Below are 72,089 nucleotides of genomic sequence, written 5' to 3' on the forward strand. Positions count from 1 at the left end.
TGCTCTCGGAGTCTCGCCCTCCAGCCCCCGGGCGGCCCGCGGCGGATCCCCGAGCGGCAGCGCAGCTCAGCCCCTGCGCCCCCCAGCTTCGGGCCGGGGAGACCGGGGTGGAAGCTGCCAGGCGCGCAGAACCATCCCCGCCGCCGCGGGGCTCGCCGTGTGGCTCCGCTCCACCCGCGGCGCTGCGAGTCCCGTCCTCACTCGAAGGAACGGCGCGAGCGCGGGCAGCAATGGAGACCAGAGCGCATATCGGGTGAGCGGGTCTCCCACTCCCTCCTCCACCGCCTCACTGTAAAACTCCAGAGAAAACCAGCGCCGTCCCGTCGCCCAGCGCGACCCCGGCCCGCCGCCTCCCTGCCTCGCCCTCACCGCGCAGCCGGGCTCCCCGGCGGCGCGCGCTTCTCCACCTTCAATGAAACTTTGGAAGCCCTCACTCGGGGACGGGCGTGTTCCCCGGCCAATGGGAGGGCGGCTCCGGGGCCTGCGCGCGCCGAGCCCGCCCCCGAGCGGCCGGGGAAGTGCGAGCCTCGCACCGGCGCGGAGGGCGAGCCCCCGCCCGCGGCTCCCGCGCCTGGGAGACACCCGGCCTGGCCTGCCCGGTGGCTGCGCGCCTTGGCTCGCCCTCCGCGGGCGCTCCTGCCCCACTGGCTCCCGCAGCCCCGCGGCTCTGCGCGGTCCCGTCACTCCGGAGGTGCGCCCTGCATCCAGTCCACCCGGCCGGGCCCTGAGCTTGCCCAAACCCAAGGAACCGTTTAAGGTCCCAGGGAAACGCACAGGCCCAGCAGGAGAGGAGCCAGGGGCTGGAACAGTGCTGTGCCACCCCCACTTCTGCTGGGTCCACAGGTCCACACTGGCATTAAGAAGAATAGAGCCGAATTCTTCCGCACCATTAACCCTGCCCATATTTCACACAGCAAGAACTTGCCATTCTGAATAGACGCTGGGAAATTCCGGGTTTCCCCAGCAGATATGCACCCACTGTGTGCATTTGGGGGAACTCTTCGTTTTCGCCTCAGCTTTGCTCCTTGCTTGTCGTGGCTCTGGGGAAAGAGAGCGTTGGCACTGAGAACATTCTCCCTTTCTCCTAGTGCACGCCTTTTTGCCCGTTCTAGGCAAGATCTAGAGAAATCTGGCTCTAGCTGGGAGACTGCAGTGTGCCTGGGTCTTTTATTTAACTGTTATCCGAGAGTGGAGGAGACTCGCTAGAGCACGGTAGGGGTCTTTCCGGACCTGGAGGAAGAGGCTGTTAGCATCTGTAGAGAGGACTATTCAGGACTGGCGTTCCATCAGGAGGACACACTGGGAAGGACCTGGCTTCCCTTCCGCACCTACGTTCCTGGCTTGCATTAGTCAGAGGGGATGGAGCAGGGAGCTGATGAAAAACATGCAAACCCCGTCTTTTTAGCCATTTGAAACACTTCTGTGGACATCCCTTTTTTGAGACAGGGTAAGCTTGTGGTCTGAGCTCAGGTGACTTCACGAATTCTCCGAGAATTACAGAGAAACTATGAATCATTGCTTTTTGAATGAAGACTCAAGACAGTTGGAATACTGTGAAGACACCCTGAAACAAACCACCATGTGCTCTGCCATCCTCAAGAAGCTTAGATAGCACCTAAATCCCGGCATAGTCATGAGCTCAACAGCAGACCTACAGGAGAGGATAGAACTTAAATTAGCAGCCAGTCACCAAGAAATGCTACCAAGAAATGGTTTGTGTAGCCTGTTTGTAGAAACCTGATATAAATCTACCACTAATTTTGATGTTCATAAGTCTGCCTTCACATCCATGCCCTCCCCACCTCACCGCCCTTACGACTCGTTCTTGGGAGCTAATAGGTGAAGGACTCCTGAAATGTAAATAATATTGTGTCATCACATGAATTCTGTATTCTCTGAATACCTTCTCATGTTCTTGATAGGCTTTCCATACTAACAACTGTCTAGACTTTTTCACAATAATTATCTTTCAAAATAACATAAGCTGGGAGCCACAAGAATCCCAGCAGGTGGGTGGTCTTACCAAATACACTTCGGGCTTTCTCTGCCACAGTGTGTACCAACTTGGCTGTTTGGGCTTTAGACATTTTAACAACTACATCCCAGTTCTGAGACTTCCAACGTATATACTCAAGGGGAAGTTTCAGCGGTCTAGACTACATCTGATATAGGCTTCTCCATGCTGGCTACATGTTGCAGGCACCTGGGGAGCTTTTGAAAAACGCTCAGTCTCCACACTCCCTGAAATCCTGATTTAATTGGTCTGCGATGGGGCCCCCACACCTGTATTTTTTTTAAAGCTCTCAAGTGATTCTTAAGTATGCAGTCAGGGGTGAGGATCCTTGTCCTCATTTACATATCAGACCCCGAAGACAAGAAGACAGTCCATTGGCTTTCAAAACCAGCATCTCCAAACCTCACCCACCTTTCTGAAGCTGTATTTTCACACTGGACTGGACTTGAGCATACATAATGAGAGCAGTGGCATTGTTTTCATAAGGGCTGTTTAACCCTAAATTTTCCCTGCTCTCGTAGAAAACAGCATCTGGTGTCTAGACAGGTTAGTTTTTAAGGACTCACCAGCCCAGGAGGGTATTGATCACTGTTCGGGAGCTCTGCTTGCCTGGAAAACTTTATTCCAAAGTTTGCTAGAATCTTGTCCAAAATCTGAAAGAGTATGTGAGTTTAAAAATGCTTTGGGGAGAAATCAAACATGTAAAATACTCATGGACATATTATTTTGATATTTCATGAGTACCTGATGTGTATAATCACCAGTTTAGCCCTGGTAATGAATTAAGCACCAGACACCCTATGCCTCTTTGCATCCACAGTGACAAACAATGACTTCTTTTGATCATTATCGAGACTGTTAGAGCTTCAGTTTCTTCATCTGCTTCATCTGCAAGTTAAGGAAAGCAGTAAAACCTACCCAATATGGAGTCTACACAGATAGATTCAGTTTATAGAGTTCTTAGAGAAATGCCTAGTGCATAGTAATCATAGTAATCATAGTAATCATTCAGTGAATATTATTATTCCTATTACTATAGTGAATGCTATTATTCCTATTACTGTTGTTATTGAAAAACAAGAACTAATTCTACATTTATCAAACAATTATGCTAAAGCATAGTGACCTGCTGTGAGACAGACAGCAATATGTTTATGCTCCCATCAGTATGTTTAAGAACTGATCAACATTTTCATAAGTGTTCAAGGTTTTCTCTATAAAGAATGTGTCACTAGGCCGGGCGCGGTGGCTCAAGCCTGTAATCCCAGCACTTTGGGAGGCCGAGACGGGTGGATCACGAGGTCAGGAGATCGAGACCATCCTGGTCTACACGGTGAAACCCCGTCTCTACTAAAAAAATACAAAAAAACTAGCCGGGCGAGATGGCGGGCGCCTGTAGTCCCAGCTACTTGGGAGGCTGAGGCAGGAGAATGGCGTAAACCCGGGAGGCAGAGCTTGCAGTGAGCCAAGATCGCGCCACTGCACTCCAGCCTGGGCGACAGAGGTAGACTCCATCTCAAAAAAAAAAAAAAAAAAAAGAATGTGTCACTTTGTGCCTTGTGTGCATTTCATCTCACCTGTTTGGATTTATCTTTTTTTTTTTTTTTGAGATGAAGTCACACTCTGTTGCCCAGGCTGGAGTGCAATGGCACGATCTCAGATCACTGCAACCTATGCCTCCCAGATTCAAGCAATTCTCCTGCCTCAGCCTCCCGGGTAGCTGAGACTACAGGCGCACACTACCATGCCTGGCTAATTTTTGTATTTTTAGTAGATACAGGGTTTTGCCATGTTGGCCAAGCTGGTCTTGAACTCCTGACCTCAGGTGATCCACCCGCCTTGGCCTCCCAAATTGCTGGGATTACAGGTATGAACCACCACACCCAGCCCTAGCTTTTATCTTTTCTAAATTTGGTTTACTATTGCATTGATTGACAAAATCATTCAGAAACTCCATCTTTGTCCCAAACACTAATTTTTTTGTATCATGCTTACTAGGAAAACACAGATAATGTGTTTAGCCTGTGTCATGTTTAGTTCTATGTCCGTTATTCTCTGGGATACTCTGTTAGCTTCCTTTGAAAGATCTCAGAGGTGGACATTGTCCCACATGGGAACTTTACAAAACAATGTCTCCCACAAGGAATATAAACTTTGTCAACCTGGCGTTTTCTTCCTTCAGTGAAATCTGCCAAAATCCATTGACACCATCCAGCCTGTGGAGAATGTGGTACCTCTTACCAACTTAATTAAGGAGAATATTTTCTAGCATTGGCCACATGTGTTTTTCTTACATATATGTTAATAAAAAATTTAAATATATATTTCTAGTTCTCATTTATAATTATCCTTGTGTCATAAGGCACAATATTTATTTGGAAGTTATTTTTGTTAGAAGCCACAGAGATTTTGGCTCTTATTCTTAAGAAAACTTGGAAGCTGAATGGCTTTCTTTTTGCTAATATATGCTGAGGTTGTACATTTTTAAAAAGCTATCAATTTAATGTTTACAGCAGAAGTATTTTCGAAGTCTCCAAATTCCAAAGACCTAGACAACTTCTAATAATGTGTAGGAGACTTGGTCTGGTTATATGTCTGCTAAAGAAGTTATCCCTCATCAGAGCAATGCGCAGTGAAATTCACTGTCTCTGACATCTGGCCCTTCGGTGGAATCTTCGTAAGCCTACATAAAATGTAGACCACAGCCTTAACTGCAGTGTGAATTGTAATATGGATGCCAAATCTGAAGCACACTGCTGATTTGTATCTGTAGTTCAAGAATCGTGAAAAAGCAGCTAATCGACGTGTGTATGGGCCATATCTTCCCCATTAGATTGGAGGATATGAGGCCATGGATAAAATTGCACGTATAAAGCAGACTATAAAGCAAAATATTGTTTCCAAGTGAATCATATTCTACTTACACACTTTCATTACACACACACACAGAGGCATGTGCACACAATCACACACACACACACACACACTCACCCATAACCACATCAGAAACATCTCATATGAAAATAAAAGGACCATGTAAACTTGTATTTGGTTTTTGGAGGTAAACACATAAAGGAAGAGATTCTGAATTTGTGGGGCGGGTGCTCTGATGAAGTTGGTGACTTGCCTTGGGCACCACAGGCACCCAGGTGGCCAATGCTAAAACATGGAAACCACCATTCATTATTTACAGCCAACATCATGAGCAGATTTTATCTAGCAGTTGTCTGTCTACTCTCTGTGTATTTGTTCCTGAAGCCTTTGAAGAGGCTGTTGGTTGTTTTAATATCATTTTTTCAGAAAGGCTTATCATGCTATAAGAAGACTTTATGGAAGGGAACTGGAATTTGAAAGATAATTTTGCAGTGAAATGTAGTAAGTCAAAGCAAGTTACTAACCAAAAAAAATTACAGGTTTTTTTTCCTTACTTGTAACCACCGATATAAAAAGATTCAACTTGTCTATGTCCTAAGTAGATATTTGTTAGTTAATAAATCTTAATTTGGATTCTAGCTGTTTGTAACTGCATCTGGTTCTCTTCAATGGTCATAGAAATATTAATATTCTTAATAGGCTTAGGTGACTTTCATTCATTGGTTTTATTGAGATTTCGAATATGTGTATGGTTATGAGTGTGTAGAGGTTTTGAAATAAGCCATTTCTAGTTCTAACATTAGCCTATAACTAATTGGATCCCATCCAATGACTGGAGTTAACTAGGTTGAAGCTTTGTTCACTTACTCTCCTGCAGTGCCACCTTTTGGCTAGAAGTATATTGGAAAAAAAAAATACGAGTACTTTTAGCAGAAAGCATGCAATTAGCCACAATCAACAAACATTGATTATACCCTATATTGCAGGCTGATGGGCTCAGAAATACAGCAGTGGACAGAACCAGCACAACCACTGCCTTCATAAAGTGACCATCCAGCAAGGAAAGACAGACATTAACCAAATATGTATAAACAATGAAGAAAATAATACATGCATGCAAAGAACTCTGAAGAAGTATTGGACCTTATGGGAGAGTAGAAATGGTAAACCCAACCTCCTCTGGGGGAGGCACAGGAGGACAGGTCCCTTGAGAAGGCGGTGTGTGTCACATCTTGAAGGGTGAGTGTGGATTCACCAGAATGTAAGCTCCAAGTGGGCAGGGACTTTGTTGTTCATGGCTGTATCCCCAGGACCTCAAAGAGCATGGGGCCCGTAGTACAGAAGGCATAATATTTGTTGACTGAATAAAGGAGTTACCTAGGTGAGAAGAGAAGGAATAACGTTCCCAGGCAGAAAGAACAGACGACATCCCAGAGGCAGCAGAAAGTACTATGTGTTAAAGGATTTAAGAGCAGTTCACAGGAAATTTCCATATTCCATCAACTGGGCGTCCCACACAGCTTCAACTGTTTGCCAGGTCATATGGTTTCCAATTTATAGGCTACTCTATTTTCCATTAAATTGGAACAGTAGTAAACACTTAAGTACAAGCAAAACAACCAACATAGGCAGTCATAGATCACAGGAATAAGGACTGTCACACGGGAAACCTGGAGTTCGCCGTCCTTAGTGTTCTGTCTTCGTGCTGCTGTTTGCTTCCCAGATGGGGACCCAAAGCGCACTGGCAGGAAGTAGAGAGACTTGGGACATTGCAGTTCTGGCAACCTCTTGCTGAAATGTTGCTAAATAAATTGCTTGACCTTTCTGGGTTTTGTGGGTTTTCCCACTTTGGGGTTTTTGTGTGCTCAAGCTGCTTTCTTTTAAATCTTTGTACAGGCGGAGCAAATGTGTATATGCCCTCTGGGCCTGCAGCAATGCTGTAGCCAGTGAGATTAATTCCTCAGGCCAAGAGCTCATTCCTGTGATCCACTTACTCCTCCGTAGACGGAGGGCATTGGCAGGCATGAGCAAACGCTTAGCCACACTCCCAAAACGGGAAAGCAGACCTCGAGGGTGAACTTCCTGACTGTGGAAAGCTTTTCTCCGTGGGTCAGTGTGACACTTTCTCTCGCTTGCCCAATGACAAGAGAAACATCATGGGCTCATGTAAGATTCTTTCAGGTCCTTCAGACAAGAGTTTTGCTTGTTTGTATTGGGATGTGGGGACATGGCCCCTGGATTACGGTTCTCTAGAAGGACAGAACTAATAGAATAGATGTATATATAAAGGGGAATTTATTAAGGAGTATTGACTCACACAGTCACAAGGTGAGGTCCCTCAATAGGCTGTCTGCAAGCTGACGAGCAAGAAAGCCAGTCTGAGTCCCAAAACCTCAAGAGTAGGGAAGCCGACAGTGCAGTCTTCAGTCCGTGGATGAAGGTCCCAGAGTGCCAAAGCTGAAGAACTTGGGAGTCCGATGTTCTAGGGCAGGAAGCATCCAGCACAGGAGAAAGATATAGGCCGGGAGACCAAGCCAGTCTAGCCTTTCCACGTTCCTCTGCCTGCTCTTATTCTACCCATGCTGGCAGTTGACTAGATGGTGCCCACCCAGATCGAGGGTGGGTCTGCCTGTCGCAGTCCACCAACTCAAATGTTACTCTCCTCTGGCAACACCCTCACAGACACGCCCAGGAAGAGTACTTTGCATCCTTCAATCCAATCAAGTTGACACTCAGTATTAACCATCGCAGTCCCCTTACTAAAATAAGCAGAAGACAACAGTGTCCTTCCCCTCAAGTGAGAAGCGAAACCTCTGGAATCAAAATCCCTCAGTGAGATGGGGTCCCTGTGTCCCCTTGCCTGGATTATCACTGTCACTGGGTTCCTTCCCTCTTTCTGATGAAGGAAAAAATGCATTTTCTTGTATTCTGTTAACACAGCTGAGAAAAGCAAGTATTTAAAAAAGCAAAACATGCTATAAAATTAAAGGTGAGTGAACCCCAGTTGTATAAAACGTCTTTTCCAAAATTCAGGTTTCTGATGTTATACATCTCAAAACAGTGACGACTCTTTGAGATACTGTCAGATAACTGCTCTCCCACCTCGGATGAGTCTAGGGCCAGCTACAAAATTGTGAGCTCCCATGCAAAATGAAACTGTTGGCTCCTTGTTCACAAGGCAGAAAAAAAAGTGCTGCTCAGAATCCTTAAATATAAAGGTTTTCCCTTTCTTTTATGGCCTCTCTCTCTCAAATTGCCATAGCACTTTATTTTACCATTTAATGTTCTAAGTGAGTAAAAGTGAAAATTATTTAAATTATTAGCATAATTTAACCATAAATACTTATATTCTACAATGTCAGTTTTAAATGCAAATAAATATAAGAGCATTCAACTCATATGCAGAATTATTGAAATCACACAGTTTGTGTTGTGTAGCTCATACAGGCATATGCACTTTGTTCTTAGCAAAACAGTTGACAGACTGCATAGAATGAACTCAACTGTTTTCATTTCACTTCTCGATATACTCACATTCTACCAACATTCTCTGCCTCTGGCTTACTGCGAGTAAGAGTGGGCTGACAGGGAAAGGAACTAGGGGTGCCCTTTCTCCCCTTTCCTTGCATGTCATCAGTTTCCGCGTAAGTGGCTGACTAACACTTCGGCTGTTAGAAACAGGGGTAAGAAAGGGCATGAAGAGATCAGGCACATTCAGGACGGTATGGCCATGTACAGGTACCAAAATATCACATGTACCCTGAAAAGATGTACAACTGTTGTATATCAACTTTTAAAAAGAAAGGATATGATAGGTTTCTTTGGTCATTGGTGTTTCTTAGAATGCCATTGTCCTCTTTCTGCATTTGAAGAGATTCTTGTTCAAAGGGAAAACGTGGTGTCCCAGGGCTGTCACTACTGCTCCCCATCTCACTCAGTCACAAGTAGTATGCTTACCCTGAACTCCCACGCCTGGGGGATCCACAAGAGCTCTGTGCTCACCTGCACGTAGAAGCCAAATGCAGACAGTGCAGCAAGAACACCGCATGTGCATACTGCATGTGCGCCTCTGGGTCTGCATGCGCCACTGTCCCATGGACTTTGCTTGCAAAACACAGGTTCGAAGGTAAAATTATTCAGATTTTTCAGGCCAGGAAGAACCGAGCAGTAAAGCAAGTGCAGCATCCTCGGAGCCGTGGTCCTGTGTGACTTGTTAGGCTGCACAACATGAAGCCAGCCCTGGAGGAGGAGGTGGCCTTCCCCAGGCACCCAGAAAGCCTCTGTTGTTCCAGTTGTGTGTTGAGTGGGGTCCCTTATGTAGATTAACCTGGACGTCTAGCTGCATTCTAAGAAGAATTCCACACACTCACATAATTAAAACCTAGCACAGTACAACTGCCTGTACCCCTCAGAATCCTACTATGCAATTCCAGGTTCCACTCTAAATAACACGTTAAGATAAAAATGTGTTTTTCTGGCTGGGTGCGGTGGCTCAAGCCTGTAATCCCAGCACTTTGGGAGGCCGAGACGGGCGGATCACGAGGTCAGGAGATCGAGACCATCCTGGCTAACACGGTGAAACCCCGTCTCTACTAAAAATACAAAAAACTAGCCGGGCGAGGTGGCGGGCGCCTGTAGTCCCAGCTACTCGGGAGGCTGAGGCAGGAGAATGGCGTGAACCTGGGAGGTGGAGCTTGCAGTGAGCTGAGATCCGGCCACTGCACTCCAGCCTGGGCGACAGAGCGAGACTCCGTCTCAAAAAAAAAAAAAAAAAAAAAAAAAAATGTGTTTTTCAAATCTTCCTTGGGGCCCCAGGAAATTATCTCCTCCAGGTCCCTGTTTATGTCCCTCACCCCAGAAACTCCTCATCCCCCACAACACACACCTATAAAAAGCTAGATTTTTACAAACTGTTCAGAAAGTGTTTAATATCCTCACACTTTAAACATTCAAGAACAAAAATAAGCACATAATAAGAATTACCAGTGTGATTATATACACTAAAATTTTAACAGAAACAACAGATTGAGGGTAATATTTGCAACATATGTTGCAGTTGCTACCCATATTGTTTCAATAATTCATGAAATTTACCTAGGAGAAACATAAACTAACACATGAAAAGATAACCTCACTAAAAGGTAAAATTAGAAAAATTAAATCCAAAATTAATTTTTCACAATTAATTTTTCACCCACAAAAGTTTATTAGCAACTTTAAAATGTCATAACCAATATTGGCAAAATTACGGTGAAATGGAAGCATGTACTGTTGCATCTAAAGTATATTTGAAGATTCCTTTTATATTGGCATGTGGGGAAAGTATGTCCCAAATAAATTCTACAAATTTATTTAAAGGACTAATCCAAAGTAGAGACGAAATTTTAGTCAGAACATGTTCACTAGCACATTTTTGATAGTAGTGGAAAAATTTAGAAATAATCTGACTATTTAGAATTAAGGAAATGGATTAACACAGTTCATTTATAATTTATTCATGCTGTAGTATTAACTAATTTAATTGTGAAAAGAATCAGTAGCAAGGTGTTTCTGATAAGTAAGTTTTAAAAATTCTACCTAAGCTATGACTGCGTTTTAGAAAATGAAGTATGCTGAACCAATTATTACAGTTTGATTTGTTGAATGATGGATTTTAGCATTTTCACCTTTTTTTTTTTTTCGCTTGGCTTGTGGCAACCTTTCTGTTTCTAGGGCAATCACCATTTTGTGTTGATTAAGTTCCTCTACCACTGAATTTTCTCCTAGTAGTTACATGATGACACTGGTTCATAATTATGCATAAGCCAGGCAATTTCACATCTAGGATTGATGTAAAACTAAAATGAGACATTTGAACTTACTTTACCTGCTAACTATGAAATATTACACAAACCAGTGTAATATTATCATTGTTACTATCATTATTAATGTTTTTATTTTTAAACTATCTGCTTTGAGGAGAATCCTTCAACCAATAACACATGTTGTACATATTTTTCCCCATGAGCTTTAATTCCATTTGTTTTATGCCCTAGAAGGGCAAACGTTATTAGATTCAACAATTTGGTAGAATCTTCGATGCAAGGAGAGTCGCCTCTGGGACATTTCTTTTCTTTTTCTTTTTATTTTTTTAAATTTTTTTATTTTTTGAGACAGTCTTGCTCTGTCGCTAGGCTTGAGTGGAGTGGTGTGATCTCAGCTCACTGCAACCTCCACCTCCCAGGTTCAAGCAATTCTCCTGCCTCAGCCTCCCAAGTAGCTGGGATTACAGGCACCCACCACCATGCCCGGCTAATTTTGTATTTTTAGTAGAGACAGGGTTTCACCACGTTGGCCAGGCTGGTCTCGACCTCCTGACCTCAGGTGATCTGCCCACCTCGGCCTCCCAAAGTGCTGGGATTACAGGCGTGAGCCACCATGCCCAGCCACCTCTGAGACATTTATTTTCTCTGTGAAGTGGACGATAGGCTGCATAAGATATATAGGCACGTTAACATTAGTGATTTCACAAAGAAGTTTCCATTCAGAATGGAAAAGTGGTACAAAGCTGTGAGCTCAAATCTCAGAAGGTGTGGGAGGGCGATTGCCTCCGTGGCTCCCTTGCCAAGGAACATGGAAATATTCTGAACTAGGCAGCTATAAACCCTGAGCATTAATATGAATAACTCTTATTTCTCAGAGTGGTTATTAAGATCTATGCCCTATATGCTACATAGCTTTGTGTAACTTTCACCATGGCACTTAGAGACTTTGTGAGAAATGCTCTCCACACTTTCTGGATCACACACACCTATCAGAAAAAGCTTTTGTGCATATGATCTAACATATGAGTAACTAATACTTGTAAGTCATAAATTATACACATAAGTTTATATGTTATCTATATTCGGTAATAGTTAATAGTTATATATATGTTTATAATACATGATGTGATATATACACACATATGAGTATATATATAAAATAGTGAGATATATAAATATAACGTATATATACATATATGTATATAATATCATTATTATTACCTACTAAATTAAGGCACACCACACACAGGCAAGGATCGTCATTAAATAAGACATATTTCAAATATTTCTTGATAGCATTGACGTTTCTAATTCTTGCTGGATATGATGAAATGATCATTGCTTTTATGGAAACCCTGCTGTGGTGGCTTTAACCAAACATGAATGAACTTTCCTCACATGCTGGGTGTGCAGAGCTGGGCCATCCTAGGCTGATGCAGCAGCACCAGAATATCCCCGGTGCCTCGAGCTGCTCTGGTCTCTTCATCCTGCCATCGTAAGCCTTCCTTATGATGGCTTTCATGTGTGCGCGATGGCAGCGGCACCTCTAGTCCCAAGCGGGAAGTAGAGAACGGTGACAAGAGAGCAGAATATTCCCTGAGTACTTAGAATGTTCCAGTTGCATTTTGAGGAGATTGTTAAGAGGTTAAGAGGTTGCCTCCAAACTGCCTTTTGCCTCATTCCCAACCAATGTGGGACTGAGTTGCATGAAGGTCTATTAATTGCTCTAGGTCTCACAGTGAGTGTGGGGAGAGTTAGCTCCAGCAGCTAGATCGGCAGACTCTGAACTGAGGTGCTTTCCACTGCCCACAGTGCCCAGGACAGCAGGCCAATGGGTGCCATGTGCAGCACTACCTGTGTTCTTCAGGGGGCCTGGGCTATGCTCCCACCCCTCAGCACCCATGTCCTGGCTGGGGCTAACCTTAAGATCCACCATGACATACATTTACAGATCACTGTAATCACAGCGATTCTCGAAAGCAGGGCTTTAAAGGGACTACAGAACGTGTTAAGAATGACTGACTGGGAGATGAGAGTGCTCAGTACCTAATCCCTTACCACAAGATGAGTGCACCTGCCACAATGTCATTCAACCTCATTAACCTCCTGCAGCTTCTCAGTACATGAAATCAGTGAGATTCGGGAAGCTAGTTCTTATCCTCTATAGTAAAAAAAATCTGAGTGTATGAGTAGGGGGGAGGCATTGCATGTTCAAATCCCAGCCTATGCATTCAGGACCTGTCCTAGCTAAGATGGGTTACCTAAAACTTTGTATTTTTGTTTTTCTTAAAATGAAGAAGTGTGAACAGAAAGAATGGTAAAGCTGTAACCGTATAGACAGCAAGGATATGGCCACTTGGGTAAAGGACTTTGGGAAAGGAAAAAGCCAAGTCACTTAATCATTTTCCCAGAAGTGCGGAAGTTAAGCAAAATGCAGTGACTCTAATGATGATACGTTACATTTATCTGGCTCCTTTCTCTTAAGAGCACAGAGTGGTTCTCAGACATTATCTCATGAATTTGCAAATCATTCCTGGGAGTTAGATAGGAATGAAGCCAGACAAAAGTTTGTAGCTTACCACTTTACTAAGAGCCAGAAGTTGAAATATCCTCTCCATCCAAGTCAGCACCTTCTGTGCAAACATAAACTACTATATTACTCAAGTCATATTCAGGGAACATCAATTTGCAGATCCTTGTTATCCTTAAAATAACACATACTTTTCAGAAAGTAACTCATTGTAATTAAAGTCTTGATTTCTTGACAAATGAAAGTATTTACAGAGTTTCACTCCCAGAAGTGAAATGAGCAAACAGTGAAATTCAAACCTTTTCACGAATTTAGTGTAATAAATGTGGGATTTATCACCCAGCACATGGCAATGATTGGAGTATGACTGCACTTTGAGGACCAAGCTATAAAATCAACATAAAGCTGGTGAAGTCAGAATGCAAGGTTACCTTAAGTACAGAAAATAAGGCACAAGCCAATGTAGTCTGACTACTGCCATTTAAGACATTGACAGATCTAAAGAAAGAATATGCCAATTAAAAAGAAAAGTACTGGACGTGGGAAGGACTATTTGCCAGTGACAAAACAAACACTGTACGATAGAAAAGGAGACTTGAGGCCAGGCACAGTGGCTCACACCTGTAATCCCAGAACTTTGGGAGGTCGAGGCGGGCAGATCACCTGAGGTCAGGAGTTCGAGACCAGCCTGACCAACATGGAGAAACCCCATCTCTACTAAAAATACAAAATTAGCCAGGTGTGATGGCGCGTGCCTGTAATCCCAGCTACTCCGGAGGCTGAGGCGAGAGAATCACTTGAACCTGGGAGGTGGAGGTTGTAGTGAGCTGAGATCGCACCATTGCACTCCAGCCTGAGCAACAATAGTGAAACTTTCTTAAAGAAAAAGAAATAAAGAAAAGGAGACTTGATCGATACGTTGCCAATATTTGATCCCATTAGCAAGGCAGTTCCTAGAGAAAATGTTTCCCTTGACAGTTATCCATAGGCACAAAGATAAGATGGTAAGCATGAGGTCCCCAGGCTTATAGAGTTTGGGAAATGGATCCCCAGCTGGGGGATCAGCTCAGACAGAAAGAAAAGCAATGTCTGGAAGAACGATGAACGCTGCCAGCCTTATTCAGCTTCCCTAAAAGCAGGGCCTGAGTGGGGCTTCTTATATAAGTGATTGACTGATGGAAGAGCTCAGGAGGAGAGGGATGAGGGAGGCAGGTGGGCAGGGGAAGAAAGCTAAGTATGGATGGGGAGTGAGATAGAGATTAGAGCCTCAATCTAGTCACAGGGAGCACCTGGAAATGTAAAAGGTGTTACAGAGATGGCCACACTTTGAGAAAAGGGGCAGGCTTTTGTGCCCCTTTGTCAATCAGTCATTGGTCAAGAGCTGCCTAGTGTATGAGGTGGGGTCAGAACCTCCCTGGAGAGGACCCCCCTCATTTCAACCACGCGCCATCCTCTGAGAAGGGCAGCTGTGACTGCAAGAAGCCAGTGCTCATCACAGGCCGGGAAAAGGCACAAAGGTGAGAACTAAGAACTTCTACTAGGTTGACTTTTTGTTCTGTTCAGTGACCAGACAACTTAAAACATTGATGTTTTCTCCCAGAACATACATTTCAGGGTAGTCTTTCTTTCCTCATCCAAACACATTCCCTTCTCTTTTAATAAACCCACATGCAGGCTACCCATAAACAAACTAATACACAAGACAAAATACAGTAACCAATCATCTGAAACAAGATGTTCAATAGAAGCTATGAATGTTCCTCTATTCTCCAAGTAGAATGGCTGAGCTACTCCTCTTCCTTCTGTCCACTCGCCTAAATGCTTTTCTTCAGCTTATCCAACAATTCTCATGAGCATTTACTGTATTTCAGGCACAGTTCTTGGCTCTGGGCATGTTGGTAAATAATGGAGTCACAGTGCCATTGTCCGGTGGCTCGTGTCCGGTCTAGTATAGGGCCTTTAAGAACTCAGCCCCAGCAGGCACAGCGTTTCAGGCCCCACAACAGAAAGCGCTGGGCCACAAAGCTGGTGTTGTCTCTTCTGCAGATGACTGCATCTCTTGGGAAACCTCGCACTGGGTCTCTTTTGCCCGGTGTAGGCAAGGTCTTCCATTAGGTCTGCTTGCAGCACTTGCAAGATTTAGACAGATACATAGGCTGGGCCATTCTGATTGAATGTGTTGCAGCCAATCCTGTTTCACAGCCAATCACAATCACAGGGTGGCCCAAATGTGGTTTGACAACCCTTCCTTGCAGAGTCGTCCTGGATCCAGGCCAAAGACAGCAAGCATTTATTTCTAATATACTTTCCGTATTAAAAAGGATTAGAAGTGGGCATTGATATTGGCTGAATGCCTTGGACATGCAGCGGGGTAAATGGTTTTGATTTCACTCCACATTGAAAACACCAAGTTCTTCTTTCCTTTTTTTTTTCTCGTAAAGTTTCACACATCTGGTTTCTCTTCCCAGGGAGCTCTTTCTTACCATCTTCTCGTTCTTCAATCTCACCTGGCTTTGTGACCCAGCACTGTCTCAAGTGGGGTCCGGAATGTAACACCGGGTTGAGAGAATCCTTCCCCAACCACCGAACTTGTAGCTTCCTTTCCCTCTCCCTCCTCCTCTCATTGTTCCATTTCTCAGTATCCTGCTCTTGTTCCTCATAACACTTACTACTACTTTAAATTTTATTTGTGTGTATGTTGTTGTTTTTCTGTTTTGTTTGTTTTGAGATGGAGTCTCGCTCTTTCGCCCAGGCTGGAGTGCAGTGGTACGATCTCGGCTCACTGCAAGCTCCGTCTCCCGGGTTCACACCATTCTCCTGCCTCAGCCTCCCTAGTAGCTGGGACTACAGGTGCCGCCACCACGCCTGGCTAATTTTTTGTGTTTTTAGTAGAGACGGGGTTTCACCGTGTTGGCCAGGATGGTCTCGATCTCCTGACCTCGTGATCCGCCCGTCTCGGCCTCCCAAAGTGCTGGGATTACAGGCATGAGCCACCGCGCCCGGCCCTGTGTACGTCTATTTATTCATTTCTGTCTGTCACGCCGACTGAAAGCCCCATGCGTTTTGTTCATTATTCATACGCAATTTTCAGCAGAGTGCCTGACACAGAAAACATACTTGCTAAATATGTAAGGAAGCAGTGCGAAGTGGGGTAAGAGTGTGGGGCCTGGAGTTAATCAGCCTGGGTTTGAATCCTGGCCTACCACGTATTAGCTAAGCCTCATTCCTCTAAGCCTCAATTTCCTCATCAATAAGATGGAAAGGTTGATCATACTTGCATTTTTGTGTTATCCTGATATTTAAGTGCATGTCTTCATGTTACATGCTTAGATAAGTACCTGGCAAGTACTTAATAAATGTAAGCTAGTTTTATTTGTAGCTTGGATTTAAGGTAAAATACGTGACGTTTGCATTGACGTGCAAACAAAACAAACTTCCAGAGCTTCAGAATAACAGTGAGTGTGAACAGTTGTCATTCTGATTCAGTGGCTTCCTGTTACTGCAGCTATTCTTATCTATCACACATTGTTTGCACGTCAACGATCCGTTACCACCCTGCAGAGAAGTGGAAACGGGCACTCTTGGGTGCTCCCGGGCGCGCCCCTGCTGTCCGCGCTGCAGGGTGCAGAGAGGCAGACGCAGGCACGCCGCGGGCCCAGCGGAGCAGGGGCTTGTGCACCGCTCCCAACACACAGCCCGGGCGTCACTAACGCAGGTTTGAGGCGTCACTAACGCCCGAGAGGCTGAGCACTCCTTGGAGGGGACCCCCACTGCTGTTCACCCTAAACGCCTACCTCAAGACAAGACACTGATAAGCACAGACACAAAGGAAACAAGTCTTTGCAAATGGGAAAACGAAAGACTAAGGGAAATGACTTTAATAATCCACAAAGAAGAAATGATATTTATCGGAGACACACACACACAGATATCCCAGCCCACAAGACACTGATCATTCAGGAAATCAAAATAACTTCACATTAGTCAGATGTCTGCCAAAGGAGAAAACAGAAAATGTGAGAATTTGTCCACACTAAAATTGTTAAAATCATTTGCTTAGATGGACCATTTTGTCTCCAGGAAAGATTTTTCCATACTTATGTATGGGCAGACTTTAAATTCTTGATTTGAGAAGGAGTATTCGTAAATTTTAAAAACACTAGTGGAATTTAAACAAAGTTCCTTGGATGAGACATAATCTTGATTGCTCTGATGAACACCTGCGTCTGAGCATGCCAGGTCACCAGAGTAATCCTGCGAAGGCCTTTTGTGCAGAGCAGATGAAATGCAGGTACTCACTAAGGACACTCTTCAAGGCCATGTGCATGGGGAGCCCTCACAAAGACTCATCACGAACGGCTGTGGGCGGGGGGCGGGTGGAGGTCAGTATAGAGATGTTCTTCTCATAGCTTTACTTTTTTTTTTTTTTTTTTTTTGAGACAAGGTCTCGCTGCATCGCCCATGCTACAGTAATCTCGGCTCACTGCAATCTCTGCCTCCCAGGCTCAAGTGATTTTCCTGCCTCAGCCGGCTGAGTAGCTGGGATCACAGGCACTCACCATCACTGCCTGGTCAATGTTTGTATTTTTAGCAGAGACAGGGTTTTACCATTCTGGCCAGGCTGGTCTCGAACTACTGACCTCAAGTGACCCACCTGCTTTGGCCTCTGGAAGTGCTGGGATTACAGGCATGAGCCATTGCGCCCGGCCATTTTTTTTTTTTTTAATGTCCGTTCCATCGTTTTTCCCTGGAGGGAGACACTGACCCAGCAGGCTAGCCCGCTTAGCTCAGGGACAAACTAGATGGGCTGTGGGCAGCTTGGAGCAGGGCGCTCCCAGCACACAAGTTAGTAAGAGACCCTTGGGAACAACTACAAGGTTGACCTTTGTCTCTGTCCCATCTCTCTAACTTCTGACCTCCTTGCCTGTTCCCCTCATACCCTCTCTGCCTCCTCTCCCCATCCCACATACTTGCTTATTGCACAGAATGACCAGTTCCACAGTCACTTGTATATTCCTTCCAAAATTTTTCCCCTTTATTAAAAAAGAAAAAAAAAAAAAAAGCCATATCTCTAGATCAGAATCAGGAAGCTGCAGCCCATGGGCCAAATCTAGTCTGCTGTTTTTATCAATAAAATTTTATTGGGACACTGCCATGTGCATTTCTTGACATGTTGTCTGTGGTTGCCTTTTTGCTAGGATGGTAGAGTTGAGTAGCTATTTCAGCAGAGACTGTACGGCCCACAAAGCCTAACACATTTATCTTGCCCTTTACAGATAATGTTTGTTAACCCTGCTCCTGATCTCTCTGGTCTCCGCTGTGTTCAATGGCTGATGTCTATCCTGGCATAGTTCTTTCTCTCACTAGATACTAGATAGTATACCTAGCTCTCTCACCAGATCAAAACAATTGGAGGAAAGGTGGTGCTTCCTTTATTTTTTCATTTCTGCCATACTAGTGACATTGCTTAATAAATATCTCATAGAATCAGATCAAACCAATCAAGTCTGCGAAGAGTTCCAATCTACTGTGTCCCAACTCTTTACCAAGCACTGTAATAGGGACTGACAGTACCAAGATCAATAGGCTCGCAGTCTCTGTCCTGGATAGACTCATAGATTAACAACTAGCTCAGATGAGCTCCTTGAAAAGAAGACAGGCCAGGCCAAACTGAGGGAACAATGTGTGCAGGGAAACAGGCAGGAAGGAAGGTGGTAATATTAGGGAATTTCAGGTTGATTAAAACGACTGGATTACCAGCGGACGAAAGAGGCAGGCGGGGAGTCAAGAGCCAGCGAGAGAAGTGTGGGTGCTGTGAGTAGCACTATCTCTCCTTAATTTTTACTACTTCTCTCTCAGGTAAAGACATAAAGAACTGAGCCATACTTTAATTGGTGGGATAGAAAAATAAGAGTAGGAAGAAAGAAGAAATATCTGAGCAAAGAAATCCCCAAATGTCTTTGGACCCTCCTATGCTGGGCCTACAGAAATATGCTTACTCTGAATTCCTATTTGCTGTGAGGAAATATGGGGATCTCTGTTGCAGTTCCCAAACCCTGGAGGAGGTCAATGACGTCCTAGGCAGCTGGACTTATACCCCAAGGGGCAGTGACTTTCATTCCCACGATGACCACAGTGACGATGAAATAACCACTACCATTTATTTAGCACTATGTGCAGATCCCATGCTAAGCACTTTACACAACTTCGGATTTACTTCATCACTATAAATAATATGGCATAAGCATTATTATCCTCATTTTATAGTCAACGAGAGAAGCAAGTGGAGTGCAGGTTAAAAAAAGTCCTTGAGTCACACATACATGAAGGAGAGCTGGTGTTGGAACTGAGATGTGCATGATTTAAAACTCCCAGCCATCCACACTATACAACCCAGATCCTCCTAAGCTAAGCAGTTACTACCTGTTTCTTATGTCAAACGTGTAATTACCTCTCAGGCTGTTCACTTGGCTCTTCTCTTTGGGGCACGCTGTAGGGTTCAACTGGTTAAAACCCTTGTAGTTGTGCAGGATCATGAAACTTGTTCTGGCCAATGAGTTGTGAGGAGACGTTTAACAGGAGTGACGTGTGCCACTTCTTGGCAGGGCATTGAATCGCTAGAGTGAGGACATAGGTAGCTCTCCTTCCTTCTTGCTTGGTGATTAGTCATGTTCTTGATGGTGGCTGCTTCATCAACCTGTTCACCTAAGAGACTAGGAAGTGCAGAGACTCCTCTCCATCCATAATGGACTCATCATATATATATATATAAAAGAGATGAACGTTTGTTGTTTCAATAAAGCCACAAAGCCTTGAGGTTGTTTGTTACCATAACATAACGTAGTCTGTCTTGATATAAATGAAAACTAGAACCTACAAGTGGGATACTTCTGTAACAAAACTCCTCATCAACATGAAGCAGTGTCTTAGGCGCTTGCCAGTAGGCAATTAGAAGATTGTTATCAAAGGCTGGAATGAAGTCTAGCCATGCTGTGCATTGGTGAACCAGTCAGTAAAACAATAATGAACCTGGCCAGGCGCGGTGGCTCACGCCTGTAATCCCAGCACTTTGGGAGGCTGAGGTGGGCAGACCACGAGGTCAAGAGATCGAGACCATCCTGGCTAACACGGTGAAACCCCGTCCCCACAAAAAAAACACAAAAAAATACAAACAATTAGCCAGGCATGGTGGCGGGTGCCTGTAGTCCCAGCTACTTGGGAGGCTGAGGCAGGAGAATGGCGTGAACCTGAGAGGCGGAACTTTCAGCGAGCCGAGATCGTACCACTGCACTCCAGCCTGGGGGACGGAGCGAGACTCTGTCTCCAAAAAAACAGAAACAAACAAAAACCAGTAATGAACCTAATCAGCTTTTAGCTTCAGACACCTAGAAATATTTCTAAACAATATTAACAATGACAACAGATTGGATTAAAGAAATCGCTAGGCTTCTTCTTTCAGCCACAGTGGAATCAGTGGGACCAGAATTCCCCTCCTGTTATACAAAACCAAACAACTGAACAGAAGGCATTAAATCACTGCATAGGACTGAAATAAGGAAACAAATTAAGTCAGTCCTATGATTACCCTGGATTTTTCCTGGTGACACTTTCCAGACAGCTATAGAGGGATGAGCATGCTAAGGAGAAAAAGAAGTTCAGGGAGGATGAGGTGACTAGATCTTGTGGAAACAGAGCACTGGAAAGGAGGGGACCAAGCATAGAAAAACTCCAGAAATCTTCATGGAGTTAAGCCTCTTGCTGAATACTAGCCACACAGGCAGAAGATGAGACTTCGTGAGGTTGGATGAAGTACTGCTATGAAGCTGTGAGCTAAAGAATTCCCAGAGTTGATGCAAGACTGGGAGACATTTAAGTTCTGGTCAAACCACAGTGGAGAGTCCTTGAACACTCAGGGCATTCAGTAGAGAATCCAGAATGGTCATGACTTTACAATAAGGCTCTCCTATACCATAGTAAAAGCTACTCCTTTAAAGCTGTACAAAGCTCAAGCTCCAAAAAACCAAGTTTATCCTTATGTAACTTAACTATCTGGAAGAACAAAGTTTAACACTTTTGGAAGGAAAACAGAAACACCAAACAAAATCCAGCACTCCACAAAATAAGATTCGCGATATCCAGTATGCAATAAAAGCTGCTGAATACACAAAGAGGCAACCAAAAATGACACAATACTGGGAGAAACCAATAGAAATAGACCCAGATAGGAATGAGATGATGTTACAGTACACATGGACTTTATTTTTCTGACACATTGTAATTGTATGTATTCATGGGGTACAATTTGATATTTTCATACATATATGTAGTATAATGACCAAATCAGGGTATTTAGCATATCTATCACCTTATGCATTTATAATTTCTTTGTGGTGAGAATGTTCAAAAGCCTCTCTTCTAGCAATTTTGTAATATATTACATAATACCTTATTAGTAACCATTGTCACCCTAAGTGTAATAAAACACCAGAACTTACTTTGCCTAATTGTAACTTTGTAGCTATTGACCAAATTCTCCTCATTCTCCTCTCCCCTTTCCCCTTCTCAATGTCTAGTAATCATTGTTATATTTTCTGCTTTTATGTCTGGATATAGACTTTAAAACAACTACTTAAGCATATTGTCTTTCCTTCTTCTTCTTCTTTTTTTTTTTTTTTTTTGAGACGGAGCCTTGCTCTGTCGCCCAGGCTGGAGTGCAGTGGCACGATCTCTGCTCACTGCAAGCTCCGCCTCCCAGGTTCACGCCATTCTCCTGCCTCAGCCTCCCGAGTAGCTGGGACTACAGGCGCCCGCCACCAGTATAGTGTTTTTCAATCAGGAGATTCAATCAAGTAATTGAATCGTAATCAAAAACCTCCAGACAAAGAATAGTCCAGGTCCAGATGGCTTCACTGGTGAATTCTACCAAACAAAGAAGAATTAACATCAATGATTTCCCAACTCTTCCAGAAAACTGAAAAGAAGGGGACACTTCCTAACTTATTCTGAAATGCCAATATTACCCTGACACAAAAGCGAGCCAAACACACCACAAGAAAACTAAAATCTTTGACATAATTCTAGTAAACTGAATCCAACAGCATACTAAAAGGATTATACAACATCTCCCAGTGGGATTTAGCCCACAAATGCAAGGTTAGCTCAACATACAACCATCAATCTATATAATACACCATATAGATTAAATAAAGGGCAAACCCCACTCTATTATATTAATAGATTCAGAGAAAGTATTTGACAAAATCTAATAAGTTTTATGATAAAAATATGGAAAAAACAGGAATTGAAAAACATTTCCTCAGCATGATAAAGTGTTCTATGATAATTTCACACCTAACATCATACTTAGTGATGAAAGACTAAACACATTCTCAGTACCCAGGGTCAGGAATAAGACAAGGATGTTGAATCTCACCACTTCTATTAATATTCAATTGGAGATGCTAACCAAGGCAGTTAGAAAAGAAAAAGACATAGAAGACACTCAGACTGGGAAAGAAGAAGTAAAACTATATTATAGATGACATGATCTTACATACAGAAAATCCTGAGGAATCCACCAGAAAACTCTCAGAAGGGATAAATGACTACATCAAGGTGTCACAATACAGGATTAATATATACAAAAACCAATTGTATTTTTATATACTAGCCAAGAAGAAAATTACAATGAAATTTTTAAAAATACCACTTATAGTGGTCTCTAAAATAATAAAACACTTAGGAAAAAATTAACAAAGTATGAAACTTATACTCTGAAAACTGCAAGACATCATTGAGAGAAATTAAAGAAAACCAATATAAATGGAAAGTCATTCAGTGTTCATGGATTAGAAGATTTACTATTGTTAAATAACAGTGCTCCCCACATTTATCTACAGATTCAACAGAGCCCTATCACGAATCCAGCTGCCTTTGTTGCAGAAATTGGATGAGTTGAACCTAATTCAAATGGAAATGCAAGAAATCTACAATAGTCAAAACAATTTTGAAAAAGAAGAACGAAGTTGGAACATTCACACTTCCCAATATAAAAACATAATAGAAATCTACAGTAATTGATAGAGTATGGTACTGGCGTTAGGATGGCATATAGATCAATGGAATAAAGTTGAAAGTCCAGAAATAATCTTTACATTTATGGTCAATTGATTTTGATTACTGGCAAAGGTATTAAGGCCATTCAATAGGGGAAAAATAGTCTTTTCAAGAGATGGTTCTGAGGCCACTGCATATTCACATGCAAAAGAATGAAGTTGGACCCTTGCCTTACACCATACACAAAAATTAACTCAAAACAGACTTCAATCTGAAATGTAAGAGGTAAAAACTCTAAGACTCCTTGAAGAAAAATGGGTACAAATATTTGTGATCTTGAATGAAGCAAGTTTCTTAGAATACAATAGTAACATTAAAGAGCACTGATCACAGATCACCTCACCGTAGCAGATATAATAACAATGACAATGTTTAAAATACTGTGAGAATTACCAAAATGTGATACAGAGACATGAAATGAGTACATGCTGTTGGAAAAACGCCACTACTAGGCTTGCTTGATGCAGTGGGGGCCACAAACCTTCAATTTTTGAAAAACAAGGTATCCACAAAGCTCGAGAAAGTGAATCAAAATAAAACAAGGTATTCTTGCACATGAATTTGATATTGTTTGGATTTTTGAACCACACGAATGTATTACATAGAATAGGTTTTGAGAAGTAAAACATTGTTAAAACTTGTATTGAAAAAAATCTATTTAAGATTGTATTTTAGCCAACAATTCTAAAACAGTGAGTTCAGTTTAACAGTGGATGAGAGTATATGTACCGGTAAGTTAAAAAAAACAAGGTGTAGAACATTTAATTTAGTGTTGTATCTTTTGTGAAACAAAGAAGTGTGTTTGTGTGTTTGTGTTTGTTTATTTAAGTAAAAACAATACAGGATGAATAACTGGAAACTAATGGTTACTGACAAGTTTTGAAAGAGAACGGATGCAGAGTGTGGAATGGGAGCAAGACTTCTCTATGTGTACATTTTTGTATAATTTTGATATGTATATAGAACATGTGATTGTTTTATATATTTAAAGAAGTAAAATTACTTAAAAAGAGATAAAAAAGAAAATCCTAAAACTGAAAAAAATGAACTTAACTCTATAAGAAATTGATAGATACACAGTGAAAAGAATTCTTTTAAGAAATCGTTGAATACCATACTCTAACCGTACTTCCTTCTGGGCAAAAAAACACTGCATATTTCTTTCAATATGCTATTGTTAATAGCAGTAGTGGTGCTGCAGTCTTGAAACTACTTTTATCTATTTTAGGAAAAAACAATAAAAATGAATATTAAACTATTAGGAATCAAGAATTTTAGTGTGAGAAAAATAATTGGGATAAAAACTAAAAAGATTTAGGAAAAACAGTAGTGCTAAATTTGAATTGCAAACATCAATATTAGCTCATGATTTTTAAAGATGTGTATTTTTAGCTCTCCTTTGAAGGGGTCAAGAAGCAATAACGGCCTGGTGGCATTAGCATACCAGTGCCATTTTTGGCTTTCTAAGAACTATTTTTCAGTAGATGAAGAAATTCAGACTCAGAAGAGAAATGGCTACTCCAGATCTGGGACAAAGAAAGTTTGAAGTAAGCTTCTGACATTTTGTGACAGAAAACAAAGGCTCAGAGAATGACACGGATTGGCTCAAATAACCCAGGAGACAGTTGGAAGGGATCTGCCCAGGTGAGCTTTGGGAATTTTGAACATTAACAAGAACAATCACTGATTTGGATCTTGGATCAAAAAAGGAACATACCATAAAAGACATTGTTGATCGGGCATGGTCGCTCATGCCTGTAATCTCAGCATTTTGGGAGGTCGAGGTGGGTGGATCATTTGACATCAGGAGTTTCAGACCAGCCTGGCCCACATGGCGAAACCTCGTCTCTACTAAAAATACAATTAGTCAGGTGTGGTGGTACACACCTGTAATCCCAGCTACTCAGGAGGCTGAAGCAGGAGAATTGCTTGAACCCAGGAGGCGGAGGTTGCCAAGTGAGCCAAGGTCATGCCATTGCACTTCAGCCTGGGTGACAGAGTGAGAAAAAAAGAAAAAGAAAAAGAAAAAAAAAAAAAAAAAAGACATTCTTGGGGATGTGGGGAAAATTTGAATATGGATTGAATGTTAAATTATATTTTTAAATTATTGTGTTTTAATTAGATGTAATAATGGTATTGTTGGAGACGGGCCTTATTTTTAGGACATAACTGCTGAACTCTTTGGAGTGAAATTTCATGATGTCCATAATTTACTTTCAAATGCTTAAGACAATAAAAATCGTACATATACACACATCAAATATATTATACATCATATATATAGTTACATGTGTACACATACACAGAGACAGAGAGACACAGAAACAGAGGAAGAGGAAACAAATGTACATAGATAATAACTGGTAAACGTTTCTGGATCTGCGTGGAGGACGCACAAGTACTTATTGTATTATCCTTTCAACTTTTTCTGTACAAATAAACATTTTTGCAAAGTTTATGAAAAATTTAAGTATTAAATAATTTCAAAACAATGGGAAATTCCAATGCTTTTTCATCAAATATGTAGAAAATGCTCAATAAAGCTCTGTTGACATTAAGATAATGCTTTTAATTTAGTTATCTCCAAGGGAAAAACTGCTAATAGGATTAGACTTTCTGAGAAAATTATGCCTCATAAATATTTAGACCTTAGAAAGCCATGAAAGCGAAGACTTCTATTTTTTTGAACAGTTTACGTACTTTTGTCTATGCATTTTTAAATGACTTTAATGTTTAAGATTGTTCATATGTCTCACAGCTAAAGCTTCTGATTTTCAACACTTTAAAAATAAAAAAGATTAAGATTATTTTAAGAGGTTTTATGAAGTTTATGAGAACTATGCAGCAATTTTGTGACTGTGTAGCTTGGTATGCACCTAGTATTTTGGTTTGGTAATTACAGAGTTATGGTATTTAACATCATAGTTTTACAGTTTTGTAATTGTACTCTGCAGCCAAGAGGAGAAGCAGCAAACCATTTTTCATTCCCCTTTTTCCCTAGGAGAGCGAATAGAACGGCAATGAAGGCATTGAATTAAATTAATATGAATCTGCAAATTCAGATGAATATAAAATAGTAGGTCTTCCTGGCTTTGAAAGGGCTTGCTGTCAAATGTTCCCATAACTCTCCATCACACTTTTTCCTTTCCTCGTCCCCTTTTCTCTTTCCTTTCCCCTTCCAAGTCACAGCTTTCACTATTTCCTTCAAATTCAGTTTCTCTGGAGCATTTTCAGAATGCAATGGAACAGATAAAAGTGACTGAGATGTCCCATGAAAAAGACGAGAGAAAAAAATATTTCTGGGAGATCAAAGATAAACAGGCCTCGGCACACAGACTTCGGTCAGCACAAGTTTCTCTGCCACTTTATGCCCAGCCACATGGGCCCCCTTCACCCTCTCAGTGGCAGAGCAGCTCTTTGTTCCATCTGTATTCCTACCTCTCCTTCCCTCTCCTTTTCTTTGCCTCCTTTGCTGCCCCATTGTCACTTTCACTTCAATATACAGTATCATTGAGCCCAGATAGTACATCCTGGACCCTGGAACCCCAGGCCTGTGCCTCCTTTCATCACTTAAGGGCCCTCGAAAGACTCAGAGGTTAGAGGGGGTGACCAGCTCAAGGAAGATAGTCATGAAGAAATCTCTGAAACTAAAAGGCATTAAAAAATTCCCTCTAGTCCTGTGTTCTATGCATAAACAGGCTTAAAGTTATATGAAGAGTCAAGGAAACCACATAACCATGTGTGTATCAAATGCAAAGCAAAATTGTGCTATAAACATGTTAGCAACAAAGGAGAAAGATGGAGGCTCCGAAACACTAACTACGCTCCTGCCATGAAGAGCTTCGGGAATCTCTGAGAGTCACTGTCAGAGTACAGACTCTCTTTTCATAATATCTCACACCTGTAATAGCAACTGAAGATTTACAACCTGGACCCCAGACATAGCTTGGCAAGTGCCTCCTCATCTAGGATAGTAATATTAAGTGTCTCTTGGAATGTTTGCGTTTCTCAGGGTATGCCACTTGGTAAATTCCATGATGACCTGGCAAAGTCTATCCACCCCCTCCCTCTGTAAGGCTCTCAGGATTGCCATCTGAAGTGATTCCATATGACTCAGACCATCCCTGGCCCCCACATCTCCTGCAGAAACCATCAGAAGGCAGTGCAAAGTTGAATAAAGCTCAAGAGAACCATCAGGTGATAATGCATTTTCCTTGGAACACCAGTCCTGAAATAACCTCGAGTGTCCGGGTCAGGCAATTCCCCTTGGAAGCATCCAATAGGCATTACACCCTGGAAAACAGAAACACTGGACTGCCCCCAAGAAGAAACTGAAAAGATACCAAGTTAGCAACACCACAAAGCCACAAGCAACCTGCCTCCTTCCTCCTGTCCTGCTCTTTTGATGAAAACATCAGTCATACGCACAGCATTCAGAAAACATCACATTATGATCTTTATCATGGAACTTATCACTCCCAAATGCTGAGTGCCTCTTTCCTTACTGCAACCCATGAGGAAATTCTACACTCCTTGATGGAAAAGGGCTGTGTCTTTTTCAACTCCATGTACCCAGAACACAGTAGGGTGTTTGGCACATAGTAGGCACTCAATATATAGCTGCTGACTGAATAAATGTTAAATGGAGGACTTGTCAGGTAGTTTGTTGGAATAAGGACAGTAACACAGACATCATTTTGAGCACCTACTGCTTTGCAGGCACTATATTGGAAACGTGTTGACATTGTTTCATTTAATCCTAACGGTAACTCTGCAAGGCAGGTGACTTCATCTTTGGCTGACAGAGGAGGTTATTCAAAGAGAAAGAGGTCAGACAGATGACCACAATCGAGCCCAGAGAACAGCAGACCCCCATCTCTCTGGTGCCACAGACCTCGCCCATCCTGTCCTCAAGGAGCTGGATTAGCAGAGAGAAGGCACAGGCAACCGAATGTCCAAGAGTGATGACACCGTTTCACCCTGATTTCTGCCTGGCTGTGGTGGAGCTCAGTGCTGGTAGTTATGAGGAGGGACAGAGGGATGAGAAGGTTGAATCTGAGTTGTGAGAGACAAAGAGTGGGAGAATCTGGCTGACCTTCATTATCTGCAAAGACATGAATGACCCCGACAGGGACACAAGGTGGTTCTGGCTGAGGTCTGGCTCAGGAAGGCCAGGGTCAGAAGCCCAGGAGCCGAAGTGGGAGAGTTCAGCTCCTCTGGTGAATGGAGGTGCCCTAAAGGGGGTCGTAGAGAGGTGGAACCTCATCAGGTTTGCCATTCAGAATACTTTTCCTTTTTCTTTTTTGTTTGAGAGGGAGTCTCGCTCTATCACCTAGGCTGGAATGCACGTGGTGCGATCTCGGCTCAGTGCAAGCTCTGCCTCCTGGGTTCACACCATTCTCCTGCCTCAGCCCCTGAGTAGCTGAGACTACAGGTGCCCGCCATCACGCCTGGCTCATGTTTTTGTATTTTAGTAGAGACGGGGTTTCACCACGTTAGCCAGGATGGTCTCCATCTCCTGACCTCATGATCCGCCCACCTCGGCCTCCCGAAGTGCTGAGATTACAGGCGTGAGCCACTGCGCCCAGCCCCAGAATACTTTTTCTAGCAACAGTCTGGAATGGGACTGATCCTGGAGACAGAATATGAAAAAGATTCTAGTTAAAATTGGAAAGGAAGATGAATGAATGTGGGGGTAAGGAACAGAGAAGAATTAAGGATGATCATTTCAGTGAAGAAGCGGAGAGGTCGTTTGCAGAGGACTCAAAAAGCTTGGTATGTAAACAAAGTCACATGATCAGATAATGTTCTGAAGAATTAACATCTGTATTGTATTCTGATTCGGTGATGCTTCTCATTCAGGAGTTTGCCAGGTGCCCCAGGGGCCCAAGGGGAATTGCTAAGCCCACGTCATTCACTGCTGCAGAAAATCCCTGATGACGTAAGTGGTCCAGCAGTTTTTGCATCCAGGTCCTTTGGTTTTGTTATTCCTGTCTGGACGGACGGAGAGGGAAACAAAGAACAAAGACCACTAAGATGGCCTACTTCCGGGTTCTTCATCGCCAACTTTCCCGCGCCGGGAAAGGCACAGGTCAACTGCGCAGGCGCAGCATGATGTCCGACCCAGGAAACCGAAACCTACCTGGCCACGCCCACCGCAGGGCCCTCGACCCGCCCGCCGACCCGCCCACATCCCGCCCACCGCCCTCCCACTCCCAGGCCCAAGATATAAAAGCCGCTCCCGGCAGGCGCGCGGCGGGAACTTCCTCGGCCCAGTCCTCATACGCGGACCCAGGAACCTCCCCCGAGAATGCCGGAGCGACTTCCTCGGCCTCCACCGCCGGAGACCAGTGAACTCCGCCCTTTCTTCCTTCACATTGGCTAGCTAATAAAGTTTCTTTTTATCTTGCCTACTTGCCTTTTCCTCTGGCGCGGGCTCTGGTGGTCACATAAAGCAAATCAATTCCTTGTCACTTTATCACAGTTCTCTCTGACTTCAATCAACCAGGAGAATAAATCTAACAGCAAGAGTAACTGACACAGCGATTTCTGCCCAGCACAACCCACAGCTGGCAGAGTCTAGGTTCCATGGAGCGCGAGGGTGTGGGTGGCTAGCCATCCTTGTTGCGCAATGGCAAGGTTGCTGGCTGAACGTCTTGTTGATGAGGTTTCTAATTTAAGGGGCCTGATTGAATGCTTATTTAGGATTTTGGAATGTGAGAAACAGACAAGTTTTGGTTACACTGGCGCTCGGCAGAGATAAGAAAATACACACATGGTTAAAGGCAGCCTTTCTTGTGGCTCTGGGGCCTGGTGCCCTTTCACAACGAACTTGCTGCCTGGGGACAGTGAGGCCATGTAAAAGCATCCCCTCCAGCTCACCGAATCCCAGGAGGCTTTACAGTCACAGTCACCATTTAGAGTTCTCCTTTCAGGTTAGTGATGGCATGAACGCCCACAGCTACGTACAAGCTGAAGTCAGAGATGTGGTTTTACAGTGGAGCCAACTGACGTCGAAGTGGGCATTTCTCCAACATTGCCACCTGGGCTTGCTGCAGACAGGAGAAGCCGTATGGCTGCTGTCACAGATGACATCACAGATGACTGCAGTGGGATTGTGGAAGTGAGTACAGTAGGGGACTACCCAAAGAATGGTCCACATGACCCTTTGTGGGGCCTTACTAATGCCAGGACCTAAGGGGTACCGGGTAGAGCTTTGTAAATTAAATATAAATTAAAAAAAGGCTGGGTGCAGTGGCTCACGCCTGTAATCCTTATTCTTTGGGAAGCTGAGATGGGAGGATCACTTGAGCCCAGGAGTTTGAGACCAGCCTGGGCAACACAGGAGACCCTATCTCTACACAAAATACAAAAATGGGCCAGGCATGGTGGTGTGTACCTGTGGTCCCAGCTACTCAGGAGGCTGAGGTGGGTCGATTGCTTGAGCACAGAAGGTTGACGCTGCAGTGAGCCATAATCATGTCACTGCACTCCAGCCTGGGTGACAGAGAGCTTGTCCCTAAAAACAAGAATATAAATAAATAAATAAAAGAAAAGGAAAAGACACTGCCCTTTTATAGGAACTGGTCATTCTGCATTTTTTTGTTTTCATTTGGAAATCTCACTTCTCTCCTTAAAGCTCATAGTTACAAGGAGAGAAGGGCTGTGTTACCTGTAGAATAAAATCTTCATGCCACAACCAGGCTGGCATGAAAACCAGGTTGGCATGAGACGGGCGTAGGCTTCATGAACAAGAAAGCCACAGCTACATCCAAAAGAGATTTTCTGGCTTCGCCCTCTAAAGCAGGCAATGAAACCAGGACTTAAACCCCAGGGCCAGTGACTCCACAGGGTGCAAAACCGAGTGGGCATGATGATTTATGGACCTGTCAAACACTCAGCAGCTTTCTGGTGTGTTTAGGGCACAGCACCCCAGAGTGCCTAAGTCATTATTATGAATGCTGGGCGGGGGTGCGTGGGGACGGCTCTCAGTCTCCTCCACGAGCTCACAGGCCTTCTTTGTTGAACCTGGCAGAGTCAACAGCAGTAAACTCTGAAGCCCTCATTCCTCTTGGAGTTTGCTTTACATTTGACTCAGAAAATAAAGTCAATCAAATGTTCTGAAGATCATATTTGGTTCATTTTTCATCCAGACTTGCTCAGTTTTAGAAAAACAAACTCATTTTCAAGGAACTCGATCTTTGTCAATTTCATTGACTCGTTCATATCAAAATATAGGAGTAACTTAATAGGGATATTATTAAATTTATGTACATTCATAATATTTGCTTTGCTTTAAAAGACAAATAAGATGGCAAAGCTCTTTAGTGATTTCAAAAAGATCAGCCTATGGGACACAGCAATAAACCCATTCATTTTATGAACATCCATTCTGTCAGGAGTGGGATTCTTCTTGAGAATAATCCATCTCAAGCATCTAAGAGAAGAAGTCCAATTAGCAGAATGGTGTGTGTTCCAAAAGTTTAATGATATTTCTGTTATTTTTGCTTTAAATCCGGAATAAAAAGAAGTGGGTTGCAATTAGATCATTGATTAGGCCAATTCATTCAGCATGATTTAATCTATTATACAACAAAATCATAGTACTTTTGAATCCAAGCACCATTTAGAACAATCTTTCTATTAGAAAGACCAGGTTACAGCTTAGGATATTAGGGGAAAAACATGTAACCCACACACCTCCTCAGTTCATTGCATAGTAATTTAGCCTGGGTGACCCATTTGTGCCAAGTGACGAACCTTCCAAAAGTCTCCTTCTGGTGATGACACCTCTTGCCTGTGAAGCCTCCAGCCAGTAAGAACAGTGGCAAGTCTGGAGGCTTTGTGGGGTTGTGGGCTTAGAGCTGGGACAGGGGCAGGAAGCCACAGGGGCTGGGGAATGCTGAGAAACAGAGGCACTTCTGTCTCTACCCCAGCCCATTTCATTCTCCTCCTGGCACGACTCCACTAAATATTCAGCTGAAAGATTGATTCACAGACGAGAAGTGAATGTGCTTTTCCCTCACTGCATTAAGGAATTAATTAATTATTTGTATTTGTTTATCTATTTTTTCTATTTTCTTTTTTTTTTTTAATTATGCTTTAAGTTTTGGGATACATGTGCAGAATGTGCAGGTTTGTTACATAGGTATACACATGCCGTGGTGGTTTGCTACATCCATCACCCCGTCACCTACATTAGGTATTTCTCCTACTGCTATCCCTCCCCTAGCCCCCCACCCCCCGACAGGTCCCAGTGTGTGATGCTCCCCTCCCTGTGTTCATGTGCTCTCATTGTTCAACTCCCACATATGAGTGAGAACATGCAGTGTTTGGTTTTCTGTTCCTGTGTTAGTTTGCTGAGAATGATGCTTTCCACCTTCATCCATGTCCCTGCAAAGGACATGAACTCATTCTTTTTATGGCTGCATAGTATTCCATGGTGTATATGTGCCACATTTTCTTTATCCAGTTTATCACTGATGGGCATTTGGGTTGGTTCCAAGTCTTTGCTGTTGTGAATAGTGCTGCAATAAACATATGTGTGCATGTGTCTTTATAGTAGAATGATTTATAATCCTTTGGGTATGTACCCTGTAATGGAATTGCTGGGTCAAATGGTATTTCTAATGCCTCTTGCTCCTGTTAGACTTTCAGCTTCAGTATGGCAAGGACCCTATTTGCCCTGTTCTCTTTTGGCCATCAGCACACACCCTTGCCCATACTATACATTTAGATTAATAAAATGTATGAAAATACATGAATAAATCAATGGTATAATTGATGACAATGGAGGCTCAGGAGGAATTTATTGATTTTCTCCTGGCATTAGAAAAATCATCCTCAGAGTCTATTATCATGGAAGAATAACAAAGATTTGGAATGCTTTATAAATAAGATTTATATATGTATACATTTCTTATATAAAAATGTGCATAGATGCATGTGTGTGTGTATATATATGCATATTTCAGGGACCTCTAGAGCAGTTCTTTGCATAACACTGGGTGACAGCTGGAGGACTGGACATTCAAAGAATATACTTCAGATCCCAAATATTAAGACACCTTTCAATTCCAGGAATATCTACTCTGTATGAAACCACGCTTGTTTGCAGGGACTCCCTCTCTCCACCCAACTCACAGATGACCTTCCTTGAAAGTGACTATGAAGGAGACAAAATCAGGACCTCACAGAGGATCCTGTGTTTGCTTTTTTGTTTTTTTTTTTTTTTTTTTTTTTTTTGAGACGGAGTCTTGCTCTGTCGCCAGGGCTGGAGTGCAGTGGCCGGACCTCAGCTCACTGCAAGCTCCGCCTCCTGGGTTTACGCCATTCTCCTGCCTCAGTCTCCCGAGTAGCTGGGACTACAGGCGCCCGCCACCTCGCCCGGCTAGTTTTTTGTATTTTTTAGTAGAGACGGGGTTTCACCATGTTAGCCAGGATGGTCTCGATCTCCTGACCTCGTGATCCGCCCGTCTCGGCCTCCCAAAGTGCTGGGATTACAGGCTTGAGCCACCGCGCCCGGCCCTTTTTTGTTTTTTTTGAGGCGGAGTCTCGCTCTGTCGCCCGGACTGGAGTGCAGTGGCCAGATCTCAGCTCACTGCAAGCTCCGCCTCCCGGGTTCACGCCATTCTCCTGCCTCAGCCTCCCAAGTAGCTGGGACGACAGGGGCCGCCACCACGCCCGGCTAATTTTTTGTATTTTTGGTAGAGACGGGGTTTCACCATGTTAGCCAGGATGGTCTCGATTTCCTGACCTCGTGATCCACCCGCCTCGGCCTCCCCAAAGTGCTGGGATTACAGGCGGGAGCCACCTCGCCCAGCCCAGAAATGAAAGTCTATGGAATGATATTTATCTTTACGATATATGATGTAGTCTATTTGCTATTTTTTCCATTTTGTTAACTTTTTTTTGTTGTGACCCATTAATGGGTTGAAACCTCCAGCTCAATAGATAATAACATGTTTCTAATGTCACCTTCAGATAGTTTATTGTAATGAGCAAACTTCTTCCATCTCGATTCCATCATTACACATTGTAACCATCACTATTACTTTTTTCCCTGTGTCATTTAACCCCACTGAGAATTACTGGAAATTGTTCAGTCGATTTTTCTGCTCACCTACCATTCAAGCCAAGAATGTGGTTATGTGACTCAGTGCACATAGGCAAAAATTTAGCTTTTCGTTATTTTCAATAGAGTTTTACAAAAGTGGGAATGATTTTTAAGTTTCAGTTTGTAGCGCATATCATGCCATGGATCCAATGTATAAAACAGAAGAGAATTGAGGCAGGTTATTTGGAAGAATATTAGATATGACAAGCACTTCAGTACTTACAGTTCTAAGATCTCTGAGTCTTGGAATATTTAAAAGGACAAAAAAAGAACTTTTTTTGATATAAAAATATTTTAAGACAATGAAATGATTCCTCATGTATACCACAGAAATCATTAAATGTTAAGTAAAGTTTAGAAGAAATCCTAGAAATGATATATTCCAAGGTAATCATGCTCACTTTCCTTTAGATCGGTACAGTAAAATAGAACAGCAGACTCATGTTCCACTTCTTTGATTATCCTTCATAAAATTCTATATTTGAAACTCCTAAGGAATGGAACTGAAATTTTTGCAAGAATAAATATGTTTAAAATTTTGTTATGCAATGCATGGTAGACCTATTTAGGCTCAGATAATGTAAAACGAGAAATAAACCACACTTACAAAACCACTTTGGACTAGTCTCTAAAGGTAATCTTTGATTTAAATGCCTAATGTAGCTTCTTGCCATATATTAGTTTCTGCCAAATAATCTTGATATACCAAATGTTCAGAAACAGATATGCAAATGTGGGCTAATCAACTGATTCAATTCACTTTAACTTTTTTTTGAGACAGAGTTTCGCTCTTGTCCCCTAGGCTGGAGTGCAATGGCGCAATCTTGGCTCACTGCAACCACCACCTGCCAGATTCAAGTGATTCTCCTGCCTCAGCCTCCCAAGTAGCTGGGATTACAGGCACCCACCACCACACACAGCTAATTTTTGTATTTTTAGTAGAGACAGGGTTTCACCATGTTGGCCAAGTTGGTCTCAAACTCCTGACCTCAGGTGATCCACCTGCCTCAGCCTGCAGAACTGCTGGGATTACAGGCGTGAGCCACTGTGCCCGGATTCACTTTAACTTTATAAATTAAGAGTGATAGTAATAGTAATAACATGCATGACACTTTCCATGTTTTAGAATTAGGCAACCACATAACCAGCTAAAAAGAGCTCTTGATTCTAAATGGCTTCCAGGTCCTATACGTAATCCTTAACACCAACGATAAAACTAAGAACAGAGCAGGTATTTAAAAGCTAATGATTAACTGACAACTCATGAAGATTTCATTGCAGAGATTTTGCTTTTTAAAATGACTAAAAAATAAATATGGACAAGAAGAAGAGAGGCTATTGTTAATTTGGTTTTCATGAAAAACTACCCAAAACTAAATAAAACACTTTATACATACAGGTTATTCATCCACCACACTGTAACTTTCCAGAAATATTCTTTTTCTTTTTTTTTTTTTTTTTTTGAGATAGGGTCTCACTCTGTCTTCCAGGCTGGAGTGCAGTGGTGCGATCAAGGCAGCTCACTGCAGCTTCTACCTCCCTCAAGCAGTCCTCCTTCCTCAGCCTCCTGAGTATCTGGGACCACAGCCGTGCACCACCACACCCAGTTAATATTTGTATTGTTTGTAGAGATGAGGGTCTCACTATGTTGCCCAGGCTGGTCTTGAACTCCTAGGCTCAAGCAATCCTACTCCCTCAGCCTCCCAAAGTGCTGGGATTGCAGGTGTGAACCACCATGCCTGGCCCCAGAAATACTCTGAATGGAAAGTAGAAAGAACATGTTTGTATATCAAAGTTACCAAACTAGGAATTCCTTTGACAGTATATAGGCAAAAGTTTTGCATTGTTTTCACAAGGAAATACTTCTAGAAGTGCCATATTATCAGGAAGTTAATCGATCAGTAATAAACTATAATGTTTTGATTAATTTTGGTGAAAATAGCTATAGTTTTAAAAAGACTAGTTGCATCAGCTATAAAAATAATAAATTTCAGTAGGAAAAGTCCCACAATTTCCACATAAATCTGTAATAGGCCAGAGGGAACTCACGAAATAGAAAGAAAATAATAGAACTAAAAGTATAAAATCGGTACTTATTCCCAGAATAATTCATGGTTTAGTAAAGAGGAAACATCGACTGGGAACACAATTTGAATGATGCTTAATAATCTGATGAAAGTGTGTATAAAATTTTACATATTGCTAAAGTGGAAAAAGGAAAAAAGTTACCGATATACCAGTATGCTTTGAATGATGAGTATAGGCTTTTTAAATGAAAAACACCTACTTATCATGGAAATGAGAACTCCATGACTTTATTTAGAATGACAGATTTAATCACACTAATTACCAAGTCAATTCCCTCACATACTTATGTCAAGACATCCCATTGTTTTGATTGTACCCCTAAATGTACAATTATTATTTGCCAACTAAAAATAAAGTTTAAACGTAAATAGAATTGCAGATTTAAAGTTAAACATTCATTGCCTTCCTATGCAAACAATTAAAGCACAATTTATCTTTTATCTTAATTATTACAATTATAAATTAATAAGGTCTGCCTTCCCAAAAGTCTATCCAACTTTTAGATCATGATTCTAAGCATTTGGAAAACCATTCATTTTCATTACTTGTCTAAAAGGTTTCCATAAGCTAGGTCATCAGCTAGGAAGTCATACAGTAAAAGAAAAGTTAACCACAAAATGCAAACTTGCTTTTAAGTTCATAGGGCAGTTTATAAAGGTTACTCTCATACTTACTGCAAATTGAATCACACAAAAGTCAATACATACAAATATATTGTCTTTGTTCAATAGGATGTTTTCTCAGCCTATGCCAACTTTTTACACAGATCTCCGCAAAGTCAGCAAATCAACATGGAATTCAGATCTATGGAGCCTTCAATTCACTTGGGGGACAGGGGTGAAGAGAATTATAACAATAATGCGACAGCCTAAGTGTTGAATAATCTAAGAGATTTTTTGTTTATTTAGCAGAAAGCACAGGGGGGTTGCATTATAAGAAACTCTTTAGGTAGCTGATTTTTGTTTGTTTGCTTGTTTTCTTTTCTAATGAAAACAATCTTATCTATGCCAAATTGAGGAAAACTGTGTTCTAGTTATTCTTTGTACCAGAAAAATATGTGCTAATATACAATATTAATATCATCCCATAATTAGTTTATACCAAGATATTTATAAGAAATCTTGAGTTAAATGGTACAAGAATTCTGTGTTTTACCGAGGGAGAAAAATTTACAGTGATAAAGGTAAAAATGAGTACCTTCAAAGACACGACGTCTTTCTTCCCCACTCATCCTCTTCGGGCTCACTTATTTCACGACGCTCTTCACTAAGCTGTGAAAATCTTGACCGTTTGCCCTTGGACCAAATGCGCTGGCTCTGGGCAGCACTTTGTGGACTGCTGCTCTTTACAGCTGTAAAACCACGAACACGTGGCATGGCCTGGGCCTTCGAGAGTGTGTACACAGCAGCATCTTCTGAGATGGTTTTCTTCCCCAAATAACTTACGAGGACGTAGCCATGTGGCAGGAACAGACCAACAACAAGGCCCGTGCTGAGCCCAGTGTCGTCTTTCAAATTTCTCCAGAATTGTTTTGTAAAAAGCTACAATTGGGAAGAGACCACTTCCTCTATTCTTTCCGACACTGATTCAATTTGGAACTTTTGTGCCTTTTCTAGTGCACATGGATGTGCTATATTTACCTGCAGGCTACAGTTGTACAGAAGGGTTTTAGCATGATGGCTGTCAAGTGGATCTTTAATTTGAAAATGGTACTGCTGTTGAAAAATGATTAGACTTATACTCAGAACACTTGGCCCTTAAAACCTAATTGACAGGCAGGCTCAATAATGGCCCCCGAAGATGCCCACGTCCTAGTTCCCAGAACCTGTGAATGTGCTGGGTTAAACCGGAACGAGGAAAGCATGGTTGCTAATCAACAAGTGTACACACTCTCGAAGGCCCAGGCCATGCCACGTGTTCGTGGTTTTACAGCTGTAAAGAGCAGCAGTCCACAAAGTGCTGCCCAGAGCCAGCGCATTTGGTCCAAGGGCAAACGGTCAAGATTTTCACAGCTTAGTGAAGAGCGTCGTGAAATAAGTGAGCCCGAAGAGGATGAGTGGGGACCTTAAAATGGGGGGATCATCCTGGATTAGCCTTGTGGGCCCAGTGTAGTCACAAGGTCCTTAAAAGTGAAACAGGGAGGCCAAAGAAGAGAGTCGGCACGAGCAGTCACGACTGCAAAGGGATGGAAGAGATGTGTTGTCACCAGCTCGGCAGATGGAGGAGGGGCCTCTGGAAGCTGGAACAGGCAGAAAGATGGATTCTCTTCTAGAGCCCTCAGAAAGAACCACAGCCCTGCTGATGCCTCAATTTTAGCTCAGGAAGTCCCTCGTTAGACTTCTGGACTACACAACTCTGAGCTACAGGCTTTTCTCGTCTTAAGCCTCTACATTATGGTAATGCGTTACAGCAGCAGTAAAAAATGTAACACGGGCAGTAGGTCTGCTTTCTAGAGGTAAAAGTTACAAAATCTCTTTGTGATCCAATTCTATTATCTGTCAAATAAATAGGTTACATTAGGGCCCTTCAAGCTTTGAAAACAGCAAATGTCATGAAGTACGAAGCCCTTTTGGCAGGAGCAAATATGTAATCGAAGAGCCCCTGCTGCTGTTCCCAGCAAGCCCAGAGAGAATGGAGGGGGCCGACATGATGGAGGCAGATGATGGCAGGAAGAGGTGGGACCTTTGGAAGGTGACTAGGTCATGGAAACAAAACTCTCGTGAATAGGATTAGTACCCTTCTCAAAGAGACGCCAGAGGGCGAGTTAGTCCTTTCCACCATGAAGACACAGTGAGAAGGGAGCACCTGTGGGCCAGGAGCGAGCCTCACCTGTGGGCCAGGAGCGAGCCTCACCTGTGGCCAGGAGCGAGCCTCACCTGTGGGCCAGGAGCGAGCCTCACCAAACACCAAACTGCTGGCAGCTTGATCTTGCTCTTTCCATCCCCCAGAATAGTGAGCAATAATTTTGGTTGTTTATAACCACCCAGTGTATGGCATTTTACTGTAGCAGCTGGAGCAGATGTATATAATAGCAATCTTTACTGAGTACTTGCTATACACTGGACACTGCAGCATCCTTCCATGGATACTGGATTTTTTTTTCCCCAAAAAGTTTCTCCCTGATGGATTTCAAAGTGTTCTTTGTTGAAGACATTCAGCCAGACCAAGAAGCCTCTAGGCCCCTCAGAAACATGGCAGACAGAGAAAGAGAGAGGACAGAGCAGAGGCCAGAGCCCAGGCAGGATACAGCACAATGCCACCGCCACACGGCACAATGCCACCGCCACGGGCATCCGGGGAGGAGTGCCCAACGGGTGACTTGACCAGCAAGGCAAGTGCTGGAGTGACAGAGATCCTTGCCAAGTCCCATTCCCAGCTTCTCCTCCAAGCCTGTGTCATGGTGTGGCTACATTTCTCAATGAGAGCAGAGGGCGGGAGGAGTTAGGACCATCTTCTTTGATGTCAGTCTGCACCCCTCCTGCAGGAGGACAATGAACTCCTGTGAGGCTTTTGTCCTTGGGTGTGGTCTGGATCCTGAACACCATCAGGGTAGGCCTGAGGCTGGGATCCCGCGCTGCTTCCCCAGGACTCCACCTGAGGTTTCTTCATCAGGGTTGACCCTTCAGGACTCCTGGCATCTGGAGACCATCCTGTCAACCCCCTGGAGAGGTCAGCCCAGAGCCTCAACACTGACACCCTGCCACGGAGGGCTCCTGCTTCACCAAGCCTCAGGGAGCCATTCCCTCCTTCCCATCTGTCTCATCAATTCTCGCCATAACCTTATGAGATAGGTAGAAACATTATTCCCATTTTATCTGTAGGAAAACTTGGGCTCATTGGCGGCCTTTGGTCCCAGGTCACATACCTGTTAAGTGGCTGGGCTGCAACTTGCAGCCTGACACCTGCACAGCGAGCTGACATTCTTAAATCAGTCGCTCCGTGGTTCTGCATGGCCAGCGGTTTATACATTCGCCAAAGAGTTCATTAACTGACAAATCTTTCCTGATCACCTGCTATGTGCCAGACACTATTTCAGGTAACCGGGATGCAGCAATAATCAAAAAAAGATAATGCCCAAGCCCTCGAACGGCCTCTAATTAGTAGCAGCTGATACATTCAAGAAATATTTATCAGGTGCTTATTGCGCCAGGGAGCTTACTGAATACTGGAGCTGAAATCCAGCATATGCGTCCCAAACATAGGCCTGGATGGTCATCTCATCTAAAATCCCGCCTTCTGCACGAGGCGTGAAGTCGTCTGCAGGTAGATTGCGTTGCTCACTGTTTGCCATAGGGAGTGGCTCTTTTTCTACACAACAGCACACAGTGAATTTGGCAATTATTGAACTTCATCTAAGCCTGTAAGACTTGACTTCATTCCTCCTTGGAAATGAGGAGGAAAATCGGGTCAGAAAAAAAGAGATTTTACATGTATTAGGTAGCTCAAGTTTACTTAGTGTGGCAGAGTTCAAAACATAGCAGAGACATGATAGAATACTTTCCAATTTCTAACCAGGAAGGACATCATTTAGTGGAAGAAAATCCAGCTATTTCATAGCGAATGCTCAATTGGCAAAATCACTAGCTTTGCTGTTATACAGCATTAGCAATGATGGCAGATAATTTCAGCTTGTCAAGTTTCCGCTTTTCATCATGTTCACGTGAGAAAAAGGTTTTAAGCTTAAAATGTCACAGTATAATAATATTTATTTATATCAATTTTCATTCTAAAATAATTTGTGGCAACTCAATGTCATACTTTTAAGGATTTAGTAAATCCACTAAGCATAATTTTAGCAGACTCTCTCTGAAAGGGCTTAATCTTTTTTCCTCAAGGACCGCAAATCTTCACAAGGGATTATCTTTTAAGAATGCATTTAGAATTCTTTCTCATTCTGCACACCCATGAATCACATCAGAATACCACAGTGGAACTTTGTGTTCTCCGAGCTTTTTCTTTAAAAAAAAAAAAAAAAAACCTTCATATTTTGATAAATTAAGATTAGATTAGTGAGATTTGACGATGGCAAGAGGAAGACTACATTTGTAATTCATACATTACTAAAACAAAATGGGTGTCCATATCAGAGGGTGGAAATGCAAGAATATCACAGGCATGAGTCTTTTTATCCTAAACAGTGATCTTGTAGTCAAGCCAGTAGAGAATACAAGCTTAAGCATTTTAAATAAGAAAAAACACCTTGGCCATACAGGGGCAGTTTCTACTAACACATTTATAGCTTCCGCAAAAAATAAATATTAGAGATTATACATTGAGGTTATACCACATGTTTCCAGCACTATGCATTCCTTTTGCTGAGGCAGCAAAGTGTCATCTTTCAAAGGAGTATTCCACCAATGAAAAGAAAATATTTCCTATATGTATATATATATAATATGATTATGTGCATATACATATACACATGTGTATATATATTTGATAATTTGATGGTTACCTTTCTGTCTTGGAAGTTAACCTATAAAGCGTATTATGCTATACATGCACACACACACACACACACACACACAAACACACACAACTTCATAATTGCTCTAGATACCCACAGTCGAGCAAGAGAGTAAGAAAAATAGTGGTGACTTTAGATTTACCTTTGGGAAAAACGTACATATGTTTATAAAAAAGGCCCAAACTGCTGGCAGATTTAAGGAGGGAAAGAGAGTTAACTTCTGTTGCCTGCCCATGTGCAAATCCTCTTGGCAGTTTGGGAGATGGGCCAGGGACTGAACTGAGGTCTGAGGGATCCCCGAGCTCTTGCTGCCCAGGCACCTCAGCTCGGGAGGACTGCGTGTTTAAAGGGAAGACAGAATCATTGGGAGGGCCATCATCCTTGAGACTGAAAATGCAGGCTTTATCTCAAAAAAAAAAAGAAAGTTCTAAGCTATTTAGGAAAATAGTCAGAAGCCTTGTTTCCCATGCAACATTTACCGCAAAAATGTATGCATTGAAAACGTAATTATAAAAGAAAGCCACTGCTTAGCTCATCGTTCTTGGGAGGAAAGAATATTATATTATAAGATCAAGAAAATAAAGAGGCTTTTAGTATTAGAACTCTCAAGTTCAATTTCAGTAATTCTAGGAGGTTGAAGGGATAAAAAAGCCAAACAGGAGCCTTGTCAGCAATCGCGACTACTCTGCATAAAGCTAAAGAAACATGTATACATATGTAACAAACCTGCACGCTGTGCACATGTACCCTAGAACATAAAGTATAATAAAAATAAATAAATAAATAAATGCCATAGGTCCTGATATACAAAACAACTATTTTTTTAAAGAAATTCTTCTATTTTAGTTTGTATTTTTCCCTTTTTATGAGTTAATAGAAGATGTAATTATTTTCAATATTCACAATCCTTTTTAGTTTTTTATTAATTATACTGGTTTTACATTGAAAAAAAAGGAAATGCTTTGCAGCTGTTGTCAATTGTTTAAGGAAGATTTCATAGCAACTTTAGAACTCTCAAGCCTTGGCGGTACTGGCTTATCCAAAAACGTTGTCTATAAATTTCTGTAGACTGTTAATCAGTGTTATCAAAAGTTCTATACCCATTATGTCCAGAGTGCCATAAAGTTAGTTTTACGGTAATTTAATTTTAAAGAGCATATGTTTGATCTGAAACCTCCAAATTGAATATATATACATGGTAAACATCTCTATATAGAGATTACTTTTAAATACATTTCTATAATTACTGTATATATATACTAATTTTGATGGGTAAAATAATTTTTAAAACATTATTTTGCCAAAGTTTATTCTACATCTCAATTTTGTTTCATAACTGTTCCCTGAGCATGAGCACTTCTAATGGGGATTGTATTAAAAATAAGTGTCTTCGCTTTGGGAAGATTCCACCTTGGTATGTAATGGACAGTCATGGCAAGCGTCTTTTGTGGGAACTTCCTGTGTGTGGAGGATGTTTAAGAGGCAGCTGTAGGGACACACCTCAGACTCTCATGCCTCAGAGGCCTTGCTCTTTGAGTGGCCCAAGCTCCAGGAAGCAGTCGTCCCGTTACTGACCATAGAAACCCTCTGTAAATTTCATCCCATCTCACCCTTCTTTTAATATCAGACCCGAAACAGCCTGAGACCTTGAGTCACTCCTGTCCCCAAAGAATCTTGGCCTAACATTTCGGGTGTCTAAAGTCAGCCACTTCTTGGGCTTCTCATCCACCTATTCACCCCCATCCTTTCCAGACTTCTTCCCCCACCTACTGCACTGTCCTGGGCTCCTTACGCATTCAAACTCCCGTTCCTCTCACCTCTTTCCAGTTTCATTCTGGAGCTGTCACTGTAAGCCAACTCCCCAACCACGTTATGTTTTTCAGGAAATCCCTTCCCATTCACTTGCCTTATCCACTTGAACCACAGTACAGTGGGTCTAGATTTCAGTGTTTTCCTGCCTCCATACTGCTCTGTCTAGCACTTTTTCACTTTCAGGTTGACATTAATGCTCGTTTGAGTTAATGAAGGTTGTTGTACGTCCCAGGATATGGGCTATCTTGATGAATGCTTCATGGATGCTTTAAAAAATGTGCATTCTGTTGTTTTGCAGTGGTGTGTTTCTCTATACATGTTGTTTAGATCCAGTTGGTTGATTGTATTTGCTTATTATGGGTAGCGTGCTGTATCTTTTTCCTTCCCTTTCTTTTTCTTTTTTTTTTTTTTTGAGATGGAGTCTCACTCTGTCGCCCAGGCTGGAGTGCAGTGGCTCGATCTTGGCTCACTGCAAGCTCCGCCCCTTGGGTTCATGTCATTCTCCTGCCTCAGCCTCCCTAGTAGCTGGGACTACAGGCACCCGCCATCATGCCCCGCTAATTTTTTTTTTTTTTTTGTACTTTTAGTAGAGACGAGGTTTCACCATGTTAGCCAGGATGGTCTCGATCTCCTGACCTTGTGATCTGCCCACCTTGACCTCCTAAAGTGCTGGGATTACAGGCGTGAGCCACCGTGCCTAGTCTAACAAAATCTTAATAAATGGAATTCAATCATATGCAAAGTGATAGACCATAGCATAAAAATAATATACACAGGGATTAATCTGGAAAAGACTTGCAAGACTGACACACAAAAAAGCACAAAACATTGCTGAGAAAAAGTAAAGACAAAAATAAACGAAGAGATCTACGAGTTTGCAGATCAAGACTCAATATGGTTAAGATCTAAATTCTCACATTGATCTATAAATTCAATGCAATCTGTTTATAATCCCAGAATACTTCTTTGTAGAAATAAAAAAGCGGATTCTATAATTCAGATGGAAAGGCAAAAGATGGGGTAGCCAAACAACTTTGCAGAAAACATAACAGTATTCAGGTCTTACATTACCTGACTGAAAATCTCAGTATAAAGCTACAGTAATCAGTTGAGTATGCTATTGGCATAAAGATAGACAAATAGATTCGTGAAGTATAATAGAGAGTCTTGAAATTGACCCACACGTAGATAGTCAATTCACTTTAATGAAAAATACAAAGGCAATTTGGTGGAGAAAGAATAACTTATTCAATAAATAGTACTGAGATAACTGGATATCTACATGCAAAAAACCAGTGTAATCCAAACCTCACACTTTATCCAACTATTAGCTCAGGAGAAATAATAGACCTAAATATAAAGCTAAAGCGATGAAACTAAAACTCTAAAAGGAAACAAACGACAAAGTCTTTGTGACACTAGGTAAGGCAGAGATTTGTGTGAACGTATGTTGTTATTTCTCTTGGTTAAATACCTAGGAGCATAACTTCTGAGTTATGTGATACGTGCATATTTCATTTTTCATCACTGACTAGATTATAGTATAAAGAAATTATAAATTGTTATAATTAGTCTATATTGTTCTATTGGTGAATTCATTGATAATTTGGAGTGTCCTTTAAAAGGTGACATGCCACAGCAGTCTGCTCTGGAGGGCTACAGAGGGCCCTCTCACATCTTTGGCTGAGCACAGTTAATGCACGCATGAGAGGAAACTCCTCTTGACTGAACTAGGACAATCCAAATGAATTATCCAGATGAACAGTCCAAGCAAATGGAACAATCCAAACCAATGGAACAACCCAAAAGCTCCCTGAGAGCCAGGAACAGGTCCTGCTGTCACCAGCCAGAGTGGAAAACTTGAGGAAGAGTATGGCAGTGGAGTCCCTGGCTTTTCTTTTCGTCTCCCAAATATCCCAGACTAGGTGCTAGAGAAAATTCCAACTTGGAATTACCAACAGGCATAGACAAAAAAAAAAAAAAAAAAGCCCAAGTAAAGTCTGGGCCAAAGGGCTGAGAAAGGATGGCCCAGCCAAGACGGCCTCTCCCGGCTGTTACCGAGCAGAAGGGCTTTCAGGCTTATACCTCCTGCGATGCCACGGCCATAGAGAGACCACATTCTGGTCTTTCCCAACATACCCCATCTGCCTCGTAAGGCAGAAAGTGGTCCAGATACGTGTTCTTCTCTCCAACAGCACTGCCAGAGATTAAGCTGGCAACCCCCTGGAACCAAGTCATCTGGAGAGCAGGCCCAGTGACCCTATCCCTACCTAGAGGCATTGGGCATAGCAGGAAGCTTCTTCTGTCCCTGGGGATGGCACCATCAAGGATTGAGTAGGAGTCCTGTCAGCTCCTAGCACGCTAGAGGGCTAACTTCTCTCTACCTGCATCTTACGTGTCCTACTCAACAGCAACAGGCCATGGGAAATGCATGTTGCATTAGAATTATTCTGCAGATAGAACGAACAGGGATTAAATGGGAGCCCCAGTGGGGCCAGGTGAATAAAGCTCACTAGAATAGAAGGGCAACAGTTCCATAAGCTAAATTATCACTGGACCCACAGCCCCAAAAGTAAACCCAAACCTGTATGCTAAGCCTAAACAGAGAGAATGCATGCTAAAATAGGTGAATTAAATAGGACCTAGATTATCCTAAAATAATATCCAAAAATGTCCAGGAGATAATTAAAAAATTATTTGTCTTGGTCGGGCACAGTGGCTCACACCTGTAATCCCAGCATCTGGGAGGCTGAGATGGGCAGATCACCTGAGGTCAGGAGTTCACAACCAGCCTGGCCAACATGGTGAAACCCCATCTCTCCTAAAAATACAAAAATTAGCTGGGCGTGGTGGCGGGTGTCTGTAATCCCAGATACTGGGGAGGCTGAGGCAGGAGAATCTCCCAAACCTGGGAGGTAGAGGTTGCAGTGAACTGAGATCACACCACTGCACTCCAGCCTGGGTGAGAGAGCAAGACCCCGTCTCAAAACAAAAAAAAAGTATCTGTCTTAACAAAAATGAAAAAAAAAAAAAAAAAAAAACTTACTGTTCTAAAAAAGAAAACTAAATAATTTTTAAAATAATTGTTAAAAAATCACGATACTATAATCAATCAGGTGTTGGGGGTATCTGACAAGTATTTTAAAGCAAGTATTATAAAAATATTTCCACAAGCAATTGCAAAATACAAAATATCAGCAAACAAATAGAAGTTAATCAAAAAGAATCAAATGAAAATTATGTGAAGAATACAAAATGATGACAACCAAATTAAAAAAAAAAAAAAAAAAGCCCTCACTGGATGAGCTCAAAAGAAGACTAGAGATGACAGAGGATGGAATTAGTAAATTTGAGGACACATCAACAAATAATTTACTCAAACAACAGAGAAAGAATGGATAAAAAATTAAAGATTTTCAGATAGCTGCAGACAATAATAAAATATCTAACACAGATCATTTGGTCGTCATATGGTCTGAGTCCCAGAAAGAGAAGAGAAAAAGAGTCTGAGACTGAAAAATTATTCAAATAAATAATGGCTGGAAACTTCCAAAATTAGGCAAACTATCTACACTATATAAAACCTACAGATTCAAACAGGGAAATGAAGCCGACGTAAGAAAAACCAAAGAAATTCTTGATAAAATGTATCATAATTAAACTTCTGAAGACATCTTGAAAGAAGCGAGAGAAAAATGAAGCACTGCCTACAGGGAACACCAATTTGAATGAGATTTGGTATTTCCTCTGAAACCAAAGAACCCAGAAAGAAGTGACAAACATTCCTCAACTGCTGAAAGTACTGTTAACTGCACATTGTAATTCCAGCAATACTATCCTTCATGAATGAAGGATAACAAAGTCATCCACGGGCAAAGGAAAACCACGAGAACATTTCTGTTAATGTAGTTATTCTTAATTTTTAAAACTAAAAGAACTACCAGCAGACCTACCCTTAAATAATGGCCAAAAGAAGTTCTTTGAACAGAAAGTGTATGACAACATAAGAAGTACTGGAACCTCAGAAGAGAAAGAACAAGAGATGGGTAAAAATAGGAATTGAGTATAATAGAATATTATTCTCCTAATTAATTTATGAAGTCATATTTGATTATTAAAGCAGAAGTCATAATACCACCTGATGTTGGGATCTGTATATATATGTGCATATATATACATATACATATATATGCATATATGCATATATATCTATATATGAAGTCCTCAGACATATTTTGAAAGTGGGGAAGGCAAAGGGAACAAATGGAAGTAAAGGTTCAACACTTTATTCAAAGTGGTAAAACATGAATACCTAGAGGCTATGAGAAGTTCTATGTGTATATTGTGATACCTAGAGAAACTGCTAAGAAAATTATACAAAGCAATATGCTCAAAATTAGCATAAAGACAATGCAATAGAATCCTTCAAAATGTTTGAGTAGCACACAGGAAGAAAGGAAAAGAGAAAGAGAGGGACTGAAAACAGAGAAACAAACGGAAAAACATAAATCGCAGCCATAAGCCTTAACATAGCCATCATTACTTTAAGAATAAATTGGCTAAACACACCAATATAATACAGAGATTGGCAGAGTACATTAAAAACATCCCATGGCCAAGTAATATGCTGTGTGCACCGAAGTCACTTCAAACCCAACAACATAGGTAGGTACAAAGTAAAGCGAAGGGCCAGGCGCGGTGGCTCACGCCTGTAATCCCAGCACTTTGGGAGGCCGAGGCAGGCGGATCACGAGGTCAGGAGATCGAGACCATCCCGACTAACACGGTGAAACCCCGTCTCTACTAAAAATACAAAAAATTAGCCGGGTGTAGCTGTAGTCCCAGCTACTCGGGAGGCTGAGGCAGGAGAATGGCCTGAACCCGGGAGGCGGAGCTTGCAGTGAATTGAGATGCGGCCACTGTACTCCAGCCTGGGTGACAAAGAGAGACACCATCTCAAAAAAAAAAGGTTTTATTAGTGTTTTGCATTTTGGTTATGAGGGATATTTATCTGTAGCTTTCATTTGTTTCAGTATCTTTATCTGATTTTTCTATCAGTAATGTTGACCTCGTGGAATGAGTTGGAAAATATCCTCTAATGTTCTAAGTTCTGGAAAAATTTGTATATAATTTTGCTATTATTGTTTTAAATGCTTGGTAGAATTAGCCAAGGAAGACATCTGAGCCTGGAGCTTTCTTTTCAACTACATTAATGAATGTAGGCATTCCATTTCTCAGTTTCTTCTTGAGTAAGCGTTGTTAGGGTGTCTCTTTCAAGGACTTTTCCATTTTATCTTCATGATTGATTTTGTTTAATCATAAATTATCCATGTTTCCCTCATTATTCTCAGTATCTGTAGTCTATTGTGTCAGCTCTCTCACTTCTTATATTAGTAAATCTTGTATGCTTTCTTTTTTCCTTATCAGTCTGAATAGGTGATTGTTAATTTTATTGTGATTCAATTCAAAATACTTTCTATTTTCCCTTTTTCCCTTCTTTCCACGGACTATTTAGTGTGCTACTCAGCTTCCAAATATTTAGGGATTTTCCAGATATTTTTCTGTTATTGACCTTTAAATTATTTTCATTGAGGGCAAAGAGCATACTTTGTATGACTTGGATTCCTTTAAATCTGGGGGATTTGGTTCATGGCTCAGAACATGGTCAGTCTTGGTAAGTGTTCCATGTGGACATCTGAGTACTCCACCCCATGCCCCATGAATTATGAGGTGTTTCACCCTGGCTACTGGGAACAGGAAGTATTCCCACCTGCTGTGAGCTCCTGCTTCATTTCCTCCTTTCCTTTTGGGTGGTTCTTTCCCTAGCATTGGGTAATTTTTTTCACATGTGTGCAGTGATCAGTACTTAGCCAAAGACTCAAGGGCAAAGATGTCCAGAGCTCACTATTTGTGTGAAACTTTTCTCTAGGTCTTCCTTCTCTGTGAAATCCAGCTGCGTTGCCCTCCCCAAGCATTTAGTTTTGCCCCTTCATTCAGGGAGACCACCAGCCTCTCCCTGGATTCCCCCTCCCTGTGTAGCCACATAGCTTAATAAACAGCAGCTGGGTTCTAACATCTGCTTCCACATGCAGTAGGTTGCAATATGTTGTTTAAGATGAAGTAGATGAAGAAAATCCAGCCTCACAGAGAGGTACAATGTATTTGGAAAATAAAAGATTACATTAATAGTTTTCCAGATTATTATACATATTCTTCACTGACAGTACACCAAAACTAGACAGATGGTAATTTCTTCTTCTTTTTTTTTTTTTTTTTTTTGAGACGGAGTCTCACTCTGGCCCAGACTGGAGTGCAGTGGCGCCATCTCAGCTCACTGCAAGCTCCGCCTCCTGGGTTCACACCATTCTCCTGCCTCAGCCTCCCGAGTAGCTGGAAATACAGGGGCCGGCCACCACGCCTGGCTAAGTTTTTGTATTTTTAGTAGAGACAGGGTTTCACCGTGTTAGTCAGGATGGTCTCGATCTCCTGACCTCATGATCTGCCCGTCTCGGCCTCCCAAAGTGCTGGGATTACAGGCATGAGCCACCGTGCCCGTCCGACAGATGGTAATTTCTTAAAGTTTAACTGAAATGAGGAGTCTGTATCCAAATCAATGAAATATTTTTGTTACATGAAATTCATCAGTCTATCTTTCACTTGGAATGAATCATGTATCTATGCATGATTGTGTTACATGACACATTTATCATTTGAAAAATATCAATTCAAAGCTTTATGCTGATTTTATAAATGTTGATACATTTCATTATAGCATATAAAGAAATTTACAGTTGTTATTTTCACCACAAATCTTATCATGAATTGTTTAAAACTGAGACGTTGTCAGGCTCATCGTAAGTTTCAGAAACTCTAATATTCACTTGAAACTTTTATCGTCAGCAACCAACACCATCCATTGTTTTCTTTAAAGCAACAGATTCTCTTCATTTTTGTGAGGAAATTTTTGGCCAAACCTGTCTGAATAACAGAAGCTTGTCATTCGTTATTTCAGTAACACTTGCGTTTACTGCAACTGAAGTGATTGCAGGAGCTGCACAGAGCACGCGTCCATCCGTCCATCCTATGTGAGCATGCAGCAGACACCATTTCTCCACACAATGTTAAGAAGACAGTCATGGGCCACTGTGTAATCAACACTGCTTTCACCAATGACGTTCTTAAGTGAAGCTGACATTCTTTTCTTCACTGTGACTGTGTGGCAATGAATCTCATCAGAATGGCTGCAATGTTTTTGCCGCTACTTTGATTCTTGCTCAGATGTCAGCATTTTTTCTCACCCTTCTAAGACAAATGTCAACATGGCGAAAGACAATTAACATTTTAGTTTTATTATGAAAGTAGTTTTGACCTCATGAATCCCTTGACAAATTTACAGAAACCCCAAGTCCACACTTGGAATCCTACCTTGAGAGTCACTGGCTTAGGAAAACTGAATCCGATTACACTCTGTTAATGGACTCGGTTCTCGTTGGAGTAGAAGAGACTTCCCGACTCCGTCACTCCATCCCAAATGTCTTCTCAGCCTCATGTCTACTATTTGCACAGTTATGAAGTGTGGTGAAGTGAAAAGAGATGTGTTCTATCTTTCTTTGCAGCCAAATCTCATTCCTACTGCCTTTTTCTTATTAGCATTTATGTCATTGTACATTTCATTAGGTTAGAGTTAAGAGTCGAAATAGGTATATGTATATATACATTTCAGATTGGAGATTATTGCCAAAAGCCAGCTAAGCAATTCTCAGACAGAGTTTTCTTTCTTTTTATCCTGAGGCAAAAGAAACAAACAAAGAAAGACATCCAGACCGGGGGGCTCAATATTGCTGCTGTAATTTTGACATCCAGACACGAACCTTGCCAGAAGTTTGACTTGCAGCTGCTGACTATTGCCAGGCCCCAAGATCTTATGTATTATGGCACCTGTAAGTCTGGTGGGATGGGAAGGAGGGGATGCCTTTTAATTGGGAAAATATGTATCTTCTTTGAAATTATTTTAAATTAGCATTTAGCTAATAATAAGCTCAATTAAGAAAACATATTTGTATGAAATTCTAATTTATTTAATTATTTCAAATGAGAAATAAATCATTTGAAAGCCAACATTTGCACTGCGTGTGTCTGTGTGTGTGTGTGTGTGTTTTCATACACATGTCCCTTTTTTATGACCTGCTGGAAAATCCTGGCTGTCCCACCCAGAACACACTGAGCCCTGCAGTTCCATTCCTTTGCAAGTGGTCTGTAACTGATTGAAAAAAAGAATCTCAGGCCAAGTAACAGGGCTGGCTCAATCCGTAGGCACCTTTCTATTGAAAGTATTTCTCTTTTTTTTTTTTTTTTTTTTTTTGAGATGGAGTCTCTCTCTGTCACCCAGGCTGGAGTGCAGTGGCATGATCTCTGCTCACTGCAAGCTCCACCTCCCGGGTTCACACCATTCTCCTGCCTCAGCCTTGGGAGAAACTGGGACTACAGGCGCCCGCCACCATGCCCGGCTAATTTTTTGTGTTTTTAGTAGAGACGGGGTTTCACTGTGTTAGCCAGGATGGTCTCGATCTCCTGACCTCATGATCCGCCGGCCTCGGCCTCCCAAAATGTTGGGATTACAGGTGTCAGCCACCGCGCCCGGCCTGAAAATATTTCTATTGAAAGACTGAGGGCTCCAAAATTGTCCCTGAGATTTTTATTATGATTATTATTTTAGATTAAGATACTGATGTTCCATGAAGCAATATGATTGTGGTATAATTAAATTGTTAGCTAGTCATCTAAGAAGATCTTCAGATTTGGAAGATAGAGTGAGTAAAGGTTAATGAATGGGAAGTAGAGGTGCTGCCTGAAAAATCTATGGTATTTTGTCTTTAAAATCATTCAGAAAACTTCAAATGTGTTGTCAAAAGCTTAACATGAGCCTTTGACAGACTGAGAATATCTTTTATTAACACTGATGTGAGTCAACATATTAACAATTGTGAAGAAATTACTATATGTATACTTTAAGTGTTCAAATAGGAGTATAAAATAGTTTTAAAAATTCTTATTTTTAACATAGTTTTAGGTTCACTGTGAAATTGAGAGGATAGTATAGAGAGTTTGCATATACTCCCCAACTCCACCCATGTGTAGCCTCCCCCATTATCAGTACCCCCACCAACATGGTGCATCTGTTACAACTCATGAGCTTCCATTCACGTCATCACTCAGTTTGCATGAGGGTTCACTTCTGGTGTTATAAGTTCTCTATGGGCTTGGACAAATGTACAATGACATGGATCCACCATTATGGTATCATGCCGAATAGCTTTACCATCCTAAAAAAGTTCTCTGTGCTTCACCTATTCATCCCTCCCTCCTACTCCCAGGCCCTAGTAACCACTGAACTTTTTAATTTTAATTTTAATTTTATTTTTTGAGACAGAGTCTCTCTCTTGTCGCCCAGGCTGGAGTGCAATGGCACGATCTCGGCTCACTGCAACCTCCGCCTCCCGGGTTCCAGTGATTCTCCTGTCCCAGAATTCTGAGTAGCTGGGATTACAGGCGTCTGCCACCATCCCTGGCTAATGTTTTGTATTTTTAGTAGAGACGGGGTTTCACCATGTTGGTCAGGCTGGTCTCAAACTCCTGACCTCAGGTGATCCACCACCTTGGCCTCCCAAAGTGCTGGGGTTACAGGCATGAGCCACCTCGCCCGGCCTCCACTGAACATTTTACTGTCTGCATGGTTTTGCCTTTTCTAAAATGTCATCGAGTGGAAACCATGCGGTATGCAGCCTTTTCAGATTGGCAGCTTTCATTCCCTAATATGCGCTGAAGACTCCCCTACGTCTTTTCATGACTAGAAAGCTCATTTCTTCCTAAGTTGCACTTACCTTAAAAATTATATGCAAGTTTACTAAGAGCTGGAGGCTTGTAGAAAACAAAGGATGATAATGGCTTCTGTAAATTATAGCTTAAATATTAATCACTGAAATGGGTAGAGGAGGCAAGCCTACCACAGGAAAATCTCCTAACTGGAACAACAACAAAAAAATCACAATGTTTACCATGCCTAACTTGACCATTCTTTCTCTATTCTTCCTGATGGAAGGGAAACAGAGGCAAAGAGCTAGTGAAAGGAGAGAGGTAATTCAATGACGCTTGGACTCTTATAAAAGTAAAATATAAAGTTACTTTTTTCTGGAGCTGTTAGAAGTATCAGCAGTGCAATAAGAAGCTACCTAAGAGGCTGGAAACATAGACTTTCACAAGCTGTGAAGGGGAACAGTGGAAAACGTATGTTAAAATCAAAGTAAAAGAAATAACAAGCATGGGTAAAATAGAAGATACAGCTGCAAATATGTGAGAAATACTATCGTTTTTATTTTTGTTTGTATTGAATATTTGAAGAGCTCTTTCTGAAATTGCAAGTCCTACCAGAAGCCTGGCTCTTTGGAGGATGAAGGCATCATTAAGGCCTCACTTTCTGAACAGCGTGCCAGCTGCCCACATTGTTCATCTCTACCAGGGAAGAAATAAGTGACTTTGTACATGCTTACAATCTCACCCCACTGCAGAAACATCAGCTTGCATGCTTGCTACCCCAGCCTCAGCAGGGGCAAAGGATCCCATTTTTCTTGATGAAATCCACTCTATCATGTATTTTCTTCTTCCCCGACACAAATGTTCAGCATGGAACTGCCTCCTTTCCATAGTACACCAAATGCACATGCAGATGTTTATGTTATTAAATTAGAGAACATCTTTCATGTGATGAAGTTTCCCACTATTCTTTGAACAATCATCTGACATTTCAGGAATTTCTTACCTTGTAAGTCCCACATCTCCAAGACAGGGCCAGAGACTCACCTCCTCGCATTCCCTTCAGATCCGGGCCAGCGTGTGGTGTAGGCCCCTCACCTGAGAGCACCAGCAGGAAACCTCAAAGCAGAGCACAGGGCCTTGAGGGAGGCTGCAGGGTCTGTTTCTGACGACAGTGGTGGCAGCGGCAGCCAGACTTTGCGGGGAGCTGTTGGAGCGGAGTTTCTGGCTTTATTGCCAATACAGGTATTGTGAGCCTCAGGTCTGTGCTGTGCAGCCATTTCCAGAGCAGGTCCCTGGCTGTGGTGCCTTTAGGCCCTGAGCTCTGGCCATCTCAGAGAGGCTGGGTGTGCTAAGACCCTACAGTGAATTCACTTGCAGCTTCAACTGATGAAGCGGGTTTTGCAGCTTGCATGTAAGAGCACTAGCCGAGTGTTTTGTACTCACTTACTACGCTTTACCAGTCCTTTAATAATTGCCAGTCTTGCGTGTCTGACCCCACACCCAGTGTCTGAGACAGGGAGACAGGCTCTGTGGCTCATGCTGTGCATGACGACGTGAGCACTGAGTGAGGGAAAGCGGGGGGAGCCTGGGCTGCAGAATCCGAGGACCAGGCAGGAATGAGGGGAGATGAGGGCGTTTATCTCAAGTGTAGCCACCTGACATCGTGGCTGCTTGGCCCGTAGCAGGCCCTGCATACACGTTAGCTACCAAGACCAGGATTTTACAACTTTTTATAGTTGTTATTACACACATTTTACAGATTAGGAAATGCAACCAAATGAAGATAGAATAATTCTCAAAACTATACAGCCAGTAAGGGGCTGAGCTAAGATTCAAAACCCTCATCCTTTTCTAGTTCTCAAGCACACGTCCTTTGTCCTGTGGAGTGCGCCTAGAAGCTACATCTAAGCCCAGACTTCAGGGACAGATGCTTTCTTTAAAAACTTTGAATTTAGCTTTTCCTTCTTCAGCAGTCTAGACTGGCATGTCCATGCTAGGTCCACAGCTATGGTGACTGGGTACAACCAGAGCACACGAGGTGTGAGTGTGGACAGGTGAGGCCGTCTCTAGTAGTTCACTGGGAGACAGGAATGAAGAAGGAATCAGTTTTTGACCATCTGGCATTTTTACTCACTGCCACGCTTCTAACCAGATTACAATAAATGCAAACTGAATTGAAGCCAGAACACAGGTGTGGGGAGACTGTTCCTCTGCTGTCTTTATCACACTCAGATTCTTTGTTTAGATCTGTTTTTCCCACATAAAGCGTGTAACAAACTTCTCATGTTTGTATCTGTATGTTAATGAATAAAAAGCACTGAAGTTCTCTTGAATTTAGAGGTGGTTAAAAGCACACAGTTAGAGAGCACATCAATATTTCTTTAAATACTATTGAGTATTGTCTAAATTGAGCCTTCTGACGTCAGCAGGGCTGACATAAAATATATTTTATTCTTGAATAACTCAAGTTAATTTTCTCACACTAATTTTTTTCATCCCTGGAGAGGCATTGACTCCGGAGAGATGCAGACACGGCGTGTTCCTTGTCTACTGCCGTCCTAACAGATAGCACCAGAGAAGTGGCTGAAGGCAGTGCCCACTTGCAATCTCACAGTCAGCGCGCGCCACAGCTCTGCCCAGCTGCTTCTCTGCTCTGAGGTTCACAAAGCCAAAATCAAGGTATCCGCAGGGCTGTGCTCCTTAACTGTAGGCTCTGGGGGCGAACCTGCTTCCAAGCCATTCAGATTGTTGGCAGAATTCAGTTTTATGTTGTCCTACAATTGAGGTCCCCATTTTCTTGCTGGCTGTCAACTGAGATTCATTCGCAGCTTTCAGAGGCCACCTACTCCTTGGCTCCCTTCCTTTCTCACCCTTCGAACTTCTCTGACCTCCCCCTGCTACCTTTCTGCCTTCCTCTTCTGCTCTTAAGGACTCATTGCAATAGGCCCACCTGAGTAGTCCAACATACACTCCCTTCCCCTAAAGTCAACTACTGTATTCAGTAGCCTTAATTGCATCTGCAAAACGTCTCCACAGCAGTACAAGATTATGTTTGATAGAATGAACAGGTGAGGGGAATTTGAAGGGGCGTCTTTAGGATTCTGCCAGCCATTCATGTGTGTCAACCTGACTTCTAAACTAAATGATCCTTGACTAATTGATTAAATTCAATGAGCTTTGAACTTGTTTTTCTTTTGTAAAATGAAGCTAATTAAGATATATTTCACATAATTGCCATAAAGACTTTAGGAGACTATCTGTAAAAAGTGCTGGTGGGATGCCGTGGCTCACGCCTGTAATCCCAGCACTATGCGAGGCCTAGGCAGGTGAATCACTTGAGGTTCGGAGTTCAAGATCAGCCTGGCCCACATTGTGAAACCCTGTCTCAACTAAAAATAGAAAAATTAACTGGGCGTGGTGGTGGGCGCCTGTAGGTCTCAACTACTTGGGAGGCTGAAGCAGGAGAAACGCTTGAACCTGGGAGGTGGGGATTGCACTGAGCTGAGATTGTGCCACTGGACTCCAGCCTGGGCAACAAAGCGAGACTCCATCTAAAAAAAAGTACTTAGCACAGTGTCCTGGCAAATGGTGAGATTAACAAATCATATCATTATTAGTAAGGGGAGTAGTAATGTGAGTACAACTGCTGTGCCTGGAGCAGGGTAGGCGCTTGATAAATGCTATTTTTCTGTCTTCCTACATACACCAGAGATTTGTGATAAAAGTGCTAAGCTTTTGCGACTACTGCCATTGCCAGCACACAGACGGCCGTAATCATGAGAAAGAGTAGCCACATGGTGCGATGCCGAAAACTGTCAGGAATGAGGCAAAGGGGTCTGCTTTATATCATATATTGAATTAAAACCAAAAGACCAATTCATCTAAAGGACATAACTCTCCTTAATGTTTATATACCAAACAGCAGAGCTTCAAAATACAGGAAGCAATAACTCAGACCTGTAAGGAGAAATAGACAAATCCACAATTATAAACGGTGATATCTATACCCCTCTCAATAAGTGATGGAACAGATGGATAGAAAACCATTTTGCATATAGATGATATAAACAGCACCATCAATCAACCTGACCTAATTGACATTTCTAGAACACTTCATCCAACAACAGTCAAATAGCTGAATTCTTTTCAAGTGCACAAGAACATTAAAACATTTACCAAGATAAATGACATTTTGAGTCATAAAACAAGTCTCAGTAAATTAAAACTAACAGATCCAAGTCATACAAACTATGTTCTGTGACCATAATGGAACTGAATCAATAACTGAATGATCTCTGGAAAATCCCAAAGTATTTGGAGACTAAGTAACACAATTATAAATAATAGGTCAAAGAAGAAATCAAAGGAATAATTGGAAAATATTTTGAACTTGATGAAAATATAAGATATTAAAATTTGTAGAATGTGGGAGCAGTACATGAGGGAAATTTATAGTGCTGTTTTGGAAAGAATAAAGGTCTCAAATTAATGATTTCAACTTCTACTTTAGGAAAACCAAATTAAATCAAAGGTAAGAAAAAAAAGGAAATGATAATGTAGTAGGCAGAATTTCAGACGGCCTCCAGAAATCTCGCCCCTTGGTACACACCCTGTAGAAAACTTTCCTCTTGAATGTGGGCAGGGTCCGTGACTATGATAGGCCATCATTCCTAGGATGATGCTACTTTATATGGCAAAAGGAATTCTGCATAGGATATTAGGTTTTGAGTCAATGGACTGTATGTTAATCAAAAGGAAGAAGATTATCCTGCATGAACCTGACCTAATTAGGTGAGCTTTTACAAAAAGGTGAAGCATCAGAAACAGATTTTTGCTGGCCTAGAGAAAACAGCAAAGCCATGTTGTGAACTGCAGCGAAGACACGAGTCACGTAGGAGCCGAGTGATCCCAGGCCAACCTCCTGCGAGAATATGGGAACTACAGTTGTAAGAAACCGAATTCTTGTTTTTGTTTCTGAATTTGTGAGCTCGAACCTGAACTTCAGATGAGCTCCCAGTCCAACTGACATCTCAATTTCAGCCTAGTGAGATGCTTACACAGGGATCCATGCCCAGGCTTCTGACCCATGAAAAAAAATAATAAATAATACATTTCTTAAATGATTTAATTTGAATAATAAATTTGTGTTGTTTTAAGCTAGTAAGTTTGTAGCAATTTGGCCTGCAGCAATAGAAAACTAATACAGATAAAATGCAAAGCATAAATAAATAACATAGAAAACAAAAAAACAGAAAAAATAAAATCAAAAGCTGATGTGGTGAGAATATTAAAAATTCTGATAAACCTACAGCTCAAGAGAAGAGATCCAATTCTCAATATCTGGAATTAGAGAAATGTCATCACTACAGATTCTACAGATACTAAAAGAATAGCAAAGAAATATTAGGGATAAATTTATGCCAATAGATTTGAAAAATATATGAAATGGACAAACTATTTGCTATCTTCCTAAAGCTCACTCAAGAAGAAATAGATAATATAAATATCCCTACATATATAAAGGACTTGGGTTGAAAACATTCCTACAATGTAATATATAGGGACTGATATATTCAGTAATGAATTCTATGAACTATTAAAAAACTTATAAACTGGATGTGGTGATGCATACCTGTGTTCCCAACTACTCAAGAGGCTGAGGCAGGAGGATTGCTTGAGCCCAGAAGATCAAGGCTGCAGTGAGCTTTGAGTGTGCCACTGCACTCCAGCTTGGGCAACAGAGCAAGACCCTGTCTCTATAAAAAAAAAATAAAAAAATAAAAAATAAAAATATAGTGATTTAATTCTACAGAAACACTCTAAAAATGGAAAAGGAAGGACTACTTCCCAGCTCTTTATATGAAGCCAGCATTATCCTCTGATATGAAAACAAAACAAACACATTACAAAAGAAGGTAAAATGTAGACCAATATCCCTCAGGAACATAGATGTAAAAATCGTAAGCAAAGTGCCAGCAAATCCACTTCAATTATACAAAATGATAATACCACGCAGCCAAATGGGGTTTGTCCCAGTATTCTAGAGTTGGTCCAACATCTGAAAACCCAGCAGTGTAATTTCCCATACCAACAAACTGAAAAAAGATAAGCCACATTATTCACTTAATATGTGCAGAAAAAGTACTTGGAAAAAGCCTTACATCCGTTCCTGATAAAAGTGCTCAGCAAACTAGAAATCAAAGAACCGTCTCGATCTGAAAAAGAAATCTATGACAAACCTGGAGCTAATATCAGATACAACAGTCAAAGGCTGAACGCTTTCCCCCTAAGCATATCTGCTCTCAACACTTTTCTTCAACATCGTATTGGAGAGTCTACCCAGTGAAAATAGGCAAGAAAAAGAAATAAAAGTCATCAAGTTTGGGATGGGAAAATTCAAAACTATTTTTTGGACAGCACGAACACCTGTTTAGAAAATTTGATAAAACATACAGAAAATATTCTGGAACTAATATATGTGTTTAGCAACATGGCAGGACCCAAGGTCAATATACAAAATTCAATTGTATTTCTAGATATTATAAACATACATTTAAAAATTAAATTCGATAAAACTTAGGGATAAATCTTACAAAAGATGTGCAAGACCCGTTCACCCTACCTTAGAAAATATTGCTGATTGAAATTAAAGGCCTTCAGAGCTTGCGGTAAGCTGAGATCGTGCCACTGCACTCCAGCCTGGGCAACAGAGTGAAACTCTGTCTGAAAAAAAAAAAAAAGAAAGAAATTAAAGGCATAAGTAAATGAATAAATGGAGAGATATACCACGTTCACGGGTAAGAAGACTGAATTAATATTAGTAAGATGCTACTTCTCCCCAAATTAACCCATAGCTTCAATGAAATTTCAAAATTGCAGTAAGCATTTATTTTTTAAAAAATTGAACAGCTGATTTCAAAATTCAAATGGAATTGCAATGTACTTAGAATAGCTAAAACAACATCAAAGTAGAAAAAAATTAGAGTAATAGCACTACCTGACACAACTTATTATAAAGCTACAGTTTTCAAGACAGTAAGACATTATTGTTTCAGTAGACAATTTAAATGTGTAAAGTAAGTAGAAAGTCCAGAAATAGACCACTTATTTATAGATAAGTAATTTTTGACAAAAGTGCAAAGACAATCATTAGAGAAAGGATAGTCATTTTAAATAAATGATGCCAAAATAACTGGCATAATAAATACCCTTAAGCTAAAAATGTGAAGTTCAATTAATAGCTCATGCCATTTGCCAAAATTAACTCAAATGAATCTAAGACCTACATATAAAATTTAAATTTATAAAACTTTTAGAAGAAAACAAGAGGAAAATCTGACTTGTTTAGACAAAGATTTCTTAGACATGATGCCAAAATGAAATTCATCAAGAAGTTGATAAATTTAACTCATTAAAAGCAAAAATGAAGAGACAATCCACAGCCTAGGAGGAAATATTTTAAATTCTATATATGACAAAAGACTTGTATCCAGAATTGTAAACTACTCTAAAAGGGAATAACAATGCCGGGCACGGTGGCTCAAGCCTGTAATCCCAGCACTTTGGGAGGCCGAGACGGGCGGATCACGAGTTCAGGAGATCGAGACCATCCTGGGTAACATGGTGAAACCCCGTCTCTACTAAAAAAAATACAAAAAACTAGCCGGGCGAGGTGGCAGGCGCCTGTAGTCCCAGCTACTCGGGAGGCTGAGCCAGGAGAATGGCGTAAACCTGGGAGGCGGAGCTTGCAGTGAGCTGAGATACGGCCACTGCACTCCAGCCTGGGCGACAGAGCGAGACTCCGTCTCAAAAAAAAAAAAAAAAAAGGGAATAACAAGGAAACAATCCCATAAAAATGGGCAAAATATTTTAACAAACTTCACCAAAGATGTTGATACCACCTCACACCTATTAGAATGTCTCTAAAGACTGACAATCTAAGTGTTGATGAGGGTGCAGAAGAACTGGAATTCTCACACACTGTTGATGGGAATTTAAAGCGATATAAACAACTTTCTGAAAACAATTTGACAGTGTCTTAAATAGTTAAACCTACACTTTTCATATGAACCACCAATCTGAATTCTAGATGTTGACTCAAGACAAATAAAAGCATATTCATATAAAGAATATTCATAGCAGCTTTATTTGTAGCAGTCAAAATCCGGAATCAATCTGAACATCCATTAACAAATGAATGGATAAACACATGGTGGTATCTCCAGACAGCTATAAAAAGAAAGTGAACTACTGATACACACAACAACACAGATGGATCTAGAAATATTATGCTAAGTGAATAAAGTCAGAAGAAACGGAGTCTTGCTCCTCCTATGATGGGTTATGTCCATCTAAGTCAAACCTTTACATCAAAAATGACTTAGGACATTTTCAATTTATAATAGGTTTATCCAGACATAACTCCATCCTAAGTTGAGGAGCGTACAGAATGTGTATCACTGTTGCAGCATTGTAAGTTGAACCCTTGTAAGTCTGGGACCATCTGCATATAGGATACTTTATATACAATTTTAGGAAATGCAAGTTAGTCTAGAGTGACAAAAAGGAGGTAAATGCTTATCCTTTGAAAGGGAAGGGACAAGTGGAAGGACGTCAAAGGAGCCCAAGGAAATGTGGGGGGAGGATGAAGATGTCTGCCCAACTTGTGATGAGTGGTTTTGACCACAGAGACACTTAGAGATGATCCATGGCCATGTGCTCCTTTTCTACCAGAGCCCAACACCACGACAAGACGTCGTGCTCAGCTGGGGTATACTCTTCAGTAGATAGCAGGGTCTTGCTGCAGAACCCCAGGGGACGGCACTGTGGATATCCTAATGGGGTTCATCAGGGACTCCGTAGGCATCTTCATGTACCATGAATATCTCTGTGGCATTGTGGTATCTGACAGGTCACATGGTCCAAGTAACAAGGGTATTTGTGTCATAGCATGAACCTGCTGCAGAACCTTTTCTTACAGATTCTACTTAAAACTGGTAGCCTTTCATGTCACTTGGTCTGTGAATTGGAGCAAAATTGCGAAGTGTTGTATATGCTGCCTCCCAAATCCAGAAGGCTTTCCAAGCACTATGCTTCTGCCTTAGTGGAAGAAGATGCAAGCTATAAAACTTGTTGTTCCCCTTAGACGGAATATTCCTGACATTTCCCAGATGACTGGACTTCGCTGATGTGACAACTGCCTAAAACTTCGTAGCACTCATTTCTCACTCTGCAGCCTGCACGTAGCTCACCAGTGGATCTCTGATACGTGGCAATAAACGCCATGGCACCAATATAGTTAACCAATGTGATGTTCCAGGAAACCTCCAGATGACATATTGTGAAAGAAAGCAGGAACTTCGATATAGCCCTGGGGCAAGACAGGGAATGTGTCCAGCAATTGCTATCTGTTCAGGGGGGCTTTTTTCCTTTTAGATGGAGATAGAAAAGAACTCACTCATCACTTCAGTAGCCTCACACTGCATTGATCTGCTGGCTTGCCATTGCAGATTGCACTGGGATTGTGGCTACTGTTTGATAAAGTTTGCGATGGTTCACTGTCATGCTGTTTTCTTTCTCTTCTTTCCTTTTGTTTCCTGCTGAAGCCCTTGAGACAGCCTCCACCTGCAGCAGAATAATCAATTATAAACACCACCACATCCCACATGAAGAGAGAGATTACTATGGCTCTTAAGGAGTGAAAAATATGCAAATGTGTGCTTATCACTATATCTACATTTAATTCACCAACCTGATACCAAGAGAGAAGCATCACCTTATTTTATAGGCCATAATTCAATCAGGAAAAGTCACATAATGGTTCACACCATTATAAGAATCTCTTGGCTGGGCGCAGTGGCTCTCGCCTGTAATCCCAGCAATTTGGAGGCCAAGGCGGGTGGATCATGAGGTCAGGAGTTTGAGACCAGTCTGACCAAAATGGTGAAGCCCCGTCTCTACTAAAAATACAAAAATTAGCTGGGCATGGTGGTGCGCACTTGTAATCCCAGTTACTCAGGAAGCTGAGGCGGGATAATCGCTTGAACCTGGGAGGCGAAGGCTACAGTGAGCCGAGATCGCACCACTGCCCTCCAGCCTGGGCGACAGAACGAGGCTCCGTAACAACAACAACAAAACCAGCAACAAAATAATCTCTTGAATAGAATCATGCATTTCTGGTGCATTTTATAGTGAAAATTACACCCCTGAATACAGGTAGACAATGGAGAGGAAAGGACAGATGCTAACATGGATTTTCTTAAAAACTGGTATAATAGAGGATTCATAGTTAAGCATCAAGCCTACCTGTGTGGCTGAGAGATGAGACCCATGCCCCCACCTTAGTGAAAATCAGAATGCCCTCACTGTTCTGTATGGAGAAAAGAATCAGCTGAGAAAAAACTCCTGTGACCCCAGGTTTCCTTTCAGGTTTTGTGTCAAAAAGTATTGTTTGTAAGTAGCAGAGCATAACTGACACGAGTGTAAGGAAAAAGGAGAGAGTTTAACAAAACCACAGGACCACAGACGGGCAGCTGGCACTGGACAACTTCACCAGGTGCTCTCACCACCTCTGAGTCTCTCTTGCTCTCATTCTGACTTTCCTGTCTGGGTGAGTTTCCCTCTTCTTCCTGCAGACAAGCCTGCGCTACACAGCAGGCAGTGCATTGCAAGAAACTCTAAACTCACATTCTTCTTCTTTTTTTTTTTTTTTTCTGAGACGGATTCTCACTGTGTCGCCCAGGCTGGAGTGCAGTGGCCGGATCTCAGCTCACTGCAAGCTCCGCCTCCCGGGTTCACGCCATTCTCCTGCCTCAGCCTCCCGAGTAGCTGGGACTACAGGCGCCGCCACCTCGCCCGGCTAGTTTTTATGTATTTTTTAGTAGAGACGGGGTTTCACCGTGTTAGCCAGGATGGTCTCGATCTTCTGACCTCGTGATCCGCCCGTCTCGGCCTCCCAAAGTGCTGGGATTACAGGCTTGAGCCACTGTGCCCGGCCTAAACTCACATTCTTCTAACTTATGCAGACCCAGGAGGGAAAATCCTACTCTCCACTTCCACTAGCTCCAGGTAGACACACTCCAGAGAAATTTACCGTTGTCCTGGCTTAGGTTACATGTCCGCCTGTTAGACCAAACCGTGTGGCTCACAAGTTAAGACTATCATTGGTCTTGCTTCCGTTACACATCCCCATTTGTGGCTGAGAAGAAAGGATATGCCACAATAAAACTGGAAGAGCCAGTGGCAAGGAGACAAGAACATTAGGAAGTCTACCTTTTATTTTTGAGCTGACTAGAGACTTCGGGATTATACTACACAGAAGTGTTATATTCCTGGGCATGTGCTTTCTTCACCTACCAGTGAAAGGCACTGCATAAGTTACAAAAATCCACATCATTGTACCTCACAATTACTACCTCAAGAAGTTCAACATTTAATAAAGAAAATAGCAACAACAACAAAACTCGAACTGAAGGGGTTGCACATGCTCTAAGAAATATACAAGAATCTATTGTAGGTAAATGAATTTGGAGAAGAATCATATATCCACCCATCCATCCATCCATCCATCCATCCGTCCATCCATCCGTCCGTCCGTCCATCCATCCATCCATCCATCCATCCATCCATCCATCCATCCCTCCGTCCGTCCGTCTGTCCATCCATCCATCCATCCATCCATCCATCCATCCATCCATCCATCCATCCATCCATGCATCAGAATCACCCAAGGAGCTGTGAAAACCATAGGTAACTAGGTAAACCTTCAGAGGGTCAGGGCGAGGCTCGGATGTCTGTATTTTTAAAAACGTCTCTGAGACATGCTGCTAAAACTGCAGATTCAGTAAATGTTGAAAAGCAACACCGAAAACAAACTTGGGGCCAGCATATGCTCAATATAAAATGTGTATAACTTTTAGATAACAACATTTTGGAGAAAATAGGACAGAGGTGGAAAAAAAAAAAGAAAATCTTGGTGTTTGGTTTGCTATATTTCAAGTTGAAATGTGAACCAATGGATGGATGGATGGATGGATGGATGGATGGATGGATGGATATATGATTCTTCTCCTAATTCATTTACCTACAATAGATTCTTGTACTTCAAATGTTCAGATTGTATTGGTTATATAAGCACGTATTTGAATTATTGCTCCCATCAGTACCCATCTCAGCAGTGGGAAATCACCATCTGTGCACAGCTTGTAAGTTTTCTACACTCCTCCTTAGAGAGCTCATAAAAAGATAATGAATACAAGCAGGCATCGGCTTGAACAGATCCTCGAGAGTGGGTTCTAGGGATCGCTCTCTGGAAAGGAATCCCAGCTTCTACCTCGTATGTCTTACAGGGCCCAGTGCCTGCAGCAAACAGTTTTAGAAGACATACTTTTTTTTGTTTTGTTTTGAAATGGAGTTTCACTCTTGTTGCCCAGGCTGGAGTGCAGTGGCATGATCTGGGCTCACTGTAACCTCCGCCTCCTGGGTTCAAGCAATTTTCCTGCCTCAGCCTCCTGAGCAGCTAGAATTACAGGCATCTGCCACCACACATGGCTAATTGTTTGTATTTCTAATAGAGACAGGGTTTCACCATGTTGGCCAGGCTGGTCTTGAACTCCTGACCTCAGGTGATCCACCCGGGTCAGCCTCCCAAAGTGCTGGGATTACAGATGTAAGCCACCGTGCCTGGCCACCGTTTTTAGACATGATGTTTTCAGCCGGTGACAGAAAACCAGTTTTAACTGCCATGACTTAAGAATGTTATCATTTACCAACTAGGGAGTCCAGAAGCATGTTGGTCTTCAGAATTACTGATTCACTTGTCCAATCATCATGTCTAGGACCCAGGGCTTTCTACCCTTCTGGTCTGTCAACTACAGCCTCAGCATCATCCTCAACCTCTCCTCCTTTATGGTCACAAGACAGCAAATTGGTTCTTCATGCTTCCTGTGTATAGATAGCCCCAGATCAGGGGAAGAATGGGACCGGGAGTCTGGCTTGTGTCTACAGAGATGTTTCTCTGAGGCTTCCATCAAAGCACTCCCATCATTGACCAGAATGGGGCAATATGCTTAATCTCAAACAATCGTTGTTGAAAACAGTAGGGCTACAACAGGCTTGCTTCTTGAGTTTAAGCTGCTTATTCCAACTCCATTACTGATCAGGGAAGGAATGGAATAGATTTAGACAGTATCCACGATGCTCATGCAACAGTGGAAATTAAATGTCCTCCTTTACTTTTCCATTTCTCCACTTTTGAGGAACTACAGTAGAAATAAAGGGTTGATGACAATAAAGAAATGTGATTATTATTTTCATTATGGTCATGAAGAAAATAAAAGAACTATAGGGCTAAGATAGTATAAAAACCTCCAATCACTGCATTCTGGAAGTCTGTCTGTATAAAGGTAAGGAAACAGATGCCGTTTCTGATCTTGTGAAGCTGTCTGGCTTAGGGAACGACAGAAAGTGTTTGCATGAGGGAGTGCCTGAGAGAGAGGCCTTCAAGGATCAGAGTGATCATGAGGGGTTGGGGTTTATGACAGTTCATGAATAGAGGATGGCGTGCGTCCAGTTGCGGTGACAGTGAGGACAGACTCTGAGGGCAGCCCACGATCCAGCTCAACTAGAGCAAGAGACATATGTGCACAGAAGAGCAGTGGGATATGAGACTAGAAAGCTGATCCAAAAGACACTGCATCAAACCTCCAGCACTAGACCAAAGAAACAGTTGTTCAAATGTAGGTTACATGAAACCAGTGAAAGTTTTAGAGCGGAAAATCTAAGTGATTCAAGCTGAACTTCTGGGAATTATCTTGTGTGACCAATGTTAGGTAACCCAGAGGCTAGATTTTGAGGGTGTAAATTAGGATACTCGTGGAAAGGGAGAAGCAGAGACACTAGATGTTATTGATAGAATTCTCAGTGGCCTGGAAACTGACTGGAGGGTGGGGCTGAGGTACACAGGAGAGTTCAGAGTAATCCAAGATTTCAAGTGTGGATGCCTGGAAGAAAATAGGGCTTTTTGGGATGAGTCAGGAGAAGATGTAGGTCTGGGTGGGCAAGTGGGGGGTTGAATTATGTACACATTGATTTCATCCACCAACAAAGTCATCATATGGTAATAGTCAGATAGTAGCTGGTTAGAACGTTGGGAGAGAAGCCTTGACTAGAGGCATAGATTTTTATTTCCGACAAAGGCAGAGGCTGTGTTGCAACCATGAGCTCATGAGTTAGAGTCTTCAGGAGCGGGCAATGGACTCTTTATTTGCAAATGCATCATGGGTGATTCAGATGCTCAGAGAGTGTTGACGGGCCACAGGCCAAGTGCCCTCTTTCGCTGACAGTTCACTTCTGCATGCCCTTCTGGCCAATTCCACTTACAGGCTTGATTTGGACTACATTTCGTCTATATACTTTATGTCAAAAGTCCATTTAGTATTTTCTCCTGAACCCCTTTTCTCAACACATTGAGCACGTGAAAGCAACTGGAAGGCCTATCACTTTTCTACAACTTCAGCACTTTTAAAAACCACATATTGCGTTTCGTGCACTGCAAATGCTGTCATCAACAATTCAAGCTCAACTACATTCTTAAAACTGGTTAGACTGGGCGCGGTGGCTCACGCCTGTAATCCCAGCACTTTGGGAGGCCGAGGCGGGCGGATCACGAGGTCAGGAGATCGAGACCATCCTGGCTAACACAGTGAAACCCCGTCTCTACTGAAAAATACAAAAAATTAGCCGGGGGAGGTGGCGGCGCCTGTAGTCCCAGCTACTCGGGAGGCTGAGGCAGGAGAATGGTGTGAATCCAGGAGGTGGAGCTTGCAGTGAGCTGAGATCACGCCACTGCACTCCAGCCCGGGCGACAGAGTGAGACTCTGTCTCAACAGAGTACCTGTTAGGATTTCCATTCCTATATTTAAGGGAAGAACAGAAATTGTAAATGACCCACACTCTGCACACTCTTTTGTATAGGTTCCAGCACACCACGAATTTGAGGTGAAGAGTTCCCAATCACAGAGGGCCATTCGGGAGGCTTTCGTTATGTGTACACCAGTAAATGTACGCTGCTTTTTACATTCTTTCTTTTCCAGAAGAGATATTTTAAAAGGAAAAATATGTCCCAAGGAGTGTATCAGCTTCTTGATTTTGCCAAGAAACCTTATTTCTGTCCAACACAGAGAGAAAATAGTACACAAAAAGAGAGTAGTAGTGAGAATATGATAGATAACGCACAAAAGATGGGATCAAATGCATAATGGAAATCAACAATTTCATCTTAAAATAAAGATCAATTACCTAGTAGTAATACGGGGCATGTTTATGGAGAGGAAGACCACTTAAGAAGCAATACAAATAATCAATAAACAAAATAGCACATGTTGAACTCGCCAGTCAATAGAAAAATGCCTACTAAACTAAGAAGGTTCTATTTTTTTTTTTAACCTATCAGATTAAAAAACCTAAAACTTTGATACTTTGGTGCAAGTAAGGATGTGGAGACACTTGTAGCTTTGACATTTTGCTCGTGGGGGTGTAATTGGGCACAGACATCCAGGGAGTTTGCAGTCTCTGTTTACATTAAGACAGCCACACCCTCCAACCCAGAAATTTCTCTTGCCAGTATCTAACTCATAGGAATACTCACACATACACACAGAAATACGTAAAGGGTATGTCACAACATGGCTCGTAAGAGTGAGAAATTGAAAACAAAATAGCAAAATAAAAACAGCAGTCAGATAGCCGATAAGCTGTGGTGTATGCATATTATGGAAGACCAGGAGCAGATAAATATAAGAAAGTGCATCTTTATGATGTCGGTGGGGGGGATTATTTATCGAATAAAAAATTAACAGAATGTGATTTATAACTTGAGGATAATAAGTTTAAAAACACAGATTGATACTGAATCTTTCCCGAGGGGGCACCTCTGCTTGTAAAAAGATCAAAAAGGTGCAGCAGGATTTCACGGTCACTTCTGGTGAGTGGGCAGAGGTTGCAACTTGAGGTTCTGAAAAGGAATGTGAGTCTTGTCTTTAGTGCCGAAACCTTGTATCAAGGTGAAGTGTATTCACATGTTATGTGGGTAAATAAACTATTAATAATTCAAAAACAATACTGATTATAAGCACTATCTGGTACATATACAAATATCTGAAAGGATGAAATGATTCTGATTTGTTGAATGCAACTTTGTAGAGCCTTATTCTGTTTTCTGACTTTCATGTTTTGTTTTTCTTATTATTTTGAAGTAATTGGATACTTTCAAGTGTACCATCTCATTGATTATTTCCAATCCGTAAGGTCGTGAAAGGCAGGAGGGGCGGGGAGATGATGTAACTGTATTGGAAACTGGCTGGATGATGGGGCTGAGGTACACAGGAGAGTTCAGAGTGGTCCAAGGTTTCAAGTGTGGATGCCTGGAAGGAAACAGTGTTTTGGGGATGAGTTAGGAGTAGGTGTAGGTCTGAGTAAGAAAGTGAGGGGTTGAATTATGTACACTGTTCTCTTGCCACCCACGTCATCTTGGAAGGCAGTACTCTCTATTTCTTTGTCCATGGCTCACAATTGGCAGAATCTAAATTAGAACTGAGGTCTTCTGGGGTCAGGTTCACCATATCACTCTTGCTTCTTGTGTCTGTGACTGGCAAACTTAATATAATCCTCTTCAAATCATCTGTTTTGGATTAGCCCTACGTGGTTACATGCCGAAGATCAATTCACCTGGGCCAGATGTGCCTCGCTCATCTCAGACTTACACAGTGCACTGTATTCTTGCTACCATCCAGCACTCTCAGCCTCTCCAGGTCCAAATACATCTCTGAGCTCTGTGCTGGGGAACTGGGAGAAAGATCCATTACCCAACATCTTGCCAACCATATCACAGGCCCTTAGACCAGATTATCCTGTGATCAACAAACTGGGTTACTCAGTTCAAGGGAAAAACATTCCACATTAAGATACGAAATAACAAAAAATGTTTTTCTAAATCCATGAAATAAGGAGTTGGCTTTTCAGACCTCTCATCAAATTCATAATACAATACAAATAAATACACATCAATGGGGGAAATCTCACCAAAGTCTTTTTCACTTGTACACATTTCTTTAGGATGTATTAACTGTATTTTTCCCCCACTCTCAAATTATAGCTTTACTTCATTAAGCAAAGCAACAGAGCTTTTCCCTGGAAGAAATAAGAGGCAAGGAATAGCAGGCAGCCTGTGTATTATGAAGTACTAAGAAGGAATTCATAATCCCTTTGGCATCCTAGTGCTGTTTTCAGCCTCACAAAGGAACAGAGGACAGACGTCTTGGAAGGATGGGGCGTCTGGGGACATGGCTTGGTGACCTCTTTTCTCAACTGAATCTGATGTTGGCAGAGACTGAAAGACACTGTGCAAGTTGGTGATCCATGAAATCATGGTTAATCACATACATGGTTATATATTTTTAAATGTATCATGAGAAATTCTTGTAAAAGTTGATACAAATGTTAAATGAAAGAAAACCAGGAACATCCTTGGCAACCATGGAGGCATCATGAGGAATATGATTCCGCTAAACAAGAAAGATTCAGGAGCACTGTTCCCTTGCCACCCACATGACCTTGGAAAGCAGTTCTCCCTATTTCTTTGTCCACAAACTAAGAGAACAAACTGCTTCATAAATTGTTCCTAGAATGAAATGAAATATTTATACATAGATTAGTTCTTATTGTTGAGGAAAACTATTTTTAAAAGACAACATTGTGGAATTTTTGAAATCTGCATTTAATTATCCTCAGAATTATAAACAGAAAAACATTCTTCATTCCATAATTACAGCTACACTTACTGGGAATAAACTTCAAGTTGGTATTTACGAAGAAACAATCAATCAATACACTGTCTCCATAGCCAAATGATTAGGTTGCTGACCTCTATAGCTCAGGAATCTTTTCCATTAAATAAACTAAGAAACTAGTGTTCTGGGTAATGACTCAATTTTTGTAACTTTTTTCTTTTTGAAATATTGTAAAATCTTCCTTGGTACAACTTAGCTCTCTCTGATCAAACATAATCTTAACAGAAATGCTAACCCAGGCTCTAAAGTTAAATATCTGTATTTATTTTTAAGGTGGTTGTCCAGATTAAGTATATATCATAGAGTTTAGATCATAATCAAAGCTTAAACAAAAATTAGAACATCCTCATGCAAATCTTTAAGAACCTGAGAATAAACCTTTGGATTAAGCTTTAGCATTTTAGGTAAAATCTTTTCTAGGTAAGGACTGAGATTGCACAGTGACCAAAACCTGTTGGAGAGGGGAATATCTCACTCCTGTGAGGTGTTCATAGGTAAGAATCAGATGCCTTGGAGAGCTGAGAGATGGCATGCCATCGCTTCTTGTCTAGTCTCATGGACTGAGCTTCAATCTTGAGGAGGATCAACTCTTTCCAGAAGATGCTTTTT

The sequence above is a fragment of the Rhinopithecus roxellana genome, chromosome 21 (genome assembly GCF_007565055.1).
Source record: "Rhinopithecus roxellana isolate Shanxi Qingling chromosome 21, ASM756505v1, whole genome shotgun sequence".
Classification (NCBI taxonomy): domain Eukaryota; kingdom Metazoa; phylum Chordata; class Mammalia; order Primates; family Cercopithecidae; genus Rhinopithecus; species Rhinopithecus roxellana.